Genomic DNA, 72,089 nt, shown 5'->3' with positions numbered 1-72,089 from the left:
AGGAGTTACAAATGATGTTCTGCTAAAAGATTATTTATAATTACTTGTATAACTCTAATGTTTATGAAGTAAATTTAGTGTTTTTGAAAGTGTGCAAAGGCCAATGAAATTACAGGAATGTCCTGTAAGGATTATGGTGGATTTCATTTATTTGAAAGGGAGAAAAACCAGCACACTCTGAATATAAGATCCTTTGGTGATCTTTAATGTAGGACAGGCAGGTAGACGTTTCGACCGTAGTCTTTTTCAATGTGAAAAAAAAATGTGATTTCATTTATTTCCCATTTTGTAAATGAAACATTACTATCTTTCTCTGTTTTATTCAAGCACATGAAAGTATATCTGTATAAATGTGGAGCTTTTACCAAGGTAATCTCTGTTTACAGTTCATGGTTTTTGTGCACTTTAATATTTAAATTTTTCTAATTCTGGATGTAAATATAGGAAACTTTTTTTTGCATTGCTGCCAATTCACCGACAGAGTTGCCTTGGGTGCTAGCCCCAGAGCAGCTTGTATATCAGTAAAACGAATATACTGTATGGACAAGGGTCCTCAATTCAATAAAAGTGCATGGCAGATCCCTGGTAGAACATGGAAGCAAGAATCAGGTTTGAAGCTTGACCCAGCTGTGGCTGATGTTGTCTTCATTTCTACATGTGTGAACCAGTGTGAGCCCAGAACTTCATAATACATCATTCAAAATATTCAATCAAAAAACATGCATGGAGTGCCGCATCTTTGTCTCTTGTCTCTACCTCTGGTGCTCTTCATTGTCAGAAACACTTAATTCAAAATGTATTCAATAAATTAATGAAAAATACAATATTTCACTTATTTAATTTAATTCATGTATTTAAAAAGGACAATGTACATAACATCATCTCTTTTCTCTTTTGATCATGAAGGAATCAATGAATGATATTAACTAAATGCACACATTTATTGGTTTTAAGCACATATAAAAAACGTTTAAGTATTTTTCCCCCCTATTACTATGTAACCATAGTAAACAACACCCATTGGCTGGCTCAACCTGAGCATTTGACCGTGATTGGTTAGTTTGACTGTCATCACAGCGCGGCCAATGGGCGCGCCTTTCCGTCAAATTTGAAAATACGCGCTACTGCAGCTGGGAAATGGTAACCGCGACAATGCGCATCACCGTCATGTGGATTTTTTTATGCCATGGATAAACGGATAAAGGCATGGACAAACCGTCGGGCGGAACCTGGTCAAGACCAAGTGAATTTAAATTCTTCAAAAAAAGAACAGGTAAGATAATATTCCTCTGTTATTATTGTGACGTTTATTTGTGTGCCATCGGTTTCAGTAGCTCAGTGTGTGAGTGTGTGCGTGCGTGTGTGTCTGTGTTTGTGTGTGTAGGTGTGTGTGTGTCTGCGGGCGGGGTAACGGACGTGGAGTCGGTTAAACGCCGATTGTAATTGCGACCGTGGCAGTATTTTTTTCCTGCATCTTACTAAGGTGAGGACGATATTGCAACCAGTGCAGCTTCATTAACGTGTGTGTTGAGATGAAAAATTACCTGCCATTAGCACATGAGCTATACTAACAGTTTTACAATGTATTAAGTAGCGAATTTCAGTGTATGTTGCTACCAGGTCTGAAGTCTGCAGGTAAATGAATAGAGTCGGTGAATAACAGAAAGTGACTGTCATATACTTGTACAGTTACAGAGGATGAGGAGAGGAGCAGCAGAGAACAGCAGATGTTTCCTGCACAACCTTCACTTCATCTGGACTGAGTTGTTTCCAGTCTGCTGCTCATGGTCCCCTCGGACTGGTAAGTAATTGTCTAACTAATACTAATAATAGGCAATTACTAAAGGGACAGTTCACCCAAAATTCAAATTTCACTCCATCTACTCACCCTCATGTCAAGAGCTGTGAGAATTTTCAGAGTCCTTCGTTCCTTCTCTGAGTTACAGGGGGGTCCGCAAAAAATGAAATAAGTCTATATTTTAAAGCAGAAGTAAGTGGTCCGGTCGTTTTCGCTAATGCTGCGTTCCAGGCAGGCTTTTGAAATTACAGCTTCAAGTCACAACTTACGACTTTGTAGCGGTTCAGGCAACCCACTCGTGTTTTTCCGACCTGTTTTACCGGTGAAAGTCACTATAACGGCCACTCGTAACTTCCGACCGGTGAACTCGTACCAGATCGAACTGGTACGACTTCACGGTCGGAAAAATACGAGTTTCCTTGAACGCACCATAACAGTCCTCGTCCCTACGTCGCCACATTCACGGCGTCCCTTGGCTGCACACACAGCCCTGCATGCCGTTCTCTCTCCTCATTGGATAAAAACTGTAGGATACGATAAATGTTTTCTCCTGGGCTCAGAGCAGAGCAGAGGGACTGAGAGACCCGTGTTTCAGTCCAAACACTCTATGTAAGTGATTGCTGTCGGAAGATATAACTATTTAAGACTTATATTAACACAAATATATCACTTACTTCTGCTTTAAGCTTGTTTGTAGCGGAAGCTCCCAGTGTCTCAGTTCACTGCTCTTCCACTGACCGGTGGAAAAATTTCTCATGTGGGGGCTTCAATACAAGAGGGACATTACAGACGAGCTCTTAGTCAACATGAGGGTGAGTAGATAATGAGGGAAATTTGAATTTTGGGTGAACTATCCCTATAATTCTAAACTGGAAACAACCTCTTTTTTCCTGGCCATTGAAGAAAACAACATTAACTGATATGAGATGGAGTAGCATTAAATTCTACTAGGCACAACCTTCATTTCTGACCCTCTCTGTCTCTTTCCAGTCTGCTGAGATCAAGAACTGCGCGGCAAGATGGTGTGATGCTGTTTTGGGGACTACAAAATATCAACAACTTCACTTTATGTCTTACTTCAGCCTGGTAGGTAGTGCTCTTCATTCACATATAATTCCACCTGATACGAAGAGATGTCCTCATTGGTTTTGTGTTTAGGTTCACATGAGGTTTCTAAATTTCCCTGTAGGGACCAATAAAATATCTATATCTGTTTATGTAAACACTGATGTGTGCAGGGTAGATCACCGTTCAAGAACCTCCCCACATGACAAATATCCCAAAGTACTAGATGTGAAATATGACTGAATATTCTTTATGTCCAACTGTATTTTACACAGCCAAGGACCCACAGCAGTGCTTCACCTGTGAGATCATCATGCTGGAGAACCACAAGAGAGCAAAAGATGATGGGGAGTTCAGCACACAAACAGGTAGGAAAACAGACCAAGATCTACACCAAATGCAGTTTTGTTTCTAAATTTTTTCATACAGTAAAACCTATTTCAGATTAATTCAGTTTTATTTGTATAGCACCTCCCCCTACATAAGTAATGAACAAACTAGGAATTAAACACAAACACAGATACACACACATTGAGATGAAACAGCTAACGCTTTCAATACAGTTACAGATTACCATATTACTGTTTACATTTTAATCATCACATCTCTGATGAATGTGTGTTATGTTCAAGTCAAAACTAGATGGAAGGCGACAGCCCTGCTCTATAGAATTTTCCTTCCAACACTTTTTTACACCCAAGATAGTGACTATGGCCCCCCCTCATTTATCAAACTTGTGTAGGATCTGATGAAGAACAGTCAGCATTAGGGCCCGACCGATATGGATTTTTTGGGGCCGATGCCGATTATTAGGGGGAAAAAAATCCGATAACCGATTAATCGGCCGATTATTATTTTTTTTTTTTATAAAGTTTTACAATTTTATTAATTTAAGTAATATATCTACATATATTATATAATATATAAATTAGGGCTGCCAAATTTTCATTGGTCAATTGGTTGCAGGAAAAAACAACAACATTTGGAGTACTGTCTTGTCAAAATTAAGTCAAAATCAATGACTGAACTGTGAAAGGCTATAGGGCTTTTATTTTGAAGGGCCAGATACAGGAAGTCATGACACGTGACACTTTTTTGTTGTTGTTGTTGTTTTTACACGGCACGGCGGTCTCTCTCTCTCTCTCGCTCTCTTTTTTTTTTTTTTGAAAAGCGACTTTTTCCAGTGTTGTTCCAGACGTTTCTGGTTTGTTGATCTCGAAGTGGAAGCACGTATCACCGCTGTTTTCAATGTTTAGCGGGTGCTGCCGCGAGCCCCGGTCCCACAGCGCTCAGTGTGTCACGGAGCAGAGACATGATTGTCCCGCTGCAGTCAGAGACCCGCCCCCCCGCCCCCCACACAGCCTGAGCTCAGTCACTCACCCTCCTCATCCACTGTGTTTATTGATAAACGGGCGTAGCTACTGCCGGTAATAACTGTAAAACCCGACCGGCTTGTTGAATCTCGGACCCAACACGGCCGGAGTCACGAGCATTAATTAATTAATTCACAACCCGACCGCGGTGTAAAAAAAAAGAAAAAAAGTTAAAAAGCCAGCAGCAACAACACTGGTTTTGAGACAGTTAACAGTTAATCAAGTTGTTAATAAGCTGTGTGATGTGTGTGAGTGACAAGGCTGTGGCGGAGCGTGTCCTGCTGCAGATCAGTCACTCTGCTGTGCTGTGAGGTGGTTAGTGGATGCAGTTGGATGCGCCCTCTACAGGATAAATAACCTAATGTCGGGGGATCTTTTCAAATGGGGGAACATTTTCAAAGTAAAACCAAGTCTTATTCCCTGCATTTTATTTCTGAAAATATTGGCGACAATCGGCGAGTTTTGGCCGATTACCGATTATACTCAAACGGGCTATAATCGGCCGATTTAATCGGCTCGCCGATAAATTGGTCGGGCCCTAGTCAGCATATACCAGGTGTCAGGGGTTCAACTCCTCTCACTGGAGGACATTTCTCTGGCGTCTCTGTTCTATTCTGATTTGTACTGTTCTGACAATAATAGTCATTGATGAGCATCTATCTGCCAGACCACGCATTGTTTGTAATTCACCTCAGTTGCTCAAAATAAGTGGAATTCAATTTCCAACAAGTGCAGTGTAGCTGTTGTGCCCCGTCCACTAACATTTAAGAAAATAGAGAGGTCCTGAGTTTGGTTTTAAAAGAACACAGTAATGGAGAAAGTCATAAAATTAGTAGGTAAACTGTTTTAGGTGGATAAATATTAAAAGCCATCTATACTTGCAGAGTTGGAGATTTCCAACTGGCAGTCTGCTGGGGTTTTAAACTGTCTTTGATGTACTGCGTAGCCAGACCAGGAGCTGCTTTGTTGACCAAGAGTAGGTTTTTTGAATTGAAAACGACATGTAACATGTTGATGTTACTGGTATTGAGTTTGGACTCCAGGTATTCACAGATCTGGGGTCTGTTTCACAAAGCAGGTTTAGTGAAAACTCTTGAGTCTGTTCACCCTGAAATGAGGCAAACTCTGGGTTTTCCGTTTCAGAAAGGGAGGTAACTCAAACCAGGTAAAGAGGAGTAACTCCAGCCCGTTTCACAAAGAGAGGTAACTGAAACTCAGAGTCAGTTACTATGGCAACCTCCAACGCACACGTGAACCTAACCTGGTTGGGAGCAGGTTTTCTCCAACTAACCCTGAGTTTCTCCTTTTTATCTGAAGCTGCAGACTGAAAGCAGCGGCTGACAGGACGTGATGTTTTATTCTCCATGAGGATTTGTTTGATCGTTCCCGTTGTTCTGCACCCTCAGTTTATCTGAACAACCCTCACATGACACCACACAGACACTTCTCTCTCTCTTAATTTTTTTTTTGTAGTGTGTGTGTTCACTCCACTGTGAGAAGTGGGAGGGGTGAGGCTTTTTTTTGCTGGTTACCATGGTGAGTCCTGTTATCTTTGTTCCATTGATGAGGGCTTTTCATCTCCCTGTAACTCAGGGTCAAGTTACTCAGAGTTGAATGAACTAACTGTTATCAACACAAAACTCTGAATTCTGAGTTTAGGATTAGACTCAGAGTTTGTTGAACCTGCTTTGTGAAATGCACCCCTGCTGTCTTTGTTTCTCCTTGTTCATATGAATTAAGTTTTCTGCCATCTAGTGGTTACTTTTTTCCACACGAGTGTATGCGTTCTATCTTTCATCAGGTGTAAAGCACAACTTAAATAGCCTATCTTTGCTAGTTTGAGACTGGTGCAGTGTGGCACAACTTAGGTTGGACATTAGAATGCAGCAAAGGATGCCAGAGCATTATTTGTACGCATTATTTAAATAATATAAAAAACTATTTTTTTTTTCTCCCCTCTTCTCTTCCCTACATGCACCAAGGAGCCAGCTGAATACTAGCAATTGGAAGGTGGACGTCTCTTCATCTGCTTCATCTGCTGCATGACTTCTGGTATAGAATCATTGACCTCTGTGATGTTTTAATTTTACTCGTTATTACATTGCATTGTGTAATGGTTTTGAACAACTGTTTGTGAACAGTAGTTTGTTGTAAATTTAAAGCTGAATACATTACACAGGCAATGATGTTGTGTATTTTACTTTTAATTAAGTTGAGCTGAAAGTCTTATTGACCTATCAAATGCATTTATATTCCTCCATTATATTATATTTATGAGAAATGTAACAGTTTGATCTGAATCATTAAATAGTGCAGTAAGTATGTTTTATTGTAGTCATGTATTTGCATTTGAAATCTTTAAAGTAGCAGTTTTTCCTCCTGAAATAATGTCTTGTGGATGTTTAATAATTATGTCTTGAAAACGTTTTCTTTTTGTCGATGTTTGTGTGTCGATGTGTTTGATTTGTTTATAATTTCCTCCTGTGTTGTACACAAAAGGAGATGCCTTTGTTGCGTTTTTTGCTTTATATTTTATTATTATTTTATAATAATAAAAATAATTAAAAAAAAATAAAGCGTATTTTAATGACGTCCATATAACATCCAAGATAACACATCTACACAACGTCTAGAAAAGACATAATAAAAACGTTCATTCTGGCTCCTTAAATGACGTCTTCTGGAAGTTTGATAATTACATCCTGACAACGTATTTTAATGACGTCTACATAACATCAACAATAAAACGTATATCCAACGTTCAGAAAAGACGTAATAAAAACCTTCATTCTGACTCCTCTGAAGACGTCTTCTGGATGTTCAATAATTACGTCTTTAAAACGTATTTTAATGACGTCTATATGACATCTAAAATACACATCTATTAAACGTCTAGAAAAGACGTAATAAAAACTTTCATTCTGGCTCCTCTGAAGAAGTCTTCTGGACGTTCAATAATTACGTCCCGAAAACGTATTTTAATGACGTCTAAATGACATCCACAATAAAACGTATATTCAACGTCCAGAAAAGACGTAATAAAAACTTTCATTCTGGCTCCTCTGAAGAAGTCTTCTGGACGTTCAATAATTACGTCCCGAAAACGTATTTTAATGACGTCTATATGACATCTAAAATACACATCTATTCAACGTCTAGAAAAGACGTAATAAAAACTTTCATTCTGGCTCCTCTGAAGAAGTCTTCTGGACGTTCGGAAAACACGTCTTTTAGACGTATTTTGGACCACTTTTTGCTCACTGGGTGGTTTCACCCTGATACTTTTCTCCGGATGTTTACCACTTTACTAGCCTTATTTGGACTGTTACCATAGACTTCCATACACTAGGCGCACCTTCTCGATCCTAGCCTGGTGGCCATTCCATGTAAGTGCGCCGGAAGCCAAAACTGCTAGCTCAGCAGAAAGTATTATAAGGGTCATACATAGTTCACATCCATCCCTGTTCACCACTATCGCCTTGGCCTCCTTCAGATTCTGTTGAAGTACACACTCTCCTCCATTAGGTGGTGCTAAGGAGCATGTTGTAATTTTGGAGATCAAAATGGCTGCCAGTAGTGATAATGCAATGTTGAAATGAAGCAATATAAGAACACAAAATAACTATACTTTAACTGTTCAAACCCACACAAAATGACATTTTAATGTAATGTAGTCATCATTGAAATAATAACACAGTTCATACGTGATCTTTAAAGGTGGCATAACACTCCGTTCACTGGTCTTGTTGTTATCAAACTTTTATGTCATTTCTCATGAAAAAATACCACCACACTGACTGTATGATTGCTGTGACAAGCTCTGCATTAAACTTGTCTACATCCTCCATACACCCTCCAGAAATATCCCCACACCTAACCTTGCTCACCGCCTGAAATTTATCCCAGTTAGCGCTACCAAATTTCCATCGACGGGCTCCACCTGCTTCTTCCTGCCCCAGCTCCACTCCTACCTTGGTCAGTATCGGGTAATGGTCACTGCCCACTGTTACCGCGTTGAGCACCTCCCATTCTACAATACCTGCTAACTCTGATGACACTAGGGTTAAGTCAATGGCACTTTCTGTATTCCTTACATTGTCATACCTTGTACCCCTCCCATCATTAACACACACAAGCCCTTCTTTGTCTACAAACTCCTCTATACAGGTACCATTAACATCAGTATTCTCACTTCCCCATAAAGTACTATGAGCGTTAAAATCCCCACACCATATCCGTTTGCCCTGCACCTCCCCACCAATCTGACTCAATATATCCAGACTTAGCCTCTGGCAAGGATTATAATAATTAATAACTGTTATTTCACCCTCCTCTGTCCATACCTTAACTCTGATTGACTCTTGCTCCTTCCCTACATTCACAACACAGTACTTCACACCCATAAGTACAAATATCCCAACACCCCCACCTCTGCCCTCTGCTCGATCCCTTCTAACAGCCACATACCCGTGTAGCACAAAATCCCATTCAGATCTCAACCATGTTTCCTGGATACATATCAAATGAGGCTTATCACGTTGTGTTGAAATGAAATGTTTAAACTCTTGACCGTTCGAGATGAGGCTTCTGGCATTCCATTGAAGGATTTTTAAGACCATGGGGACCCTTCACCCCATGTCTGAGAGTGACTACTCCCGGTCCCCAGCCTGTCCTCTATATTCTCCAGCCCCAATCCTCTTACTCCCAGGAACCTCTCTGCAGCTTTAACTATGATCTTAATCTTTTCCGTCTTCCTCTCAGTTTGTGCTGAACAGTTAATTACGTCCACCATGAATAGCACAAAATCAGTTTTATTGACAATCAAGGTGTCCGTCTTCAGTCTACTGCACCCCTCACATGGCCTCGTACTGTTCTCAATTTGTCTCGGTTTCACTGCCTGGACCTGCACGTATATCCAGTAAATCCGTGTATTTCTCCTCATAAGTCCGGCGTTTACATGAAAACAAGTTTATTTCACTTCTCAAAATGGCAGCACACTCTGACCTTTCGATTGACAGCTCACTCGACCAATCACAAGCTCCCTGTCCCCGGCTGCCGCCTGCAATAGCGAATGAGTGGCTGTGTCTGATGAGGAACATCCCCTCCGACAGCGCTGAATGGCTTCAGCCAATAGGAACCGATCCCGATGGCACTGATGCATTGAATAGCCAATGAAATTCCGAAAAAAACGATGTGCTGCATTCACGGTCCCTGGGAAAAGGCAGCACTGCCTTTTTAATGCGTAACTGTGCAAAAGCTGCACTTTGGCGCATGTATTGTTTCTCAATGGCAATTTTAGGAAAACGCCTAGATATACACTTAGAAAAACATGTGTAAAATACTAATTTTTAGCAGGATTGTTATCAAATTTGAACTGGGGCCAGGTAAGGCTTCATGCTGTGGTCCCATTGTGTTTTCCAGCTAAAATTCTCAGCTACACTCATCTTCAGGCATCTGATTGCAACAAAAAAATTCAGGCGAGAATAAAAACATTCTAATTCAGTGTGCTCCCACTTAGATTACTCAATGATAATAGCACTTATAGTGATTATTTCAGTTTGGGGAAAAACTTCAGAGTGTTACCTTTCAAAAGAGACCAAGCCCATCCATATTCTCCAAACAGTTCAAGAACAGCATTCAATTTACTTTGGGTACGCCTTGGATAGGCGAATATTACAGAATTTATAGGTGTGTTAAGAGGTTAAATAAAAAAAAATAAAGAAAATAATACATGAATCTTTTTTTATTCTTACTTTTCTTTTCTTTTCTCAGAGCCCAACTGTCACCACATCCGTTCACCACAAACAACTGTTATAGAAACAGGGAGGGCTGCAGCCTCTGTGAGGTTTCTGCTGCTTCTGTTTGCACAGCAGAAACACACACAGACACACACAGACACTGTACAAGTCTGTACACTTGTTCAAAGGTTTTCTTGGGGACTTTCCAACTATATACTTACGCCCACACACACTTTCGGTGGGAGTGTCTGTGTGTGGCATATATACCCCTGAACAGTACAAGTCAGTGCAGCAGTGACATTGACTGTTTGAAGAAGAACACTTCTGCAAACCACACCATATCATTCTGGTAAGTGATCATAGCTTTCATGCAAACTGTAATATTTAAATGTTTTATGGTGTGATGGTAATGTAGGCAAGGCAAGGCAAGGCAATTTTATTTGTATAGCCCGTTTTTACAAACAGTTTGTCTCAAAGGGCTTTACATGGCATCGTAACAACATCCTCTGTCCTTAGACCCTCACATCGACTGAGGAAAAACTCCATGGAAACCCTTTTAATGTACAATGTAACATTAAGAAAAAAAAACATAACCTAAATATTACTTTTTGAAGAGAAAATTAATGTTTAGGGGAAAAAAACAATACAGTTAACAGGTCTTGATGAAATAGACTGACTGCCTAACAACAATATTGTAGGTACGAAGAAAAAGAGGTGCACGCTCCTCTTATGTGACACTTAGTTACTTCCCATAGGTCATGAGGATTTACATCTGAATCAGAGTTAAGAGACAAGAAATCACCCACACTCTGAGTAATATACTGTATGCTAAAAAATTCTTATTGAGCAATAGAGTTGTATTACAGTTTTTTTTCAATTGCTAACAAGCAGTGGTCGAAACTGAAGTCACATTTTCAAAACTCCTAACACAGTCTGCAAAACACAAGTCCATGTGGACCAAACTGATAAGCATTTTAATTGCTTTCACACTAAATGCTGGTTACTTCTGGTTGTTTTTTCTTTGGAAATATGGATCACTTACTGTAAAGTGCAAAGATATTGCAGTATTTATTTTTATAATAAAACTGATTTACAGATTTTGAAAAAAAAAAAAACATTCAAACTTCAAAGATCACATTTATTTTAAGTAATGTTCTTTGTTGTTAGTGTTTTGTAGTTCAGTGTGCTCAGAGTGACAGTGTTTGTTTCCAAAGTGATACTATGTGATAGTGTTGTGGTTGAATGAGCTTATTTTGAGACATGTATGAAGTGTTTTGTTGGTGAGGCTCCGTTTTGGGGATGAGATGAACTGTTTAGCTGAGATGCCTGATGGAAATGCTGCTGTGTTAAGAGTTTTGAACATGTGACTTCAGTTTCGACCACTGCTTGTTAGCAATCGGAAAAAAACTGTAAATCGACATCTCTTAACTTTGGCCGGTCGTAAGACGTTATCCAGGGAGAGTATAATTGGAGAATGATCAGAGAGTAACATGGGAAGTATGGATACACAGGACGTGCACTTTAATAAAATGGGAGAAATAAAGAAGTAATCGATACGAGAAAATGAGTGATGTCGTGAAGAAAAAAAAGTGTAATCCTTGGTAGTTGGATAAATATTAAATATAAATATAAATATTTTGGCCAAATATGAACTACTTTTAAATCTCTTAATAAAGATGTTATATAAACAGATGAGGCTCTTTTTGAAGCCGATACAGAACTCGAGGAATCCATATCGGGATCAACTAGCAAGTTTAAGTTGCCCACCAGGATCAGAGTAGCATCAGGGAATGACAACAAAGTGGATTTGATGGAGTCAAAAAAATCAGAATCCAAGACATTAGGAGCATAAATTGAAGCCAGACAGATTTTAGAATTATTAAGGGTCACTGTTGCATAACAAAATCTTCCTTCGCTGAGAGGAAAGGATTTTAAAGATAGATTTAATTTTCTTGGAGTCAATATTAGCACTCCCTTCGTCTTATTTGCGGCAGAGGAGGAAACTAACACTTTGTACTGTTTATTCTGGAGTCGGCTGACATCAACAGACTTCAAGTGAGTTTCTTGCATTAAGGCGATATCCACATTTTTCTGCTTCAAATATTGCAGACACTTCAGTCTTTTTACCGGAGAGTTTAACCCTTGCACATTTAAAGTTAGAAGTTTAAGACCAGACATAATTCTCTTTAAGTGATGAAGTTTGCCAGCGCAACATCATTTCTGAAGGGCATGTACACAAATAAAACAAGACAATACATTAAACACTGAATGAAGCTCCTAAAATAAAATAAAATAAAATAACATTTAGGGTAATCCACTGAAGGAGGATACGACAAACAAAACAAAAGGTGAATGAGGCAAAATTAAGTGACAGTAAAAAGTAATCTAAAGTAGTAAATTAGAGAGATAAACAAAAATGGGCAAAATAGAGTAAGTGCACATAAATAGCTAATTCGGGCCACGGGCAATCGCACCGGGCACTGGTCCCAACAGCTATGAAAAACAGCTATGAAAAAAAGCTGTGAAAAAAGCTATGAAAAAAATCCACACAATAACAATAGTGGATTTTTTCTTATTATTATTTTCCTTCCTCTTCCGGACGATTTTCGATTCTTATATATCAAAATGTGCGGTTTGATCGGGATCAGTATGCTATTACTTTTCTCAACAGTGTACGAATTTTTCGCGACGTAACTGCGCAAAATTTTGCATTGAAGTCAATGGGACGGGCGGGAAAAAAAGAGCGAAAAAGACCAATCATTGGAGTTTAACAAACATCTACTGCTCAGGCATAGTTTCACCTGGAGACTCCATTTAAACTTTAAACAGTAGACACAAGTCTTGTGTATTGTCGTATTACTCCACGTTTTGATAGTTCATATAGTTTTTGATTAATCCCTGATCAATGACCATGATCATTTTTGGAGAAATTCTGAGATTATAATGGGTGTGTATTGGACGGAATGTTCGTGACAGAGTGCGTGACATCATCGGTTAGAGTGGGAGAGATGCCAGAAAAACGCCAGATTTTTCTCTTTCCACACTCGGCCCGGCCACAATTTACACTCCACACATATAATTTTTTCAGAATTTGTAGACAAACTTGCTCTGTCTCTCATCATCTGCTCAAAATATCAGAGAGACTTACAGAATTTAAACTCGGAGCCTCTAAGTGCGGCCACGTCTGTCTCTGCTCCTCATTGAGTCCAATACAAATATTTTCTGAGAGGAGCAGAACGGCCTGATGTTTTAAAACTGCCAGCGTCGCCAAAATATTTACTGTAGAAACACCAAATCGTACCAAATTTTTCAGTAAGTCCTTAGAGCAACGTTGATCTGTGTTTTGTTCTGATAGGAGTTACCGTTTTGTCATGCTAAGCCTAAATGTGAGACCGGTGCAGAGGCAGAAAATGGCTCTTTTTCTCCACGTTTCTGTCTGTCTCAGCCTGCGGGGGCCCCTATCGCCGTGGTAACCTCTTTGATCCTCAGGCCAGAGCTCGTTAACTTCATAAACAATCCACCTGGCGCTCGTTTAAATGTTTATAAACACAGACACAGCTAAATCAGACTGACACAGGATGCAGCTACTAACTAACTATGTGTCAAGTCAGTCACACACACACACACACACACACAGACTCTAGAGCCAGCTTCATGTGATTACAGTTACACACACATCAAAACACACAGGTAGCATACAAATGCGCGCGGAAGCGCGCACTCCTCTCCCACAGTCTAACACACACAGGTAACTTCATGTAAAACATGAATCTTTTTTTATTCTTACTTTCTCTTTTCACTTTCTCTTTTCTCAGAGCCCAACTGTCACCACATCCGTTCACCACAAACAACTGTTATAGAAACAGGGAGGGCTGCAGCCTCTGTGAGGTTTCTGCTGCTTCTGTTTGCACAGCAGAAACACACACAGACACACACAGACACACACAGACACACACAGACACACACACACACACACACACACACACACACACACACACACACACACACACACACACACACACACACACACACAGTTAACCTAATGTGGTTACAGCTCCTCCATATCAGTGCTTATAGAAAGATGATCATGTGTCTGTCTGATCAGCTCTGTCTTGACCTTAAGATCGTGGGTTTGATTCCCATGTTGACAGAGATGGCACAACCGGCAGTAGCTCCCGTGGCCCTCTCAAAATCTCCCGAGAGGAAATTTTCTAGTTATTAGCTGCTGCTGACACAGCAATGAGGAGCCATCTACAAAGTAATAGAAGACGAACAGTGTTTAATCTTGAATTTTATTTTATTTTATTTCATTTCATGTAATGCAATGTAATGAATGTAAATGAACACAGCAATTGAATGGGCTTTCCCCAAGGAGCAACATTAGGCTATAGAGTGCCGAAGCAGAAGCAGGAAGTAACGGCGCCTTGTAAGTCATTCACTAGGAGAGACTTGGATGGGAGAGAACGAATATTGGGCAAACCACATTTAGGCCCTGTCCCAATTCTCCCCCTTAAATCTTCCACTTGGTTTTGAGTGCCCTCAACCGTAAATTCCCCTCGTTGAGGGAAAGTGGCAGAAAATCTTTCCCTATGGAAATGGGACACCAGTAGTGTAGTGAACGTAGCGAACGTGATAACATACGTCACATGTTTACAATTATACCGGTGGAGCGTGCTACTATTTTCATTCAGTAATAATGCCGGCGGTTCCGCTGTTGTGTTGCCTGTTGCGTTAGCTGTGTTTGTTTATCTCAGTCTAAACAATTTTTGTAATTAGTCATGGTTATCAGAGATTAGCGGGGCTAATGGTTAGCTACCTGTTTAACTTTAATAACTCAGTGACTCAATAAACGGTCCGTGAAAAAATATTTTCTCCAGCAGATATCTGAGTTACAACATGACTGAGCTAACTGGAGTAGTTTCATGTCGTGTCCCACAACGGGAGGGTTTTAACAGCTGACGTCCTGCTGCTACCACCGTTAGCTTAGCTACCACCGTTAGCTTAGCTACCGCCGTCAGCTGTCCCTGTCAGCTGCAGCCACTGACGCGACACCGTGATTCCCCCAATAAATACCACACATAGCGACACAAAACACACACAAATAGTAATGTTTCTTCAAGCATTTCAGATTTGTCTAAACGGCGATCGAGCGTGACAACGGGTAATTTCATCTTCCACTTCGTTTTAAGCATCGGACCTCACTACATTTTGAGGGCTGATTTTAAGGGCAAAATCGCACTCCCCCTTGCTTACTAGAGTAATGGGACACCCTACTCCTACACGTGAACGCGCAAAATGTAGGGTTAGGGCAAATATCTAGGGTTAGGGGGAGAATTGGGACAGGGCCTTAATAGTTCCATTAGGTTGGCTTGCTGGAGCCATGGTTTTGATTTTAACCCTCTAGGCGCCAAAGTCGCATTATTGCGACAGGCAGCATGCTTGGATAAAACAGCCCATATCTTTAAATCTACTGCCCTATATTGTTACTGCTTGGTACCACTAGATGGCGAACACGTTCAGCTTCAATCCTGACGTCATTTGTGGGTGTGTTTTTCTACAAAATATCTGAGGAAAAAAAGTTTGATTGGCGCCCAGGCGCTCTGCTTTTTCTCGCGGAGCTCACGCAGCTCACGCAGCTCGGAGCGACCAGGAAGTGATCTTCAGGTCTTGAGAAACACCGTGCGCCCCCCCACACACCACACACCACACACACACACACACACACACACACACACACACACACACTCGTCAACCCCCCTCCGCCTCCCTCCCTCCCTCCCAGCCCCGCCGAGCCGTGTCGCGGTAGTACCGCGGACTAGTGGCGGTGCCGGCGGGGCTCCTCGCTCGTTTCAGCCGCTGTATGACAGACTCCCGGCCGGGGGGGAAGAGGGTGGGGAGCCCCGGCGCCGCCGACGACCGGGAGACCCCCCTCCCTCCCCCAGCCGGGGGGAAGTCTGTCATACGGCGGCCGAAGCGGCCGAGGAGTCCCGCCGGTGCCGCTGCTCGTCCGCGGTACTACCGCGACACGGCTCGGCGGGGCTGGGAGGGAGGGAGGGAGGCGGAGGGGGGGGGACTGTAAATGTGCTCCAATCACACCCCTGTTCCTTTACTTTGAGGATTAGATGTCAATATAATTTTTTTTCCTGTGTAAATATGTTCCAAATTCAGTTTTACTGGAAGTCACTAATCCAATGGGGCTGCCACCCGGTGATGTCACAATATGCAAATTAGATGAGTACATTTACTCCTATCACAAACTTTAGGTCATTATGAATATTTTTCTCATTTACACCATAGATTTATCCCTGACCATTTAAAAGCTACAGCCTTGTGAAATCCTGAAATCCAAACTTAATATTTTCCTAAATAAACTCTGGCGCCTAGAGGGTTAACTAAGACTATGTTTACACGTGCCCGGCTATTTTCATAAACGGACATTTCCCCCTCTCCGTTTATAAAAAACGCTGCGTGCACATCAGTCCGTCCCAGAAAACGTCTCGTTTACACTAATCCGTGTATACGTATATGCCGTCAAGAGCATGCCAAACCTGTAGGTGGCAGTGTAGCGAGAAGCTCAAGCCCACGTTAGCCAATCAGAATCCCGCACATGATCCCGCATAGCAACCTCATAGCAACAGCAACAACAACAACGTCACTTGCCCTCCTTTAATATTTTTTCATGCGAGAAAGTAACTGTTTAGATGTCAAATATACGGCCAGTTTATCCAGATGACGGCTGTTTAGAAGTTTGCTCCACTTGTGGCTTTAATTCAAATTGTTTTGGGAAATACTGTGCAAGACTATAGATGGTCCAGGAACGGTCAACTGGAAGAGCCTCACCCAAGAACGAATGCCTTAGCTATAGAGCATTAACTCTGTGGAATAATCTGCCTCACTGTTAAACAGGAATTTAAAAAGAAACTTAAATCTAATTTTAGAGTATTAATATTGACTTGGCTGTATATGAGTTTTGTTCTTGGAGAAAATACATTTTTAGATTTATGGGAATTTTTAAATTTTTGTTTTAACTTTTTAACATCAGGTATATAATAATTAATTGTATTTGATAATGTATGACATATTGAAGATGATGTGATTCCTTGTATATTTTTTATTGTTCCTTGTGGATCCCAGGAAGACTAGTGGGTTACTATGGTAGCAGTCAATGGGTTTGATGAACCCTGATTGTGATTATTGTTAAAGACTTCATTATTATTCATTCTCAAACTAAGAAATTATTCTAAAAAAAATTGAAGTGTTCTATGTGAGCTACAAAATGAATATTAACCCATAAGGACCCACGGTGACACGGGTGTCACACCGCCTTCAAGTGTCCTGGAAAGCCCCTTACACATATTTATGTTGAACTTTTAACTCATGAAGTCCCTAAGTGACATCTACTCAACATCCTGGTGCAGTCACATGACTCTCTGTGAATCTCTCTATCCATGACAACATTTCCAAGATGGTGGCCAGCAGAGTTGGCACATTTCACAGAGGCAGCTACTTTTAAAAAGCTTGCTTTGTGTCAATAAAATAAGCCACCACCCATTTAACAATGCAAATCCTTTTATAACATGTCCCTTGTTGTATTTGACCTGTTCTGACCTCATTTTTTGAAGAAACTCATATAAAACAACTTAAGAAAATATTGCTGTGACATATACGTCACATCGGGCCTTAGCCTTAAAAAAGTCAGGAAAAATACCATGTGACGCCTATGTCACAATGAGAAAAATGGCAAAGAACTGCTCAATTAAATTAGGTGATTCAGGTATTTTGAATTAATATACTCTATGTTGTTCAATTTAAAACATAATTTAAAATTGTTAACATAAAAATAATGTCAAATTCAATCAATATTTAATAAAATGGTATATCAGTCCGGAAATTGAATCACAGATTTAGCAGAGACACTCTTCTCAGTAAATGAACAAGATTTTAGTATCCCAAGCAGGTCCCATATTAATGTAATTATGCTTTTTTGCTGTATTTTTTGTAACAAAATAGGATACAGTGTTCAGGATGTACTGACGACCATCAGACGTGCAATAGATGTTGTATACAGAACAACAAATACAGCAAAGAAGAATGAGAATTTACATAAGAAAATATTAGGAAACAAATAAGAAAAGTTAACTCAGTCAAACAGTCATGAACCAGGTTTGAGACAAGGGTTCTGGACTGCTGTACTGATGGGAGAGAGGGTCCCATGTGGTGCATTGTGAGAGATGGACGTTTTACCCAGCTCAGTTCTGACGAATGGAATATGACCCAACTATCAGTTCTGTGAGTGGGTACCAATGTTTTGTGATTTCATAGTTAACAGAGATGATAAATAAGGAGACAATAACTGTGACAGGGCTTTAAAAATGGATAAAAACCAATGCTGTGTGCCCCGTACTGTCAGAAATGACCACCCGACATTTTGATAAAGAGTGCCGTGATGAGTATTATATGAATCATTGGAAATGAAATGTAAGGCTGAGTGGTAAACAGCATCCAGGGGAATCAAAATGGAACTTGCAGCTCTTACATAGATGGCATCTTCATAGTCTAAAACAGAGAAAAAATAGTGTCTCCAATTTTTTTCCTGTGGTGAGTAGGGAAACGGTGCTTATTTCTGTATAGAAAGCCAAGTATTGTTCTTAGTTTAGCAATGAGGGTGGTGATATGGTGCTTAAAATTAAGACACCTGTCCATCCAGATGCCAAGGTATTTGTAGTTGGAAAGAAAATTGTGGTTGCACAGCTTTTAAGGCTTCAGTAACTGGTTAAAGCCTTCAATATGAGGCAATATTCGCATTTCTATAGTGTTTGCCCTTTTTTGTGGTGAAACTTGTCTTAAAAAGGTGTTAATAGTAACCAGCAAATTTGTAATTTTGATATATGTTATGGAAATGCAAATAAAAGGTCAAATTTGTGTTACAGAGCAAAAGAAAATGTCAAGCCCATTTACTTTCAAGTGACAATTTAAGTTACCAAAAACGCCCGATGTGACATATATGCAACATTCCAGATCTCTGACAATAGGTGGCGCTATTTCAAAAAAAACTTCAAAAATGTGTTCCATGCATTCAACTTGGTCTGTGTTTCACCCCACTTAATTTTCCTTCAAGGATAAATGGGTCTGGGTTCTTATGGGTTAACATAATACGTTTGTAGATACAGTCTTCATGTGATGATTGTAATATCTAAAATGCACGAGAAACAGTGTGAAACCAGTGGTTTGAGCTCTTCTCTGCATGACACCCTGCTTCTCTTTGTTTCCAACAGTTTGTAACATGGCCTCACAAGTTGCTCTGACCACTCAAAGCCTCACCACTGTAGATGAGGTGCGGGAAGACACTGAGATGGTGATGAAGTCCCATGGAAACTGGGGGAAATATCTAACTCCTGCTCCTCTCTCCATCGCCCTCATGGGAGAGCTGATCTTCATCTCGCTATCTCAGCATGACTTCCCCATCAGGAACAGCCCCCCAAGAGAAGGCTTCAAGCACATAAAGTACCCAGACTCCTTCAGTGCCAGTCTTATGCAGGTCTGCAACACTGGCTGGGATGCATTCAATGAGGCTCACAAGAACATGGATCAGATCCGTCTTCACACATCCACAGTTCCTGATTACATAAAGGCAGCTGTAAAATATCTCTTCAGTGACAGTGAAAAAATTGTTGAAACACTCCTGCCACTTCAACTGGAAAGCATTGGCAACATCACGGGTAGCTGTGAGAACCTAGCTAAGAGTACTGAGAAGAAGTTTATGGAGGTCATCAACTTAATAGCGGAGCTGTTGGAGGCTGCTACCGGAGCTAAAGGCTTGTATGGAGCTGAGAAAGAGAGGGTTGAGAAAGAACTGGAGGCATCTGAATTAAAGAAGAAACAAGCTGAACAGATGAAAGAACGGTTCAACGAAATGATGAAGGAAAAGTCAGAGGAAGTGGGAAAAGCACAAGCAGAATACACAAAAGCCATGGATTCACTTCCCTCTAGGAAGGAGATGCTCGCCATGGATGCTGAGGAAGGAATCGTATCATTTTTTACTTTTAGGTGGTTCAGGTCAGGAAAGTCTGCCAGCGAGAGAGCATGTGACAACGCCCGTTTGCGCATTGAACAACGCGAAGAACAGCTCAATTATGCACGACAGGCTCATGAGAAGAACATGGAAGACATGAAGAACAGTGAGAAGGAGCTGACTGATATTCTGATTGAAATGAGCAAGTGCAACCTCCAAAAGATCAACTTTGAAACGACCATCAAAATGCTGGGAAAAGGTCTTAAGGCCATAACCAAAGTCAAAACACAGTGGACGAACATGGTGAAGTTCTTCCAGATGATCTCCAACATTGTCAACGTTAGTCTCAGTGGAAAACTAAATACGTTTGTTGAGACAACTAAACTTACAGACAAGAAACTTTCCCCTACTGATAAGCTCTCCTTAATAGGCGACCTGTACGAACTTGCATTCAAAGCCTCCAGCCTTGCCCATTTGGTCAACATGCTCTCAGGGACCTACATTGAAGTGTCCAACAACTACCTGATGGACAGTGTGAACAGCCTGGGTGAGCTCATGGCCATAGATAAAGATGACGAAGAGTTGGAAGACAAACGTAAGGAGATGCACGAGTCATGTAAGGAAGCTCAGAAGGGAATTCTGGAGCTGGTCAAGAAGAACAAGAAAGAATTTGGTGAGAAGACCGAGGCCAGGCTGCTGAAGATAGAGAGAGGACTGAAGGCCGTTCTGCCAGCTCAACCACAGGAGACTGACAGGATCAGAGAAATCACTGAGTAAGAGTTTGATGGATAAGAACATAGATTACTGCCGGTCTAATGCAAGCCATCAGATCTTCAGATCAGATGAAAACATGTCAGAACATGTGTATTAAGACAATCATGATACAGAGAGAAGCCTCTCATGCTTTTAGCTAGTGATCATAGAGCCTTGTTAGTTTCCAATAGTCAGATGTAACTGGTGTTTGATCAAGTTTCTACGTGCCAGGGATGACTAAGCTTGCTTGTAAAAGAGATTTTTTTTATCTCAAGCAATTTGCCTGGTAAAATAAAGGTTAAATAAAGTTTAAATAATATGATAACATGATACTTTGTTTTTTCTTCTTTCTTCTTCCCATGTACTAATACAAAGTACCATAGTTAGAGTACACACATAGATACATATTAATGGGTGGGCACATGAGCAAAGCTTTTAAACAGCATTTTATCTCTTATGTGTGTTATTGATGTGAGAAAATTAAGAAAACATAATCAATGTGTTATATGATGTCGTTGTCAATGATTGTTCAGTGTCTGGTGATTTTAGATCAGAGATTTAACATGATCAGGTTTTTATCAAGCTGAAAATAAAGTGAACTAATAAGATAATTGTCTGGCTTTCCTTCCATTTCCTGCATCACCTTCCACTCAATTTCACGATGAAGTAATGATCCATTATGAGCCAAAGATTTTATAAACAGCTGATGGTATCATATTGATTATCATTTTATCATGCCATTATTTACAATGAACCAAATGTCTACTGTATTTAATAAATGTTTCCTCCCCATCATCTCTATTCTGAGCAGACATCCTGCTGTTGTGAAACTGAAAAGAGTTTGATGGTTTTAAATAAGCTACACACACACACACACACACACACACACACACACACACACACACACACACACACACACACACACACACGGAAAGTCTTTAAGAAAGAAACCTTCTTGTAGTAGATAATCAAACCCATCAGAGGTTTATTAGAATCTGCATTTGTTTGCAAAATTGTATCACCTGCTGGGGGCAGGCTGGTGAATCTACTTTGAGACCTCTGGAGTCTTTATACAAACAAACTTTAAAAACACTGGACAAAAAGCCAATTCGTTATCATCATTGTAGGATACTTGAGAAACATGAGTTATTGAGCTTTGAGAATTTTAGGTTATTCGCCAATTTGTGTATGGTCTATAAAATTTTAAATGGTTTGGCCCCACAGCCATTATGTGTTTTTGTCCACGCTCGCTCGTCAAATTCCATCAGATCCACTAGAATATCCTCCATACGAGATTGTACCATACCATTTCGCCGCACTGTAGCGGGGCAATCTGCTTTTTCTGTAAGAGCCACAAACCAGTGGAATACCTTACCTGAAGCCGTAAGGAGCAGTAGCTCTCTCAGAGTCTTCAAATCTAACCTAAAAAATCTGTTAAAAGCTGCTCAGCTCTGCAACCACTAATTTGGTCCATAGACTTCTTTTTGTGTGTGTGTGTGTGTGTGTGTGTGTGTGTGTGTGTGTGTGTGTGTGTGTGTGTGTGTGTGTGTGTGTGTGTGTGTGTGTGTGTGGGCGTAGGTGGGATGAGGGAGGTGGGGTGGGGGGGGGGGGGGGGGGGGGGGTAGCACGCAGACGTGTGTAGCCATGTTGTTGTGGTGTTTTATCCCTGTATACTGTTTAATCTGTCTTGTTACTGTGTTGTATTTTTGTGACCTGCCAAGGGACTACAGATGCAAATTAGCTTAAAGCTATAATCTGGTATAGTGCATCAAATGGCAACATTTATGTTTTAACTGTACATTGTCCCTTTTAAATAAATTAAAATTGAAATTAAAACAACCAAAGTGGAGTTCACAGAGTACTGACACACACACACACACACACACACACACACACACACACACACACACACACACACACACACAATGGTCTTGGTGATCAACGTCGGTGTAATAACTGTACGCAGCTTATTGTGACAACCCTACCAGACACACTCCCACACCCACACCCACACCCACACACACACACACACACACCCCAGTGTGTGTCAGGGCTGCATGCGGACGGCCCCGTCCAGTCAATTCATTTCTACAGTCAGACCATCCATAACAATAGAAGATGTAATAAAGACAACCAAGATAAATACAGCGACTGTCATCCACAAAGGGTTAAATGTCACCTCAATTTGAATTCATACTGTACTTAAACTGTACTATCTTCAAAAATAAATGTACTCCATCTTGACTTGAATAATCATTTGTATTTCTAATTATTAAAGATGATGTTATGTTTTCCAATACTCATTTACTATTTGATTTAAAGCCCACTATGTAGTTTAAAACAATGTTTCTAAACTAATAGAAGAATAGTTAATAGGATGAATGGTGTCTGGAACTGCACTATGTAACTTCCCTGTGCGGGTAGGAACACTGTGCTGAGCTCCAGCCCAGTCTCTGCTTCTCTCACCCACACACCATGGCTAAAAGAAAAGGCTAAAATGGACTCAATAAAAGCATTACAAAACAGGATCATCATGGTTTTGTCTACATAAAAACTACAACCCCCCCCCCCCCCCCCGCAGCTGTCCAAGGTGCTGAACCGCGTGACGTTTACATTCTGCATTGTGGCTTGTCTGTGAAACGTGCGCTGCTCAGGGACTGGGCAGATCTGTCCCACTTGCTTTCTCCCCGACTCCGTTGTTGGAGATCTCCACACAGTAATAGAAATACACTTTTTTTCTCCCCCCCTGCTCCACTCGAGCGCGGCTGAACCCGGCTTGAGCTCACAGGGGCGCGAGGCTGCAGCCGCCGCTCGTGCTGACAGCTGACTGAGGGAGATGCTTTGGTTGGGCTTAGGCAATGAAGAAAGGAGTTGGTTAAGTTTAGTAAAAAGACCAGGTAGAGGTTTGACAGGCTAGAAGCATAATGAACGTTATATGTCATTAATATGAAGTATTTGCTTGTTTTGCAGTTAATTATGCACATGATCCGTTTGACCCCAAAAAGGAAAAAAGGATCAATGCGCACTGCACACTGGGGTTTTCCCCAATAGCCTTATCGGAATAGCGGGGTCTTTAGAAAAAATAGAAAACCCCGCTATTACGATGAGTGACTTTATGTATCTCAACACATTTTTACATCCTTCCTGTTAAAATGGATTGACAGGACCTTTTTCACAGGTAATCTGCTGACTATGTAGGTTTGCAAGTGCAGACTATATTAAATGGTATCGATTAACTGTTTAACTACACGATCGTGGATCCACAATGTAAAAAAAACAAACCCCATAATGTTGCACTGCTACTGGCTTTGCCTCTGGTACATGAGACATTTATTTTAATCACTTTTAAACGTAATATATTGGTTTTATACACAGTTCTCTGTAGTTTTCTACCTGTTGGAGGGCCGCGTAGCCACGCCACCAGGAAATAAAATAGACTCGGCGCGAAAAAGAAGAGAAACGCCGCGCGACGGCCGCTGGAGTGCGCGTCGCTCACATGGCCGGTGGAGGAGCTTCCATTGACTGAATGGGCGCGAGCTGCTGCGGGCGTCGCGCGACGTACGTTTCACGCCACGGCCGTTCCCAGTGTATTTCAGCCGTGTCCTGTTCATTAAGAAATCCAGAATCCAACCTACAAGATTAGAATTAAATTAAATTGTTCTAAAAGGTGCTTGTCCAGAATGTGGGGTTGGATGGTATTCACATGTTTAGTAAGTTAACTTCAAACGTCTCCTTTGATATTAATCAGGTTTATTACTGATATCTCCCTGCACACATGTTGTATGAACTTTAATGTAGTCACAATGATAAAAAAATAAAAAAATAAGAAAGATCAACAGGTCTGGACCATTGTAGGCCCTGCAGTATCCACTAGAGGTGGGAAAAATGATCGATTCTAAGATGCATCGCGATTTGGCCGTGCACGATTCTGCATCGATTCAGCAACGTGACATAATCGCTTTTTTTTCCTTTTATTATATTATATTTCTGGCCGCTGTTGGACAGTAAAGTTGTGAGGTTTCAACTACTTCAGTGGCAGAGTTGCAATGGCATGCACACTGTTTTGATTCCAGTCAGTTTCCACCGCCTGCCGTTGTCCTGTGTCAGGCTCCAGCTGTCCGAAGCCGCCACAACACGTACGCAGAGATTATATTACCGGAGCACGGCATATCAATTCAGCACAGAGCAGCTCGTGCGGACAGGAAGTCGTGCATAGACACAAAATAAAACATCCGGTTTATTTTCAAAATAAAATACTCTGTTGCCTGGAACAAACTGACGAGGTTATAAGAAACTCTTTCCACTTTGTGGACTGTCTGCATGTGAAGACTGACTGGAGTGAAGCTGACCTCATCCTCTGCTTCAGAGAGGGACAAGTTGCACTGTCGGACCTGGGTCTCTGCTCCGTCAGAAAATGAAAGTGAAGCGCTACAGCGAAACGGTGACAGAGACCCAGGTCCAACAGCGCAGCGAGGAGAACAGTAGCCTAAGTGAGGAAGATGAAGATGAACTAATGAATGATGAGCTTGGTCGCTAATGTGTAAAAATAAACTGAGGGATTTAGAAATAAAGGCTGTCGGCCGTAGCATCACACTGAGCTGTCAGATGCAGCCTTCATACACCAGATGCCAGGCTGCTGTATGGAGCCAGGCAGGCTCAGGCTGCATATCACATCAAAAGCAGAGATCTATGCATTATATGAGAAAAATGTAAGTCAGACAAATATTGTTTAAATTCAGAGTCTCTTTTTTTTTTTTTTAAGCGTAATGCTGTGGGTACAGGGAGGCTGATGGAGTGCGGGAGGGGGTCGGACCCCTAGTTCCAACGTCTATAGCTGCTCTACATGAAAACCTTATTTTTTATATTATTTAAGTATTAGGCTATAAAATTGTAATGCACTAGGCTACAGTGGATAGACTTGTGTTTTGGTTTTCAGGGATGAACATTTAGACATATATGTCTAAGAGTGATTTATGTGATTATATCACAGAAGTTTTGAAATGAATAGGAGTCCAAAACAATATGTATCCGACTGCTTGTAGTAAGTGATGAAAAATTAGCCATGTTGTGCACAATAAGCAGTAATGAAAAAAAGTGAGAAGAATCGTGATGCATTGCAGAATAAATCGAATCGTTAAGCAGATAATTGGAATCGGATCGAATCGTGAGGCTGGTAGAGATGCACAGCTCTAGTATCCACTGGCCGTGAACCGTTTATAGGGTTAGAGGGTTATTAGGGTCATTTCCTTTGGACAGTGAGGGTACTTGACATTGACATTGACCTGACGAAGAGCGCACTGCTCGAAACGTTGTCCTTTTTATAGTCCTCTAATAAATGTTTGTATATTTGGGAGCTCCTACAGTGTTGCGAGTCCTTTCTTGTTTTTGACAGTGAGGGTACTTCCCATTAACTGTAAAAGAGGGAAAATTATTTTACTGTAAAAATGGGAGTGAAAATAAAGAGTTCAGGGAGGTCACAGGCTGTAGGGGAGACTGGGGTTGGTTGTCACACTTTTTAGTTTTGTGTGCATATCTCCTCATCAAAACATCCAGGAGTAGTCATTCCAACATTACAAGGTAGCTTAAAGTCTTGGGTTTCAATGGGTATCCTGCTCATTTCTCCAGCTTATTTCAACATTTATTTATTAAACATCAAAGACAATCTGACACATTGTGACAACCAACCCCATCGCGGGGGTTCTGTTCTGGATCGGGAACCTGCTGACTTTAAGCCAATCAGAATCGCCATAGCTAGCACACAGCCAATCAGAGTACCCGACGAGTCTACTCTCCCGACAGCTGACGGTGTATTTTGGACATCCTGGCTGCAAATCAATTTCCCAACTGGGACAATAAAGATAACTTTGAACTTTGAACTTTGACGATTCCCGACTAAGCATGTTGAATCAGCCCCGACGAGAACTGACGCTCCCCAATGGAGATGAACACACCAAACAGACGAGGACCTGACGCCATCGGACGAGGCGCGACGCCCGACCAAGCCAAGGGCCAGTCCTCTTCATTCTTTACATGCTCCCATTAGGTGACATCATCCGGAAGCACTCAGGGGAGCATACATCAGTCCGACTGCCCATAAGTCCGGCGGCTCATTTCTCCGACTACCCATTCTGCAGTGTTAAGGTTAGGTTTAGGGTAAGGTTAAGGGTTAGGGCTACTTAAGCCGGAGAAGTGGGAGGTCGGACTGATGGACGCAAAAATAAAGAAATGTATGGTCGGAGAAATGGGTAGTCGGACAGACGTCATGCGCCCAAGCACTCAATCAACTTCCACTGTTATGCGGATGATACGCAACTCTACTTGTCCATGGAGCCAGATGACAGAAGCCGCCTGATCAATCTGCAAGACTGTCTGAAAGACATTAGATCCTGGATGTCCTCTAACTTCTTGCTACTGAATTCAGATAAAACTGAGGTCATCGTGTTTGGACCTAAACATCTCAGGGACACGTTCTCTAATCAGATCGCTACTCTAGATGGCATCACCCTGACCCCGAGTACAACTGCGAGGAACCTTGGAGTCATTTTTGACCAGGACCTTTCCTTCAGCTCCCACATAAAACACATGACTAGGACCGCCTTCTTCCATCTGCGCAGTATCACTAAGATTAGGAATATCCTCTCCCAGAGTGATGCTGAGAAACTAGTGCATGCATTTATCACTTCTAGGCTAGACTACTGCAACTCTCTCCTGTCAGGATGTCCGAAAAACTCTAAAGAGTCTCCAGCTGGTCCAGAATGCCGCAGCAAGGGTTTTGACAGGAGTTAGGAAGAGAGAGCACATCTCTCCCACTTTTTTTGATTGATTGATTGATTGAAATGTTTATTTCGAATATGAAAATAAAGTAATAAAAAAGGAGAATAAGACAAAACATTTAAACATGAAAAAATAGAATACATATTCGAAAAGGAGTGAGAAGAAGTAAAACGTATAAACTCCCACCCCCTCTCCTTATATATGTCTAGCTAAGATCCTTGTCTAAACATATCTTATGTTACAAAATCATGAATATAATTTATTTATAATTTACTTTACGTTTTAATTTAATTTACGTTTACTAATAATATACTTATACACACTAATTATGCATACATACTAATTATACAAACATACATACATACATACATACATACACGTGTCCACATACAGATACATACACGCGCACATACATGCAAAAGGAAAAAAAGAAAAAACAACAACAAAAAAACAACAACAACAAACAACACCACAAGATAATGACCAGTATAAAAAGATAGAAATAAATATGCACAGCAACTTCATTACACTTGGTGCTACCCAACATTTACCTCGTCCCTGTACTTCTGGAGAATAGACTCTTTGTACCTCATTTTAAACCGTTTCATGCTTGGACGCTGCTTCAACTCCATAGTGAAATTGTTCCATAGTCTCACCCCGCTGACTGAAACACAAAAACCTTTCCTGTTTGTCCGAATTAACGTTAACTTAAAGTTACTTTTACCCCTTAAATTATAACTCCCCTCATGAATACTAAATAATTTTTGTATATTTGCTGGTAATAGATTATTTTTTGCTTTGAACATGATTTGCGCTGTTTGATAGCCCACGATGTCTGTAAGTTTTAGTACTTTGGACTGTAAGAATAGAGAGTTTGTGTGTTCCTGATAGCCAGCGTTGTGAAATTATCCTTATTGCCCTTTTTTGTATGATGATTAATGGTCGTAGAGATGTTTTGTAGTTGTTGCCCCAGACTTCTGCACAGTACTGAAGATATGGATAAGATATAGCTTCTCTCCACTGGCTTCCCGTAGGATCTAGAATAGACTTCAAAATCCTTCTGCTGACTTATAAGGCTCTTAATGATAAAGCTCCATCCTATCTGAAAGAACTAATCATTCCTTACTGTCCTACCAGAGCACTCCGCTCCCAGAATGCAGGTCTGTTAGTGACTCCCAGTATCTCTAAAAACAGACTGGGAGGTAGAGCCTTCAGTTACCGGGCTCCTTTACTGTGGAACCAGCTCTCTCCATGGGTCAAAGAGGCAGACACTCTAACTACATTTAAGTCCAGACTTAAGACCTTCCTTGAATCAATCTTTTTTTATTCTTACTTTCTCTTTTCACTTTCTCTTTTCTCAGAGCCCAACTGTCACCACATCCGTTCACCACAAACAACTGTTATAGAAACAGGGACGGCTGCAGCCTCTGTGAGGTTTCTGCTGCTTCTGTTTGCACAGCAGAAAAATTTGGAGTTATCAGAAACCAGGCTCTCCGCCTCTCTGAAGAGCCTGGTGACGCGAGGCTACTGCAGAGCTTGAACTTTTTTGCTCCTGCTTTTAACTGTGTTTTTTTGTTTTTATGCTGTTTTATGCTGTTCTTTAAAAAAAAAAAGTTTTGTCTTTATGTAAAGCACATTGAGTTGCCTTGGTATGAAATGCGATATATAAATAAAGATGCCTTGCCTTGCCTTGCCTTACTGTGATTTAACTAGCCTAGTTAAATAAAAAGATGTAATTCACACTGGTTCAAGCATTATTTAATATAATATATAGAGGTGACTGAAGGCCAATTTACGCTTAATGTGTCAAATATTGTGTTGGTCATAAAACAGAACAGGTTATTGCTTGTTTGTCTGTTGATTAATAAAGTTGAAATATTTCCATGTTTGTATTTGCAGAGTCTGTGCATTTAATGAGGCATGCTGCATGTAACCTATACAGCTTTTATTTGGAGTAAATATATTACAAGCTATTATAGAATGGGGTGTAAATCACGGTACGCCAGGGTCTCATGAACGTGATGACGAGGTTGGGGGGGGGGGGGCACTCCGCGCCGCCACTCCTTAAAAAAATCCTAGAGAAAACACTGGGTGGAGCTTTGCTGCTCCGAGAACGACGGAGCAAACAGGCGTCATGTGGATTAACTGGTCATTGGTCATCTAAACGGTCAATTACTCGCAAGACATATTAAAACCTAATATAGTGAAGACGAACAGCGCTACAGCGGGTACATAGCTTTGCCTGGTTTGCCTGCACACATCACCAAAGGTAATGGGTCAGCCGCCACCAGTAGTAAACAAAACGGTGTTGATTGTGTTAATCTTTTTAAAGCGTTAAATGTTTAAAAATAAATGTCAAAATTAACGCCTTAACTTTGACAGCACTACTTTTTTTGAAAATCACCAAATATACTGACATGGGCAAAATGACATTGGTTATCGTCGTAGATTTCGGTATCTGTAAATTTTCGGTTTATCGCCCAGGCCTCGTTAGGGTTAGAGTGTGTGTGTGTGTGTGTGTGTGTGTGTGTGTGTGTGTGTGTGTGTGTGTGTGTGTGTGTGTGTGTGTGACAGGGCTCCAAACTGCGACTAAATAGTCGCATTTTGCGACTAAAATTTGAGACAATGCAAGTAAATTTTTCATCTACTCGCGCATGTGCGACCAGTAAATTTGCCGTTTTTTTTAATGACCACTGTGATTGGCTTATGCGTGAAAATAAGAGCTGTGGGTAGCCTAAACATTAACTTTATATTTTCAATATTTAAACTGTTGCACTCTAAAATGTGAATTTAAAACATTATATTTAATGCATTTATCATTTATCAAATTATTTATCAGTGACACAGTTAAAATTAGAGGAAATGTGAAAGTTTACTTGCAAGTTGATTTCGATGTGCGCCCCTAAATTTTCTGCTTCCGCTCCTAAAACTTTAAGTTAGGGGCCACTGTGCTACTAGTCAAAAAAGTTAGTCTGGAGCCCTGTGTGATAACATTTTATCCAACACCTACCTGCCGATGGGACAAGAAATAGACATTAGCCACGACATATTTACATTCTGAATGTTTATTAATATGTACTGTCTCTTAAATAAAAAAAATAAAGAAAATAAAACAGGGGTGCTCATTACGTCGATCGTGATCGACCGGTAGATCGCGAAGACATTTGGGTCGATCGCGTGATGAAGAACAAAAAAAAAAAAAAAAAAAAAATTTAAAAACACAGTTGTCTGGACAGCAGCATTTTTCTCACAACCGACCCATAGACTGTAAAAGAACCGACCTCAAAAGCGAGGGCAGGTCCGCCGAAGCATCATTCCGGGTGAATCAAGCTCTCCGCCCGTTGTCTTTGTTGTTAATTTGTTGCCGCTCCACAGAGCACATGGCTACTTAATTATGCACGTGCTGACCATATGGTTGTGCTGAGGCATTCTGGGGGTGGAATATGAGGTGTGTTCATGTCTGCACCATTCTTGGGTCCGGTGTGATTTATCAATGGAATATTGCGCAGAGTTGTGCGTACGCACAGCTTGATCAGTGTTTCCCACTAACAGAAAAAAAAACTTTTTTTTTTTTTTCTCCTCACCTGTGTTTACGTGCGGTGCGCCCGCAAGCGAGAGAGGCGGCAGGTTGAGAGGCTGACAGATGAGAGATGGTGAAACGCTAGCATGATTATTAAAAAAAACACCATCTCTCATCTCTGCCCGCACATAGACAGACACAGGTTCACATACAGACAGGGGCGCACGGTAAATGCAGCCCCCCCCCCGCCGCCGCATAGTCCGACCAACTGGACGACCAAAAATTGGTAGATCATTTTGACTTGGTCACTTTAAAAGTAGCTCTCAGGCTGAAAACAGTGTGAGCACCCCTGAAATAAAACATGAATCTTTTTTTATTCTTACTTTCTCTTTTCACTTTCTCTTTTCTCAGAGCCCAACTGTCACCACATCCGTTCACCACAAACAACTGTTATAGAAACAGGGACGGCTGCAGCCTCTGTGAGGTTTCTGCTGCTGTTTGCACAGCAGAAAAATTTGGAGTTATCAGAAACCAGGCTCTCCGCCTCTCTGAAGAGCCTGGTGACGCGAGGCTACTGCAGAGCTTGAACTTCTTTGCTCCTGCTTTTAAAGGACAATTCCAGGCGAATTCAACTCGGGGGTGTATTTTCATATCATTTTAGGTCTAAAGGAATGAATCTGAAGATTTTCAGTTTAATCGCTCCTGTTTTGCGGTAGTTGCGTATCCGCGCATCGCCACGGCAGCAATGAATGGGAGTGGATGTAAGTTCCGCTGTTTAGGCTGTTTCCAGCCCTCAAAGCCGCATTTTTTTTCCACAGACAGCATCAGATGGCGACTCAAACATTCACCGAGAAGTTTATTTACTTCAAGCAAGCCGACATGTTTGTAAAAGTCGATCTAATTCAAAGTCTCCCGGAGTCTCGCGCGAGACCCAGTTGCCGTGCTCGGTGTGTTCAGGAGCAGTGGGAAAAGCTACCGTTTGTGTCATAAACACAGGAATATCAACTCTTTACTTGCTTCAAGTAAAAAAAACTTATCGGCGCATCTTTGAGTAGCCACCTGACGCTGTCTGTGGAAAAAAATGTACACTTCAAGCAAGTAAAGAGTTGATATTCCTGTGTTTATGACACAAGCGGTAGCTCCGACTGCGCCTGAATACACCAGCACTGCAACTTCGGGCTCGCGCGAGACTCCGGGAGACTTTGAATTAGATCGACTTTTACAAACATGTCGGCTTGCTTGAAGTAAATAAACTTCTCGGTGCATGTTTGAGTAGCCATCTGATGCTGTCTGTGGAAAAAAAATGCGGCTTTGAGGGATGTAAACAGCCTAAACAGCAGAACTTACATCCACTCCCATTCATTGCTGCCGTAGCGATGCGGGGACAGACGCAACTACCGCAAAACAGGAGACATTAAACTGAAAATCTTCAGATTCATTCTTTTAGACCTAAAATGATATGAAAATACACCCATGAGTTGAATTCGCCTGGAATTGTCCTTTAACTGTGTTTTTTTGTTTTTATGCTGTTTTATGCTGTTCTTTAAAAAAAAAAAGTTTTGTCTTTATGTAAAGCACATTGAGTTGCCTTGGTATGAAATGCGATATATAAATAAAGATGCCTTGCCTTGCCTTGCCTTACTGTGATTTAACTAGCCTAGTTAAATAAAAAGATGTAATTCACACTGGTTCAAGCATTATTTAATATAATATATAGAGGTGACTGAAGGCCAATTTACGCTTAATGTGTCAAATATTGTGTTGGTCATAAAACAGAACAGGTTATTGCTTGTGTCTGTTGATTAATAAAGTTGAAATATTTCCATGTTTGTATTTGCAGAGTCTGTGCATTTAATGAGGCATGCTGCATGTAACCTATACAGCTTTTATTTGGAGTAAATATATTACAAGCTATTATAGAATGAATGGTTACACCCCGCCTTTCCGAAGCCCCGCCGTTCCGACAATAGACTTCCATTCATCGTAATAGCGGGGTTTTCTATTTTTTCTAAAGACCCCGCTACTCCGAAAAGGCCAGTGGGGGAAACCCCCCCACTCCGAACGGACAGACGGACCTAATCAGAAAGGAACCAGAGGCTGTGCAGTGCGCAGTGATCCTTTTTTCCTTTTTGGGGTCAAACGGATCATGTGCATAATTAACTGCAAAACAAGCAAATACTTCATACTGTATTAATGACATAATGTTCATTATGCTTCTAGCCTGTCTAGCCTCTACCTGGTCTTTTTACTAAACTTAACCAACTCCTTTCTTCATTGCCTAAATCCAACCAAAGCATCTCCCTCAGTCAGCTGTCAGTGCGTGCGGTGGCTGCTGCAGCCTCGCGCCCCTGTGAGCTCAAGCCGCGCTCGAGCGGAGCAGGGAGGGAGAAAAAGAAAAAAAGTGTATTTCTATTACTGTGTGGGAGATCTCCAACAACGGAGTCTGGGAGAAAGCAAGTGGGACAGATCTGCCCAGTCCCTGAGCAGCACACGTTTCACAGACAAGCCACAAAGCAGAATGTAAACAACGTCACGCGGTTCAGCACCTTGGACAGCTGCGGGGGGGAGGAGGGGGTGTCGGAGTAGCGGTGTTTCGAAGTGGGGGTATTTCGGAACAGCGGGGTGTCGAAGTGGAGGGGTGTCGGAATGGAGAGCTGTCCCCAGAATGAATTACCATTATCAATAAAAAAGTCGAGAATACAGAAGCTTTTTACTTTCTCTTTTCACTTTTTCTTTGACTCAGAGCTGAATTGTCCTGAATCCAACTTGTTGTCAGCTAACTGTGTGTTTTTATTACACGTCATGTAATGTGTGACAGCTGTTGCCATGCTACACATGTTCAGTAAGTTATAGCTTCAAACATCTCCTCTTATATTAATCAGGTTTATTACAGACGTCTCCCTGCACACAGGTGGTATCTGCTTCTTCTTACGGCCATGTTAATGTCTGTTGAATGTTAATTAATGGATGTTAAAATAAGCGCCAGTTAATTGTCACCACTTGGCTTTTATATTATTTGAATTATCTTCTTATTTTGACAGAGGCAGTGGTTCAGTGCTGTTTGCTGCTGTAACTTCTGTAACACATGTGCACCTCCTTAACTCAGGTGACAGAATAATAACAGTCTCAGTAGGCTGCAGATCAGTGTGATTTTACACTTGGCGGGTTTGATCTTTGTCGGACGTCACACTAGTGTGTAAAAGCAAAAAAAGCAAAATCCTCAATCCGCTCTGTTTATCAATTCACATATAGCCTAGTGTTATTATAGAGCGGGATTGGATTGCCAGCGTCAACAGTCCACCACCACTAGCTACTTACTTCAAAAACTCCTAGTGGAAACACTGTGCTCTTCTATGTAATCCACTCCTCTCTCCATCTCACTGCAGTTCTCTGACTCAGCAGCTGCAAATTCCTCCTGTTCTTCATAAAAGGTGTGGTAACACTTTACCTAAATACGTGTTCATAAGATTGACATAACACTGTCTGTAGTGGCAAACGTAGATTTTAATTCCAAAGCCACTCGATTTATTAGCAGTAGGCTGGTACAGCCGGCTCGACTCGTATGTTACTGTCTTGTGTTCCTTAACTACTCACAAACCACCGGAGAGTCAGGTCGTAGTTTCGTTGTTTTATTTCTCGTTGCAGAATCCAGGTATTTCCATTAATACACACCATTCCAAGCTTCTCTTGGTTTTCACAACGGTCCACAACATCTTAACGTAACGGTAACATCTGAAAGTGACGGTCAAAAAACCTTTTTTCCCTGTACCTATTACCACTCTGCTAATCCACGTCTTGTACTTTTCACAAGTTCTTCAAAACAAAACAATGTGCATGTGCAGCGCCTAAGGCAGTATGCATGAGCAGCGCCTACTTCAGGTGCTGTGGTAAATTTGACATCTATGCAATATAAGGCAATAATGTATAACACAACCAAAACTAATATAAAACACGCTGTAATCTACAGTAAAACTCTAAACTTTCTTTAACATAATATTGGCTCCTACACTGTCATTACCATGACATAACAGCTGTCATAAACATCAATGAATACTTCTGACAGCTGTGGTTAAGTGTCATTCGGTAAGTTAGGCTATGTCACTTTTGATGCAAAGTTGACATTGTTTGAGATGTTCTTGTTAGGAGAACTTGACATAAAGACATTTTAAACTGTCATAGCAGACCTAATTGCCAAAATTTTAAAATTATGTCAAGTTCTCCTAACAAAAACATCTCAAACAATGTCAACTTTGCATCAAAAGTGACATAACTTACCGAATGACACTTAACCACAGCTGTCAGAAGTATTCATTGATGTTTATGACAGCTGTTATGTCAATCTGATGAATACATATTCAAGTCAAGTGTTACCAAAGGTGTAAATCACGGTACGCCAGGGTCTCATGAACGTGATGACGAGGTTGGGGGGGGGCACTCCGCGCCGCCACTCCTTAAAAAAATCCTAGAGAAAACACTGGGTGGAGCTTTGCTGCTCCAAGAACGACGGAGCAAACAGGCGTCATGTGGATTAACATTAATCGCAGTAGCATAAACTGATTTGTTGAACGGACCAGGTGATGGGCTGACTGGTCCTGTCTAACTTCTGTGTACTGGGTGCCATTGTGCAGGGTGTTAAGGCAGCCTTCCTCCACTGCAGTCCCTATGGTCCTGGACCCTCTGGCTGGTGGGGTGGGCTGCTTTCAGCTGGGGGGGACTCTATCAGCTGCTCCCACGAGAGGCATTTGACGCATTTGACACCAACAAGGTTTAACTTTAAAACCAGATTAAATCATGGTTTAAGTTTAAATTCTGTTGCACGTTAACTGTGTTTTAATCACATGAAGGTGTGTGTGTGTTTGTGTGTGTGTAACTGTAATCACATGAAGCTGGCTCTAGAGTCTGTGTGTGTGTGTGTGACTGACTTGACACATTGGGCCCTAGTTTCTTAGACCGGGTGAAGTCTAACCTCAGCGCAGCTTCGCCACGCCAACGGGGTGTGGCCCAGGTCCATTTCGCAAGTTTGCTGGACAGCGCAGTCAGACTTAGACCAGCGCAGCCCCTCCCCTCGTCCCTCCCACCGGCGCAAACGGTGAAGAGGGAGGAGAGAGGGCGGGAGGGAGACAGGAGGAGGAGAAGTGGGATTAACACAGCCGAGTCAGATCTTCACCAATCAAAGGAGTTCCTCTCCTCACCTTTAACTGCGCGGCGGGTGATGCGCGCTGCAAGTTTGTCATTTTATACTTGGACATGGACGGAGGAAACAGCGACGCCAGAGGCCGAACCTCTCCCAGGAGGAAACAGCTGTTTTGGTCCGGGGGTCCGAGCTCAGAGTGACCAATAATGAGTTTACTAATATACTTAACCAGGATTGATCTGATACACTGAGAACGGCTGCCCAATGTAAGAAACAACAACTAATAAACTAATAAAGAAACTCACATTTAGTATTTAAACCCTGAGAGGTGTACACTAATCACAACATAAACAAACACCATGGTAACAGGGATGGAATCAGCATAAAGGACGCTCGCCCCCTCTCTCTCTCTCTCTCTGTCCGTCTCTTTTTTTCTCTTTTTTCTCTGTGATAGAGATGCTGAGTATACTGTAGTAGGCTATATACTGACTATCTGATACCGAGGCTGTTGTGGTGGACTAAGAGAGATGAAGATTTGTGTTTTGTTTTTCATTACGGCTGCGTGATGCGGTCGCTCGCGCTAATGAATTAATAAGTAAATAAATAAATAAAGCGATCATCACAAGGGCAGAGTGGTATCTCAACACGGCAGCGACATGCAGTCATCCACCCTCAGTCCTGCTTTTGGGACATCCACAGCTGCTTTTCAGTGCCAGTTCGTCCCTGCTGTGTTAATTCAGGTGGAGTTTCCATTACGCACCGACAGCCTTTGATCTCTGCTTTGATCTGAAGTCAGATGTGACGGGACAATCTATATAGATATAAATTCACGTGTTGATTCCGTTAGTTGCATTAAATAGTGGTTATTGTGGATATTTATTGCATTGAAATGTGTCTGGAACTGTGGAGATCTGCCTGTGAGGTCTTGGTGACGTGTGTGCACTGCAGGTCAGTCAGCCAAACTTCCACTGCACCTGCTGCGCTTCACGCTGCGCTGAGAGTAGACCTGGTTGGAGGTGGCGAGCTTTCAGCGCACCCTCGGCGGGACATTTTCGCACAAAACTTCCACTGCACCAAGCTGAATCTGTCTATCTCAGCGCAGCGCGATCTACCATTCTGGCAATCTGACCTTGCGCTAGTGTAGCCGATGTCATATCTGGCCCTCTGCGTTGTGTTTCTCACGGCCCTAGGTGGGGTTCCAACCCAAGACCTCCCGCACCGGAGGCGACGATGCTAACCTCTTCGCCAAGAGGTTGACAACCGCTTGGCAAGTTGGTTAGCACGTCTTTTATGGGTGGAGTGAGTGCACATCCGTTACACTAGGCTGCGCTGGTCGAAACTTGCATTACACCGGCTGCACTACCATCCCATGTTGGATAAAGTGACATTGTTTGTTTTTACTTTAGGTTCTATATTAATACTGTGAAAGTCTAAAGGTAGATGTTTGTATTGCTCCATACAGTATGAGGGTAGTTTTTTCATTCACAAATGTAAAAAAAAAAAAAAAAAACTACCTTTATACTGTTTTAGTTTAAAACAGTTTTACATATCAGAGGACTACCATATTCACACACAGGGTACCTCAGAGTGTCTATTATCGTAATCTGTAAAAAAAAAAAAAAAACGGTTTTGACGAGTTAACTCGTCAATGGTCGTGAACGTTCGGCAGGCTGTGACGAGTTTACTCATCAATGGTCGCGAAAGAGTTAAGGTAAGGTGGGCAGGTCACAAAAATGCATTTAAAGATGAACTGTAACCAGTGAGAGTGCATTCTCGCATTAGGGGGAAGCCAATCAAGTGTTTCGTGTAAGGTACAGTGGTGGGTGCTGTGGTGTATTCCAATAACGAGGCAGCTGCACACGTTCAGTAACTTTTACTAGCAGTTCGGGGTAAACAGTACATAGCACGTGTGTATTTACAGAACCCTTACTGGGCATGCGCAGACCACCACCCAAAGTACGGCAAGCCTACCAGGTCAACCAGTAACAACGAACACGGCATTGCTGTAATATATCACAGGTGCGATATGGACATTGCAGGGTGAATCTGCATAAGCTGTTAAAAGTGACATACAGAGTCAATGTGTGCACTAAAGGAGAGTTCATTGTCCAGCCAGACACCCAGATATTTAAAGGTGTCCACATTCATTAATTGCGATCCATCAAGACAGTTAATAGTGAGCTCATTGCATGCATTGAGTTCATGCCTGGTCCCAAATAACATACAGCAGGATTTGGTTTTATTCAAAAGCATTTTGTTATTGTGAAACCAGTTTTGGACTGAAATGAAACCAGATTGCAGTGAGCTTTGTATGTGTGATATGTCAGAGTGGGATGCATAGATTACTGTGTCATCAGCATATAAATGGGTGTGGCAACTGGAGAGAGTTTTTGGCAGGTCATTTATGAATATTGAGAAGAGCAATGGACCAAGTGAGGAGCCTTGTGGAACAACTTTTTCCATGACCAGATAGTCTGATTGCGTACCATTTAGTGCAACACAGTGATGCCTATTATGTGAGTAAGCATTGAACCATAATAATACAGGTCTCGATAAACCAATGGAGTAGAGTTTGTCAAGCAGTAGGTAGCGATCCACCATGTCAAAGGCCTTAGTCAAATCTATAAAAATGGAGCCGGTTAATTGACCTTTGTCAAGGGAAGAAAATATATAATTTGTAAATTTGAGAAGTGCAGTAGTGGTGGAGAAGCTTGGTTGGAAACCAGATTGAAATTGACACAGAATTTTGGATTCGTTAACGTACTGTGACAATTGGTTAAATATGAGTTTCTCCAGAATTTTAGCCACTGAGCTAATGATGGAAATTGGCCTGTAGTTGTTGACATCTAGAGGATCACCACCTTTGTGTAGTGGAGTTATTTTGGCACATTTCCAGATGAGGGGGAGAGAGCATGTAGATAAAGACATATTAAACAGATTAGCATGAGGGTACATTAATATGCAAGAACCAAGCTTGATAAATTTAGTCTCTATTCCATCAGGAGCAGCACCACTTTCCTTCATTTCACAGATTACACGGTGAACTTCCAATGGTGATATTTTGCGAAAGGAAAAAGAGCTTACAGTTGTGGTATTTGTGGGACTGTGAGAAGAGGCATAGGAAAAATCAACAAATGAAGAGCTTCCAGTAGTTGAAAAGTGCTTGTTAAGCAAGTTAGAGATGGTAGAGGTGTCATTTATAGTTTCATTATTGATTTTAATTGAATGTATGGAACCCTTGTGAGACCTGTTGAGAATATTGTTAATATGTTTCCAGAATTGTTTAGGATTTTGAAAATCTTGAGAGAGACAGTCCTTGTAATAGTTAGATTTAGCTGACTTGGTTTTGGATTTTGATGAATTCCTTAGAGATCTATAGGTTTCCCAAAAGGGTCTCTTGTGACTCTATATTTTGCCCAGGCTCTGTTAATTAGCTCAGGGTTGATCCAGGGTCGGTGATGACCTTTGACCCTGATTGTCTTCCATGGAGCATGTAAATCAACAATATTCATAAACTCAGTATACAAGAAGTTCCATGAATCCTCAACAGAAGGAATAAGTTCAAATTGCTCCCAATTAATATTTAGTGCATCCTGAATAAAATTATCAACATTCAGGTTCCTATGTTGTCTCATTTTAATGTATTTTGCGGGAGGCCTAGGTATTCTGATCTTCCAAACACAGACGATTACACAATGATCGCTAAAACAGTCAGATAGGACACCTGATTTAGTGATCCTGTCAGGGTTGGAAACCAGAATCCAGTCAAGTAGAGATGCCGACCTCTGATCTATTCTAGTTGGCTCATTGATGAGTTGCGTGAGATTTGCACTACCAAGTAGAGTTCTGTCCTTGGAGGATGAACGATCCAGCCAATTGTTATTAAAATCACCTAAGATGATCAGCTCATTCTTGCAGTTAAGTGAGTTGATGGTGGTTAATATATTGTTAGTAGATTCAGACGGGGCAGAGGGGGGCCTATAGATGTTTCCTATAATTAGTTGTTTATGTTTATGTAGAGTGATCTTAATAAAAAGACATTCAAAGTGAATGGGATCAACTTCAGGTGTTAGACGCTCAGAGACTAGGTGAGAGGCAACATAGGTAACTACACCACCTGCTCTACTAGGTCTATCAGCTCTATATAATAAATAGTTGTCAATGTGGATTTCCTCATTATGAATGCTGCTGTGTAACCATGTTTCCGAGAGCGTGATTATAGAGGGTCTATGATCAGCCACCCAGGCTTTGAGTAAATCAATTTTTGGAGCAAGGCTCCTTATATTTGCATGAATAATTTTTAAACCTTTAACATTATCCATAGTAAGCAGATAGGGTGGATCTGGAGAATGAGAGTTAAGGTAAGGTAAAGGTACTTTATTTGTCACATATACAGCTAGTACAGTGAAATTCTTTCTCTGCATTTAACCCATCCCTGAGGAGCAGTTATGATTTACTGGGTCCTTTAAAATTAGACAGGCTGAAACTTGCTGCTGGAGAGGTCATGTAAGTTGTGTTGGAAACAGTACGTAAGCGAGCACACTGACATAACACAAAGACAGACAGACAGACAACGGACAACATACAGACAGTGTAATGGAAATTTTTATGTTTATGACCCTTGATTGAACTTTGAAGATGTATGCTCATGAACTTTAGGTGAACTTTGAAGAAAGCGCAAGTTGCACTTGTCTGCTGTGCATAGAGCAGTATGCAGGTGTCTGACTTGGTTCCTGTTTATGATGATTACGCTTAAGCAAGCAGTTGTCTCCATATCCAAAACCACAGTGAGATGTCAACGAAATGTCAACATGCTGAAGTGTGAAAAAACCACAACAAACCTTAAGTTACAGACAACCACTAGCTTCCTGCCTTCACATATGAGCTGATCTTCTAATAGCCCAATGATATGTCATGAGCGCTAAGTGCAAACCTGTACTATGCAAACTTATTCTGCAAGAATGCAATAATGTAATTGGACAATGTATGATGCCGCCTCCAAGGAGGAGCACATGGCTCCTTCTCGCTCTTGTGCCTATGTAACCTGACGTTACCAAATCTCAGTGTGTACTACTCTCATACAGACTTTTGTGTGTATGACAGTTCACCTCTTGCAAGATCAAATAAAGTACTTAAGTGAAACCTCAATTTGCTGGACTTATGATTTTCTCTCTCACAAGTTAAAGGAAATTTCCACAACAACAGACAGACAACAGACGACATAGAAGGCACAGAGCAACATCCTCCTTAAATACAGGCAGGAGCAAAAGGACAAGATAGACAAAAAAAACAAACAATAGTCCCATGCCAATAAATGAATATGTCCACCAGGGTGGGGTAGATGACCCATAGAGTGATCTGCACTGAGATCCTAAGGTTGACAGGAGTCAGGTCAGGGCATGAGTCACGTGACTACTGTTTTGCTATGGGGAAGGACGCAGGGCGCACTGATGACGTCAGCAGCGTTCAACCTTGTTTACATGCAAGCGCAACACAGGAGCATAGCCATAGCATGGTAACTCCATCAAAGTTGGGCAGTAAGTTACAAAACAGAGTCGAAAGTGGAGATATACATAGGGTTGCCAATGGAGTTCAGTACAGGCAAGTAGGCTCATCACGCCATAGGATTAGATGTCGGAATGCTTGGTGACGACTCGGGCGAGGCACCTGCTGGAGCCAGGTGAGCTGTGGACGGAGCATCTTGCAGCGGCGGCTGCACCTCAGTCTGTCCTGGCCTCCGGTTCTCTAAGCATGGTAGAAGTGAGAGAGAGAGAGAGAGAGGTGGAAGATAGTACATATCTTGGATGAATAAATATGACGACTATGTCATCCACTATACCTATTTTTGATTACCAAACTGCACAAAACTGCAAAAAAGTCTTTTATTTCCAAGAACTGCAGTCATATTTATGTATTATTACATTATCGGCACCAGTTATTAAGTTATTACGTTATTAGCTCAAAAGTTTTATTACATTATTGGCACATTATTACATTATTGGCTTTATTACATTTAAAATGGCCAAAATTATTATGTTATCGGCTGTTATTACGTTTTTGGTTGTTACAGCCCCCAAATGCAAAATTGTTCCGAAAAAAATTAAATAAGTCTATACGAACCAGGAAGGGGGGCTTCAACTTCTGACACGAGAATTTTTTTTTAAAAACACACCAATATTACTATCTCATCTAGAAACCCGAATCATCAGATGATTCACTATAAGTTTGTCCATCGATTTTATTTTACACCCCAAAAACTTTATCAAATGAAACTTAAAAGTAACCCATTTTGTGATTTTTGTTCAGGCAATACCGTTGGTACATTTTTTCATTTAGTTTGGCAATGCCCGGAAGTTAACAGATTGTGGGAAAATATTTCAAGTATATTGTCTGTTGTAGTGGAGAGAACTATTCCTTGCTCTCCTTCTCTACTATTACTTACCCGGTAATGATATTTCTTCTCTGAAACTAACAACAAAGAATAGCCGTCTTCTGTTTGCTGGGCTTACAGCAGCTAAGAGGATGATAGCCTGCCGCTGGAAACCCCCACATGTAATGTCAATCAAGGAATGGCTTTCTTCATACAAGGACATTGCACAGCTAGAGCTTACCACTGCACGATTACATTCAGCTAAAACACAAAATATCAGCTGTTGGTCAAACTTGGTAAAAAAGATTGAAAGTTTAATGTAAGAATTGTATTTTTTATTTTTTTCTGGCTGTGCAGTGAACTGCTTATTTCTTGTGTACTTTGGTTTCTGTCTATTTGACTAAAACATATTAATGGGGTAAAACGAAGATAACAAGGCAGTATTTCATTATGCTACCCCACCGATTGTGTTTCCTTTCATGCCCTATCAGTTGTCTGTTAAAAAACCAATAAATAATTGATCAAAAAAAAAAAAAAACACACCGACAACAGCGACCACTGATCTGTACTGAGACTGTTGTTGTTCTTTCATGTGAGTTAAATGTCTGAAAAACCTCACTGTGGTCCGTGACCGAGGTGCGGCCAAGTGAGTTTGGAGCTGACGAGATAAGAAAAAAAGAGAGCGAGACAACATAAAGGTAAAGGTAAAGGTACTTTATTAGTCACATATACAGCTAGTACAGTGAAATTCTTTCTCTGCATTTAACCCATCCCTGAGGAGCAGTGGGCAGCCGCGGTGCAGCGCCCGGGGACCAACTCCAGATTATGAGCCAGTGCCTTTGGTCAGGGGTGCTGACTGGAGGATTAACCTAGCCGACATGTTTTTAGTGGTGGGGGAAACCGGAGCTCCCGGAGGAAACCCACGCAGACACGGGGAGAACATGCAAACTCCACACAGAAAGGCCGTGGGCGGCCCGGGATTCGAACCCAGGACCTTCTTGCTGTGAGGCAACAGTGCTAACCACTGTGCCACCGTGCCGCCACATGGCCGTAGCCGCCGGGGTACGACGACCCCGCCCCCACTGAGGAGGTACTATGGAACTCGTCTGTAATTGTAAATGTATATCTATCATAAAATCCGATCATTTCCTCCCCCAGATAACTTTGGTGTCATTCCAAGTGGTTGTGATGAAATGAGCTCCAGCCGAGAGGCGCGTATATCCGTATAATGGAGTCTACAGGGCAGCAGAATGCAGCCTCTAAATAACACATTATCTGCAGAGAAACTCCTTCATTTCACCAATATTTAGTTCTGATAGGCTAGTGCTATTCCCCTCTGAGTCCGGGGTTAGCTGTTATCAACATCCGGGGTCTGTAGGTTGACTACTGACCTCTGACCTGGATGATGTCATCTCTGAGCTTGTTGCTACCGCTAATGCTACGGTTCATTTCTGCGTGTTTCCGACAAAGCTGTTGTTCTGAAAAGCTGTGTCTATCCGTAGATGTCCTGGTAAGCAAGTGGAGTTTTAGAACATGTTTTGTAAAAAACAAAAAAACAAAATCACATTTTAAAGGATATCGTCAGATTATCATTATCGGATAATTGAAAATAATTATCAAGATTTTTTTTTTGCCCATATCACCCATCCCTACCACCCATAGACATATAAAGAGTAGACGCCGCATCGAACGCTGCGCCGCGAGAAATGCGGCCGCCATCTTGAAGCGGTCATTCTACTCAGTGGAGCAGCAGAAGTAACAGGATGCAGAGCACTGTGCAGCATATTATTTCTGTTCAATCAGCAGAAAACCATGGAAAACAGCTGCTCTGGGGATTACTTTACACAAATAAGATTGAACATTACTGTTGGTTGTATTTTGTGAATGGAATATTTATTTATTTATTCTCTCTCCTCCCTCTCTCTCTCTGACCTGATATGAATTGATTCTCTGGTTTATATATATTTTTATTTTCTCTAACATATAGCTTTTATCTCTATATATTTATTTATTACAGGAATGCTGCTCTCTGATCAATTGCTGCTCTCTACGGGCTGTTATTTCCATAGACATGTTTACATGCTTATTTCTGTATAATGAATGGTTGTCAAGTGTAACACACCGTTGCTAGGGATGCCGCTCTGATCAGCGCAGCACGGAAAAGAGAAACTATGCAGGATATTTACCTTATGTTTCATTTTGACCTTCAGTAAAAAGCTTGGGACTAATAGTTATGTTAGATAAATGACTTGTAACCTGTTACAGAGAGAGTAGAGGCTCCTTCCACATCCTGGCTGAAAACCAAACCTGCTGATCAGATCAGAGCCTGTAGTCCGCCACACAAACACGCCCCATATAAACCTATAATATCTTGTTTATGACAGATAAGACTACACACATTGTAACATATATGTGATAATCCATCGATCCAGTTATTGATTATAAAAGGCTTTGTTGAAAACAAATGGGAGGAGGCTCAGCAACACAGCGGAGAAGAGACCAGACATGCAGATGTGCTAAATTATAACATTTATAAATCGATAAAAGTAGTATTTTGATCAAAATTATGTTTCAAATGAATTATTTCACTCGTACGCCGTGTAATAGGCGGGATAATGTTCAGTAAGTTATTGATTAAATGCACTGACACTAGTGAAACTATCAATTGCACCGACCAAACAGATACACTGAGTGGAGCGGTAGACCGGTCCAAGATGGCCGCCCCACCGCTCGTCAGCGCCAATAGACCCAGCGTTCGATGCGGCGTCTACTCTTTATATGTCTATGCTACCACCCGCCATGGTCGCAGGCAGTGCATCTCAGCAGCTGTGTGGCCCAGCTGATCTTCAGAGTGAACAGAGGTGCGATAGAAGCTGGCCCTAATTGTGTGGTGTTGGTCTTTTACAATGTTGTTAATGGTAGTTGTTGTTCTGTATTGTGCAGAAAAGTGGAGAACATGCCTTAGAATGGGCCCTATATAATATAGGCTGATAGTCAAGTTTTATTTTGAAGTTTGGTATAACCCCCCCTGGAAAAAACTGCACCTGCCGCCACTGGTGTGGACGTGTCTGTGGCCACACACAGACACGTCCACACACACACAGACACACACAGACACGTCCACACACACACAGACACACACAGACACGTCCACACACACACAGACACACACAGACACGTCCACACACACACAGACACGTCCACACACACACAGACACGTCCACACACACACACACACAGACACACACACACACACACAGACACGTCCACACACAGACACAGACACGTCCACACACACACACACAGACACGTCCACACACACACACAGACACGTCCACACACACACACAGACACGTCCACACACAGACACGTCCACACACACACACAGACACGTCCACACACAGACACGTCCACACACAGACACACACAGACACGTCCACACACACACACAGACACGTCCACACACACACACAGACACGTCCACACACAGACACACACAGACACGTCCACACACACACACAGACACGTCCACACACACACACAGACACGTCCACACACACACACAGACACGTCCACACACAGACACACACACACACAGACACGTCCACACACAGACACACACACACACAGACACGTCCACACACACACACACACAGACACGTCCACACACACACACAGACATGTCCACACACACACGCACACAAGTCTGTACACTTGTTCAAGGGTTTTCTTGGGGACTTTCAAACTATAAACCACTACACACCTGAAACTCACTCTTACACCCACACACACTTTCGGTGGGAGTGTCTGTGTGTGGCATATATACCCCTGAACAGTACAAGTCAGTGCAGCAGTGACATTGACTGTTTGAAGAAGAACACGTCTGCAAACCACACCATATCATTCTGGTAAGTGATCATAGCTTTCATGCAAACTGTAATATTTAAATGTTTTATGGTGTGATGGTAATGTACAATCTCAAAGAAATTTCAATGGAAAGCAACTGGACTTGGTTATTTGTCTAGATAGACGTTTTACCTCTCATCCAAGAGGCTTCATCAGTTCATGTTCGCATGGATGGATGGATGGATGGATGGATGGATGGATGGATGGATGAGTGTGGCGCCCTTTTTTGGACTATATTGGACCTTTCCTCTATTCTACTAAAAGGACTGTTGTGCACTTGAACAACATTTGGGTACTGTAAGACTGATCCACTACCTCTTGTATTATGCTTTATGTTCATCTCTCATGTAAGAGCTGTTGTGTACATTTTGTGTTTGTTTTGTTGTGTGTCTAGTTCTTGTATACACTGTTTTGTTGAATGGAAACAAAAAATGATGCGAAGCCTGCAAAGCTAGTTCACCCAGGTGAAAAATAAATATACTGAATTATATTTACCAAAAGTATGTTTACTGTAATATACTTAGTCATACTTTTTACCCTTACTATTTAAGTTGTGTTATTTTGGAACCACTTAAAGCAGAAGTAAGGTGAATGTTTGTGTTAATCTAAGTCTTAAATAGTTGTATCTTCCGACAGCAATCACTTCTATAGAGTGTTTGGTCTGAAACACGGGTCTGTCAGTCACTCTGCTCTGCTCTGAGCCCAGGAGAAAACTTTCCTTGTATCCTACAACCTTTATCCAATGAGGAGAGAGAACGGCATAAAGGGGCAGTCCTCTCTGTGTGTGCAGCCAAGGGATGCGCCTGAATGTGGTGACGTAGGGACGAGGACCAATAGATCCATGACGAGGGCGGGGGCTGCTAACTCCATCTGCTGACAGGAAGTTAGACAAAACCACCGGATCACTTACTTCTACTTTAAGTTGTACTTAGTATACTAAAAGTTGCACTAAAGATATACTAGAACATATCTTTAATATATTTTGATATACTTTCCCCCCCAATAAAAATATAATTTAGATACAAATATAATTATAGTATAATAAATACTCTTTTGCTGAATTTATTAAAAGTATACTATTAATACATTCATCTGGCATTACCAATACATCAATTACTATTTTGCTATAAATGTATTAAAACTATACTTTGAATTAGGGCTGGGACTCGATTAAAAAAATTAATCGAATTAATTAGAGGCTTTGTAATTAATTAATCGCAATTAATCGCAGAACAGTGAGAAGCATTTTTTTTTTCACATGGATTTTAGTATACCATTGAATGACTGAATACATAAGCCTACTGCTAGTAGGAGCTGGTGAGAAACGATATTTCGTTTCAGCCAATGTATCCTGTACATTTGTGTGAAATGACAATAAAGTGTCTGAAGTTAAGCATTCAAGGTGGTACTTAACCAAGACCAACATGCAAATTATCGATTAATTCATTAATGGATATTTGATACATACAGATTAAATGGTCTTTCCTTCCAATACACTATGATGATTACTGTAGTATTTAACTAGGCTACTTAAATCACAGTAGCATAAACTGATTTGTTGAACTCAGCCTGATGTAAACATTAATAAAACTCAGTAACCAATCACACAGCAGCTCCATGTTGTCCCTGTGTGATGTTCAGGGACAGGTCAGGACAGTCTGAAGACAGAGCTCTGAGGGTGAAGTCCTGTCATAATGAGATGAGCTGCACCTGTGACAGTGACAGGTCATAGCTACAGCGCTGCAGCTGAGCAGTTAGCGCTATATAGGACATTTAGCGTGCGCCGTGTCTGTGTATCTATGTGCAGGCAGAGATCAGAGATGGTGTTTTAAATAACCATGCTAGCGTTTCACCAGCTCTCATCTCTGCCAGTCAGCCTCTCAAACTGCCGCCTCTCTCGCGTGCGGGCGCACCGCACGTAGACACACGTGAGGAAAAAAAAAAAAAATTGAAGAAAAAAATAATTAATTAAGTGCGATTAAAATGCGTTAATTTTTTTAACGCGTTAATTTTTGTGTAATTAATTAATCGTAATTAACACGTTAAAGTCCCGGCCCTACTTTGAATATAAAATAAATTAATTTAAGTATACTGTTAATTCATTTGTTTTGTTTTAAATACATTATTATTAGACTGCTAGTATACTCCAAAACTACAAAAGTATGTTATCAATGAATTAATAATGTATTATAAGCTACAACACAAAGTGCCTAAAAGTACACAATTAGTTAATTTAAATATACTAAATTATATTTACCAAAAGTATGTCTAATTAACTTAGTCATACTTGTTCCCCTTACTATTTAAGTTTTGTTACTTTGAACACAGTAAACGCACGAATGATGGGAGGTCTCTAACCACACACATAACCTCACTGTGTCAAGGTGATCGCCTAACAGTAATTATAAACTAAATAGATCAATGAATTAGAACTTAATCGATAAGCCAGTAACACTAAAAGTTGCAAAACTGCAGAAGATAACATTTATGGTGGTTTAAAACAGAATTAACATTACTGTAACTTAAACTCACAGACACACTGTCACAAAGCATGCTGGGCCTACATCTACCCTCCCCAACATGCTACACTGCCCCCACCTAGGTGGTTAGCTGTCCCCAGCAACCCATGACAAAGTCCCTGAGGTGTTATTTAATTATGACTAAATCTAAATCATCATTTAAAATTTAAAAACTATTAAAGTGCTCTACTATAATACTTGTAATATACTTACTTTAGATCAGTGCTTCTCAAAGTGTGGGGCGTGCTTATATAAATTATTTTCTTCTCATTCCAGAGTTGTCTGATTGAACTGCGATAAAAACAATGAAGAAAAGAAAAGAAAAGAAAAGACAATTCATGTTTAGAAAGAAAACACTACAGTTAACAGGTCTTGATGAAATAGACTACAACAATATTGTAGCAAGAGAAGTTCATCTTTCAAATGAAGGATGGCAGCAGCAGCAGGTCACAACAACAGACATGTGAAAAAGGATGAAATAAGAAAATCACTGATCAGAGAAATGGTTATATTGTGAAAGTTTGTTGTACGTTGTATGTGCAAATTTACTTAGTTTCAGTTTTTCTTTTTTCTTTTTCAAGACAAGAAGTTTTCTCATACCTTGTTAACAGTTGAAGCAGGAGGTGTGACCGACCTGTCAAACTTGACAGGAAGGTCACACTGATAAGGCACGTCACCGTCTAACATCACGGTGACAGTTCTGAAGAAGGCAGAAGAACACGCCAAAACTGTTAAGAAGGTATGAGAAACAACTTCTTGTCTTGAAAAACAAAAACAGAGAAATGGTTGTTCTTCATATGCAGCAACATTTTTTTCTTTAATAACTAATTTTTTAATCATTATTATTGGCAGTGTTTTTCTCTCATGAGTTTTTGTCTAGGTTAGGTGAAACTTTATCTGTAGGATTTAATCATCACAGAGAATATTCAGATTTTACGTGGAACTTCATGCAAATTTCTGAAAGGTGAAATAATTTACTGATAATGGCCATGTAAGCATAAAAGAGATATTGTCACATCCCTAATACTATTTAAGTAAAGTCCATCACACAGTGCAGGATTAGTATCACCCCGAGTCAATAGCTGAACTGCTTTTGTCAGGTCTCAGAGTTGAATCAAGTGTTACTGCTCACAGACTCGTTGTTTGTTGTGTTATCATGTTGGGTAACACTTTATTTTAAGGGGTCCTTGTTCCTGTGTATCTACCTAATTAATTACAGTGTAATTACCTATGTAACCGTATGTAATAACATGTACTTACATTGTAATTACATAGTGTATTTTGGTGTACTTACAGGTCCTTGTTACACTTGTAATAAGAAATGCTTGTTACAATACCTGGTCAAAGTGGCCTCTCTCTTTGGGGAAGGGGTACATCTGCAAGAAAAATGGGTGAAACCACAACCCAAGTTGCCTGGGCAACCTTTTCCATCAATCTTCCTCCTGCCTCTTGAGTCTTGGAACATTTATGCTGTTTCACAACTTAGTCTATGTAACAGTTGTGTTAGTACACCGTTGTTACTCTTTGATACAGTGTAATAAGCACATTAAAATAAAGTGTACCTGGGTCGGGATACCTCAACTCTTATAAATGAACTGCAATAACCAGTGTCTTTGTACTGTCTTTGAGGGTTAAAAAAGTTAAAAAGTTAAAGTTAAAGTTCATGAGTTGATAATTAAGCAGGTTTAAAAAGTATAGGGCTTTGGTTCAAAGAAACCATGTCCGAGTGAGTGGTCTTCTCTTTGGTTCAGAGAAACCGCGTCGAAGTGAGCGCTCGGCTCGTCAAGTCCAGCTATGTTGTGTTTTTTCTGTTGCATGCTCACTTCTCATGCTCGGGTGTAAAAGTGAGCACAGACGGCTAAACAGACTGCTAGATAATATTGTTGGACGCTTTTGCCTTGGGGAATGTTTATCTGTGAGTAGAATATGTCAGTGTTACATGATTGTGTATTTTTGTAATTAAGACATAATTAGTTATGTTTTCGGTAAATATACCATGCTAGCTTTCAGTCTATGCTAACTCTTTTCATTTTGTTAATCTGGATGCTAATTGAAGTGTACCTATTCATGCAATGCTACTGTAAGTAAATTGTGTTTCTGTGATCATTTCAGTTTTACGGAGGAGAAATAGAGGACTTCATTAAAGGACAGGAAAAGATCAAGCCTTGTGGTTTTTTGGGGAGTTTCTATACGTTTCGTTGACTAATGTTGTGGAAATTTCCTTTAACTTGTGAGAGAGAAAATCATAAGTCCAGCAAATTGGGGTTTCACTTAAGTACTTTATTTGATCTTGCAAGAGGTGAACTGTCATACACACAAAAGTCTGTATGAGAGTAGTACACATGGCACGGTGGCACAGTGGTTAGCACTGTTGCCTCACAGCAAGAAGGTTCGAATCCCGGGCCGCCCAGGGCCTTTCTGTGTGGAGTTGTTGTTCTCCCCGTGTCTGCGTGGGTTTCCTCCGGGTGCTCCGGTTTCCCCCACCACTAAAAACATGTCGGCTAGGTTAATCCTCCAGTCAGTGCCCCTGACCAAAGGCACTGGCTCATAATCTGGAGTTGGTCCCCGGGCGCTGCACCGCGGCTGCCCACTGCTCCTCAGGGATGGGTTAAATGCAGAGAAAGAATTTCACTGTACCAGCTGTATATGTGACTAATAAAGTACCTTTACCTTTACACTGAGATTTGGTTACATCAGGTTACATAGGCACAAGAGTATGGAGGTTATTTTCTATCATAAATCAAGAGCATATTATGTTGATTTGAGAGCATTACTTTTTGATTTGATGTTCAGAAAACTCTGCTCTCATATTCAAATTTACTCTGCTCGCGCTCAAACTATGTGCTCGATGTTTAAACCTGTGCTCTCGGATTCAAAGTTGCCCTGCTCGTGCTCAAACTTTGCTTTCGCATTCAAGTTTGCCCTGCTCGTGCTCAAACTGTGTGCTCGCACTTGGTCACAGCTGCCTGCGCAGAGTGTTTCCTCTTGCGCGGAGGAAAGTCCTGCTCTCGGATCTCTGCTCTGCTCACGGAGTTTCTGTCAACTGTCAACCAATAGAAGACCGGCTACTGTTGACCAATCAGATCATCCCTACTTCTATGCTTCTTTGTGGGTGCGTTCACTGTAATTCAAGGAGCGTCACATACGGGCGGGCACTCTTTCTACCGGGTTTATCTATTTCCGCCCCACAGGCTGTTAAATGTGGCGGCTCCCTTTATGTTTTGACAACTTTTGGAATAAAATATCAGTTAATTAATACACGAGCGCCCGTGCTTTTCATTACAATAGGTAGCTATATAAACATAAACTAGCAGTAGTAGCGGATGGGTGCCTTATGTATGTTTTTTTTTTTATCCACGTTCATCGGTATATATGTTTTATAGTCTAAATGCCAAGAGTTACTTATAAGTGCTGTGATGGTACAGTGGTTAAGGCAGATGACAGTAGTTCTTTTTGTTGATCATGGGTCCGCTGGTTCGAATCCCGGCCCTGCCGGCACCCTCATGTTATGCTATTTGATTTTTATGATTTTTTTTTTTCATTGAAACGCTTAACAAGAGATGATGGGTTACCATGCGTGATTAAAAACATGATGAAATGAAAATTAAAAAAATATGCCATGATGATAATAATTTTGGTGCGTGACACCCGGGGGTCAAAGCCAGGGGGCGCACTACTTTGGATCAGTGCTTTCCCAAGAAGAAAGAGACTGAGTGAGCGGGGAGACAGTCACCATGGCCGACCGAAGTACTCAAGTAAGTTTATTGTTTCATGTTGCCAGATACCTACTATATTGTACCTCTTTCATCTTTTTACAGTCTATGCTTCCATATCGTTTCAATATAGGCTACAATTTGTAGTGTCAGGGAAGCTAATGCTAAGCCTAATGTGGCCATGCATAAATCAGTCTCGCTTTCAAAACACACACTTGCGTTGCGATCAGTGAAATGTATAATATCTACAACACAATTAAAAATGACAGTTGATGTTGCTCTTTTATGAATAAAGCTTCATGTTTAAAAGTAGCGCAAGAGCTGTCAGAAATTAAAAGCTGCATCCTCTTGTCATATTTGCAGCAACACTGTTGCTTCAGGCTAATTTTTATCCAATGATTGAGTGACTGTGGGACCCACGTGCTGTTGTTTACAACGTTGATCCGCTTGTGAAAAAATGCAAACAGCACCAAGTAAAAAAAAAAAAAAGTCTGCACCAAAGCAAGTGAACTATTGGACTTTCAGATATTCAATAATATTTTATTGATCAGCTGGCCTCTGATGACCAGAAAAACGCCCAATACAGGTCTCTGATTTATGGTCAAAATGACCTGAGCTCCGGTGGGTCAGACACATTTTACACCGGCTTTTAGACACCCATCACATCATATTGAAGGGGTCAGTGAGATATTTAGACCATTACTACGATGTGAAGGTAACGATGAGAAAGGAGAGTAGCCAGGTAGCAACAGGTCAGCTGTGGCTGGCTGCATTGCTGGCGGCGGCGGCGGCTGCTACTGTTCACACGTTACGGTCTAAACACGGACAGTCCTCCTAAAGTAAGGGGCTGCGTTATGTCTAAAGTTGTTGTATTCTGCTGATATTAGAACAGCCGAGGACGGCACATGTCCTCCCAGCCTTCCTAGACTTATCTAGAGAAGAGAAAAAGTCCACTTTTTGGCGCTTCCATTCAAACGGCCGCTTCGCACACAGAGCCCAGAGCTGACTGACTGGGAGCTGACACCGCAGTAATGACGGATGTTCGACTAACGATTATGTCGCCCAATTGGTCTATATTGAAACGATATGGAAGCATAGACTGTAAAAAGATGAAAGAGGTACAATATAGTAGGTATCTGGCAACATGAAACAATAAACTTACTTGAGTACTTCGGTCGGCCATGGTGACTGTCTCCCCGCTCACTCAGTCTCTTTCTTCTTGGGAAAGCACTGATCCAAAGTAGTGCGCCCCCTGGCTTTGACCCCCGGGTGTCACGCACCAAAATTATTATCATCATGGCATATTTTTTTAATTTTCATTTCATCATGTTTTTAATCACGCATGGTAACCCACCATCTCTTGTTAAGTGTTTCAATGAAAAAAAAAAATCATAAAAATCAAATAGCATAACATGAGGGTGCCGGCAGGGCCGGGATTCGAACCAGCGGTCCCATGATCAACAAAAAGAGCTACTGTCATCTGCCTTAACCACTGTACCATCACAGCACTTATAAGTAACTCTTGGCATTTAGACTATAAAACATATATACCGATGAACGTGGATAAAAAAAAAAACATACATAAGGCACCCATCCGCTACTACTGCTAGTTTATGTTTATATAGCTACCTATTGTAATGAAAAGCACGGGCGCTCGTGTATTAATTAACTGATATTTTATTCCAAAAGTTGTCAAAACATAAAGGGAGCCGCCACATTTAACAGCCTGTGGGGCGGAAATAGATAAACCCGGTAGAAAGAGTGCCCGCCCGTATGTGACGCTCCTTGAATTACAGTGAACGCACCCACAAAGAAGCATAGAAGTAGGGATGATCTGATTGGTCAACAGTAGCCGGTCTTCTATTGGTTGACAGTTGACAGAAACTCCGTGAGCAGAGCAGAGATCCGAGAGCAGGACTTTCCTCCGCGCAAGAGGAAACACTCTGCGCAGGCAGCTGTGACCAAGTGCGAGCACACAGTTTGAGCACGAGCAGGGCAAACTTGAATGCGAAAGCAAAGTTTGAGCACGAGCAGGGCAACTTTGAATCCGAGAGCACAGGTTTAAACATCGAGCACATAGTTTGAGCGCGAGCAGAGTAAATTTGAATATGAGAGCAGAGTTTTCTGAACGTCAAATCAAAAAGTAATGCTCTCAAATCAACATAATATGCTCTTGATTTATGATAGAAAATAACCTCCATAGTAACAACGGTGTATTAACACAACTGTTACATATACTAAGTTGTGTAACAGCATACATGTTCCAAGACTCAAGAGGCAGGAGGAAGATTGATGGAAAAGGTTGCCCAGGCAACATGGGTTGTGGTTTCACCCATTTTTCTTGCAGGTGTACCCCCTCCCCAAAGAGAGAGGCCACTTTGACCAGGTATTGTAACAAGCATTTCCTATTACAAGTGTAACAAGGACCTGTAAGTACACCAAAATACACTATGTAATTACAATGTAAGTACATGTTATTACATACGGTTACCAGGGGTCGCGTTAACCGGATATTTTCCGTCATTGACCGTTTTTTTAAAACGGTGACGGAAAGATTTTGAGGCCGTCCGTCATTTTGACAGATTGCAATTCACAGCCATGGCCGTCTGGCCATGTGCATTTGTTTACAATGACGCCGGCGGATAATCAATAAATGGAGCGGTGGATAACGATATATAACATATACAATGTCACAAAGTCACTACGGTGAGAATTAGATTAAAAAAAAAAAAAAAAACCTCACAGCTGGCTGGTGCGCTCAGTAGAACGCTGTAGTACCTCCTCTAGGCCTGTGTGGAGCGTGTGTGGCGCTGTAGCCACACTAACAACAGAGAAGAAGACAGAAAGCTTCCCGCAGTATTCAAACTCCAAACATTAGCCTACAAGTGGATTAAATGTTGATGGGAGTCGTGTCAGTGCAAATATGACGGTCGATAATGATTTAACGGGCGAGATTCAGCTGCAGTGTCCGAGGGACCGACAGTAGTCAGCTGTTAAGTTACATAGCTGTAGCTACACAGCGGTGTGTCTCGGTACAGGTAGAGCGGTGGGGGCAGGACATCACCGTTTCACACACTCGCCGCGCACAACTCTTCTAAAGGTAACGTTAAGCCTTATTTTAATGTATTCTGCCCGCCGTGGCATTGTTTATAACACGTAAAGCTGAGTGGGTTTTGTCTTGTCTGAATTTGTGCTGCATCTGGCTGTGTGGTCTATAGCTTCAGTTGTTTCAGTGATGCGCAGTGGCTGCGTGCGTGCGTAAAGAGAGATGAGAGGCACAGAGAGAGAGAGCTAACGCCGGTGCACTATGCGGTGCCTATGTGAAAACGTGCTCATTTGGATGTTTTGGTAAAACACATGGGTTAGCATGTTGATTGTTGACAGAAAACTGATGTCATCATCAGGTATTTACGTTGTATTTAGATGTTGAGTGGCAGAAAGTGACCCCCGCATTCACTGACTGACCCACAGTTAGATGTGCTCTGACGCCGACTCTGCTGCGGAGCATTCTCTGTTCAATTTGTTTGGACATGATATGAATTAAACATGAATTAAAATTGAATGCTATTGAATATGGCATTATTATCATTTAAAAAAAATTAAAGTGACCGGTAAAAATAGATTATGACGGAATTTTTATGACCTCGTCAGTCAAAATGACCGGCGACGAAAAAGTCTAGCGCAACCTCTGACGGTTACATAGGTAATTACACTGTAATTAATTAGGTAGATACACAGGAACAAGGACCCCTTAAAATAAAGTGTTACCTGATGTTGTTATGATGCCATGTAAAGCCCTTTGAGACAAACTGTTTGTAGAAACGGGCTATACAAATAAAATTGCCTTGCCTTTAAATGTTAAAAATGTGACACAGAGAGGATTGTGGAGATGTGTGGAGATCATGACTTTATTATCACTTTCATGTTGTGTATATAACATAAAATCCAAGACATAAATGTCTATTTCCTTTATCACAAGTCATTACAGTCAGGATTCTTCTGCAGGAAGCTGCAGATTTCCCAAAAGAAGTCTGTACGGTTGGTGTTGGCCTGCATACCATGCATGATTCCCTCTCATGGATGATTATAGAAAACAGGTTAGCATTAGCACTTCTGTAATGTTTCAGTCAGTACTGATTAGTAAAGCGTCTGACTTTTTATTTATTAGGGCCCGAGCAACGACAAGTGTCGGCGAAGGCCCTATTGTAATTGCTCCGTTTATTATTAAGGCCCGAGCGGGACAATGTCCCGTGAGGACCTATTGAAATTGTAATGTTTATTTTTCTTATTATTACGCACACCAGTCACCAAATTTTGAACACACGTGCAGCCTGGCAAAAAATTAGATATCTTGGTGCCAGCACATGTGGGCGGGGCAAAATGGCTCAATAGCGACCCATACAAAGTTGATCACGGCGAGCCCCACTTCCCAGTTTCACCTACATGCATGAAATTTGGTGTGGTTATAGAACATGGGGAGACAAACAAAAGATCCTCTTGGAGCCATGACCTAAAACCAACCGGAAGTCCGCCATTTTGATTTGTAGTTTTTCCTATTTGAACGAACTCCTCCTAGAGATTTCACCCGATTGACTTCAAATTGGCTACAGGCCATCTAGATACCATTCTGATCAAAATGTTGTTATTAAAATAATTTCTCTAGGTCAAAGAGCGTGGCTTCTAGGGGGCGACAGAGTTTCGCTACTCGCCAACAACATTCGCAATGCTCTCACGCCCACATACTTGATCCAATCAACTACAAACTCGGTGGGCATGACGATGGCCCCGCCCCGAACGTTCTGATATATTGACTTCCTGTCTTCCTCATAGCGCCCCCCGGTGGTAACAGGAAGTAGACTAAAATTTATTAAAAATACATACTTGACCCCATCAACTTCATTTCACTTCTAAAACATGCAGAACAAGTTGGTGAAGCTACATCATGAACGCTGTGAAGCTACGAGTACGAGTCTATCGTCCCTCGCCATGAAATTACGTTTGCCCTTTTGATGGCTTTAATGAACTCGTATCATGATGAAATTTGATACACAGGTCAAGGCGGGGCCAAATGCCTCTATAGTGCCCCCTTGAAATTTTCAGAAACCCCTCCCCATAGGGTTTTTTTTGGAGTTGGAACATGAAAATGGGTACACATGTGTAATTTGTCAAGGCTCACAAAAAAGTCTCTTGCACCATCGGTCTATTCCAAACAGGAAGTCGGCCATTTTGATTTGAAATCGCCATTTTGGCGTGATTTCCACACATTGTGTTTTAATGACCTCGTCCTAGGGATTTTGTCCAATCGACTTCAAATTGATTACAGATCATCAAGAGACTATGCTGATCAAAAGTTATTTAAAGCTTTTCTCTACGTCAAGGGGCGTGGCCGCTATGGCGCCGCCATTTTGTGCCCCCCGGTGGTAACAGGAAGTGAAAAAACTCCATGGAAACCCTTTTAACAGGGAAAAATCGGAGAAACCTCAGGGTGAGCAACAGAGGAGGGATCCCTCACCCAGGACGGACAGACGTGCAATAGATGTTGTTACAGACAAGAAAACAGTTTACAGTTTGTCACAGAATGTGCGAAATATGGAAATGTTAGCAGGAGTTGATGAAGGCAGTCTCTGCTGAGGGGGGGGGGCTGGCCAGCTCGATGGGAGGACTGGGTGGTAGACTGGTCCATGGGAAGGAAGGGGAGGCCGGTCTAACAGCAGGGGAAGGGGGTGGGACGGGGGGCGATGCAGGCGGCGGCTGGTGCAGAGAGATGGAGCTCCGGTGGATCTGCGGAAACACAGAGAGAGTGCGAGACAGTGGAGAGGAGAGGAGAGGAGAGAAGAGGAGAGGAGGAGAGAGGAGAGGAGGGGAGAGGGGAGGAGAGGAGAGGAAAGGAGAGGAGAGGAGAGGAGAGGAGAGGAGAGGAAAGGAGAGGAGAGGAGAGGAGAGGAGGAGAAAGGAGAGGGCTCTGTGTAACCAGATGTGTCCCCAGCAGTCTAAGCCTATAGCAGCGTAGCTATAAAATGGTTCAGAGCTACCTGAACCAGCCCTAACTAAAAGCCCTGTCATAAAGGAAGGTCTTAAGTCTAGACTTAAATGTAGTTAGAGTGTCTGCCTCTTTGACCCATGGAGAGAGCTGGTTCCACAGTAAAGGAGCCCGGTAACTAAAGGCTCTACCTCCCAGTCTGTTTTTAGAGATACTGGGAGTCACTAACAGACCTGCGTTCTGGGAGCGGAGTGCTCTGGTAGGACAGTAAGGAATGATTAGTTCTTTCAGATAGGTTGGAGCTTTATCATTAAGAGCCTTATAAGTCAGCAGAAGGATTTTGAAGTCTATTCTAAATCCTACAGGAAGCCAGTGGAGAGAAGCTAAGGTGGGAGAGATGTGCTCTCTCTTCCTAACTCCTGTCAAAACCCTTGCTGCGGCATTCTGGACCAGCTGGAGACTCTTTAGAGAGTTTTTCGGACATCCTGACAGGAGAGAGTTGCCGTAGTCCAGCCTAGAAGTGATAAATGCATGTACTAGTTTCTCAGCATCACTCTGGGAGAGGATATTCCTAATCTTAGTGATACTGCGCAGATGGAAGAAGGCGGTCCTAGTCACGTGTTTTATGTGGGAGCTGAAGGAAAGGTCCTGGTCAAAAATGACTCCAAGGTTCCTCGTGGTTGTACTCGGGGTCAGGGTGATGCCATCTAGAGTAGCGATCTGATTAGAGAACGTGTCCCTGAGATGTTTAGGTCCAAACACAATGACCTCAGTTTTATCTGAATTCAGTAGCAAGAAGTTGGAGGACATCCAGGATCTAATGTCTTTCAGACAGTCTTGCAGATTGATGAGGCGGTTTCTGTCATCTGGCTCCATGGACAAGTAGAGTTGTGTATCATCCGCATAACAGTGAAAATTGATTGAATGCTTCCGGATGATGCCACCTAATGGGAGCATGTAAAGAATGAAGAGGATTGGCCCTAAGACTGAGCCCTGCGGTACACCATACGTAACTCTGCTATACTCTGAGTGGTCGTTATTAACATTAACAAATTGAAACCTGTCAGATAAGTATGACTTAAACCATTTTAGGGCAGGTCCTTTAATCCCAATTTCATGATCTAGTCTCTGCAGCAGGATGCTGTGGTCGATGGTGTCGAATGCAGCACTGAGGTCTAAAAGTACAAGTACAGAGACGAGACCTCTGTCTGAAGCTATAAGAAGATCATTAGAGACTTTGACAAGTGCTGTTTCAGTGCTATGGTGTTCTCTGAATCCAGATTGGAAAGCTTCAAAGAGCTTGTTGCTGTGCAGATGTTCATGTAGCTGCTCCAGGACAATCTTCTCAAGGATCTTAGAGATGTAAGGAAGGTTGGATATTGACCCCTTGCAGCTACGTCACAATTAGAACGTGACGCGAGAGGCGACGCCATGACGGATGGCAGAAAGTGCTCAGTGATAATGTACTGCTCCAAAGACTGTATGGATGCCGTCCAACAATGTGGCTCGATCACTTCACACTACAACCTCCCAGCATTATCACTTATTTTAAATAGAATATCTACTCATCCGTTGCAATATTCTGTTTGTTTTTTTGTTATTCGCCGCAGAATATCTCAGTTTTCTGTGCTTTTTCCACTGCTAAGGAGCTATAACGTCAATCAGTGCCACACTCCCCATACAGCAGCTGCTGCTGTCTTTGCTGCTGCTAACTAACGGACCTGGAAGTCCGACCCGTGGGTGTTGAAGACCTGTCTAATTATTGATCTCTGATTAAAGCCGGCTGAAAAAAACAACAACAAAAAAAAAAAAACAGGAAGCCATCTTCGTTGTAATCGCCGCGATCCGACGGCGGCAACGACGTAGTGACGGTGCTATGTTTAATACTAGCGTTAGCTGTTGTTAGCCACAGCATGTAGCTCAGCTAGTTAGCATAAACTGTGTTTACATCGACTATACACTGTATAAACTAACTTATAATGGCATCGATAACGTGTCTGTATATCTTCACACTGGTCCTGTTGCTCATGTAACCCCGCTGCCAATGGCCAGCCCCCGGTTCTTAGCTCTAGCCCAGCAAGGAGTTTGTGCTTGGGACCAGTTTTAACCGGTTCTTAGCTCTAGACCAGCAAGGAGTTGGTGCTTCAGACCAGTTTTAAGGACCAATAACCGGTTCTTAAGCGGTGGAAAAGCAAAGAACCGGTGCTAGTCAGGCTCTGGCTCCGAACCAGCACTGGAACCAGCTCAGTGGAAAAGGAGGGGAAACCCTACAACCACGGTATGTCATAAAACTATAGATTAGATAGATAGATAGATTATACTTTATTTCATCCCCGAAGGGAAATTCGTGCATGACAGCAGCATTTGACAAAGGAAATAGAAACAAGACAAATAATAAAATACACAATTCATAAAAGAATACTTTAAGAAAAAGAAGACAAAGGGAGAAAGTGCTAAGGTGCTCTCTACTTGCTGGGCAAAGTAGCAGATTAAAACAAATGCTTGCTGGTAGACAACTATGGATAAAAAAACAATTTAAAGTGCACGGGAGATTTCAAAAAAGAAGTGCGACAGACATTACAAATTAAATAGAACTGTTAAAAAGTCTAACTGACATGGGGATAAAAGACCTGCGGAAACGTTCTGTTTTGCACTGAGGGTGTCTCAGCCTGTTGCTACGGGAGGCTGCTCACCGTCCCGTGTAGAGGGTGAGAGGGGTTGCCCATGATGGCAGTCAGTTTGTGCAGCATTCTCCCCTCACCCGCCTGCTCAACAGTCTCCAGGGGGCTGGACAGGACAGAGCTGGCTCTTTTAATCAGCTTGTTTATTTTTTTCCTGTCCCTTTCCGAGCCCCCCCCCCCCCCCAACACACAACAGAATAAAAAACAACAGATGCCACCATGGTGTCATAGAAGGTCCTTAAAAGTGGTTTAGTTTAGTTTAGTTTATTTAAAGTGTAAAATCACCATGGTGCAACATAGTCTCGGTACACTTTACAAAATTAATTACAATAATAGAAATAGCAAGTCACTTTACACAACAGTTTACAATAAATGATCAGGAGAAAAAATACAGGCCAAATAGGCAACATAGCCTACTGTGGAGGACAAGCAAAGAACGTACAGGGAGATAAATAGGACACTCAAATTTTTCCAAAACATTGAGTAAGAAGGTGCTTCTTAAGAAGTGTTTTAAAAGTTACGGTGGAAGTGGATTGTTTGACATGTAGTGGGAGACTATTCCATAAGCAGGGTGCACGGTAGGAGAAGGCCCTATAACCAAATGATTTTTTATTGACTGGGGGAACAACCAGAAGATGAGAATTTACAGAGCGGAGAGGGCGGGGTGGAATATAGGGTATGGGTAATTCAGACAGGTATGATGGAGCCAGGCCATTCAATGCCTTATATGTAAGGAGAAGGACCTTGAAATCAGCTCTGGCCTGGACCGGTAACCAGTGGAGAGATTTCAGGACTGGAGTTATATGACTGTGTCTATGGGTTTTGGTCAGTATTCTAGTGGCTGAGTTCTGTACAAGTTGAAGGCTATGAGTTGTAGAGGCGGGAAGACCGGAGAGGAGAACGTTACAGTAATCTAATCTGGAGGATACTAGAGCATGAAGGACAATTTCAGCGTTGTGATGGGACAAAACGGGCCGGATTTTGGCGATGTTACGAAGGTGAAAGAAAGCTGATTTAGTGATTTCCCTGATATGAAGCTGAAATGATAGGGAGGGGTCCAACGTGACTCCTAGATTTTTTACATGTGGACTTTCCGTAATCGTGCAACCATCAACAGTGCAACAGAAGGATGGAGACATCTGCTTATTATTACATGGTTTGAAAACAACTAAATCGGTCTTGGCAGTGTTTAACATGAGGAGGTTTTGACTCATCCATGATTTAATTTTGCTGATACAAGCCTCAAAGTTACGGGACTGGGAGGTGTCATTGGGCCGTAAAGGCATGTACAGCTGGATATCATCCGCGTAACATTGATATTGAATGCCGCATTCAGAAATGATCCTACCTAAAGGAAGCAGGTAAATACAGAACAAAAGAGGGCCAAGGACAGAACCCTGGGGTACACCAGACCTTACACTAGAGCATTTGGAGTGAGAATTATTATAGTTGACACACTGGGTTCTGTCAGACAGGTAGGAGCGGAACCATGAAAGCGCCGTCCCCTGGACACCAGCGCAGTGTTCCAATCTATGAAGAAGGATGGTGTGGTCTATGGTGTCAAATGCTGCGCTTAAATCAAGCATGAGAAGTATAGATGCTGACCCAGTGTCTGCTGTGATTAGCAGATCGTTAATGACTCTGGTCAATGCTGTTTCAGTGGAGTGACAGGAGCGGAAACCAGATTGAAATTTATCAAAAAGATTGTTAGTGCGAAGGTGATCAGTCAGCTGGCCGGCAACAACTCTCTCAAGTAGTTTAGATGCAAAGGGAAGAGTGGAGATGGGTCGATAACTGGCAAGAACCAGTGGGTCAGAGTTGGGTTTTTTGAGTAGCGGCTTAATGACTGCAGATTTATATGCTAAAGGGACAAATCCCTCGGAGAGAGACTGGTTCAGGATGGTGCGTATGGGACTATTTAAAATATGAAAGAGTTCCTTAAAGAGGGGAGATGGGAGAGGGTCAGATGTACTAGTAGTGGGCTTGGAGGCTGCCACAAGAGAAGCTAAAGCTTCGGAGGAGATTGGTCGGAACTGTGGAAGAGAGCAGGAGAGCTGGGTCTCAGGGCCAGGTCTGACAGTGTTGCTGAGGGCCTGCTGAGCAATGATTACATTTCGGATTGATGATATTTTATCGGTGAAAAACTTTAGAAAATCGTCTGCTGTAAGAGATGAGGTGAAAACAGGGGGGGACTGAGTCAGCTTAGCCACAGTGTTAAACAAGACCCGTGGATTGTTCTTATTCATTTTAATTAAATTGGAGAAATAAGCAGCCCTGGCAGTGGAGAGTGCTTGTTTGTACACTTTAAAACTGTGGGACCAGGCAAGCCGCGAAGACTCAGATTTGGTGACACGCCACCTGTGTTCAAGCCTGCGGCACGTCCGCTTAAGGGAGCGAGTGTGGTTTGTGAACCAGGGGACAGATTTAGATCGTGTGCCTTTACTAGTTTTAAGAGGGGCTAGAGACTCGAGTGATTCTAGCAATGCACTGTTTATGTTATCAGTAAGGCAGTTGAGAGACACGCTCATAGAGGAGGCAGATTCAAGTTTGTCAGGCAGGCAGTCAGTCAGAAGGGACTTAACGTGATCATCAATGTGGCGAAAGGAGCGGGGGTTTGGTTCACAGCGGACACCCAGCCCACTGGAAACAACATTAAAAAAGATACAATAATGGTCAGAGACAGGGACCTGTAAAATGGATGAGATGCCTGCAGTGATGCCTTTTGTGAAAACCAAATCCAAAGTGTTCCCAAGATTGTGGGTGGCGCTTTTAACATGTTGGATGAAATCAAAACTGGATATAAGATCTAAAAATTCATTTGCTTTTGAATCAGAGCTATCGTTAACATGGAAGTTCAGGTCACCAAGAAGAACAATATTGTCATATCTAGTCAAGGCAGTTGACAGAAGGTCAGAAAATTCAGAGAGGAAAATGGGATTATGCCTAGGCGGCCTGTAAATATTCAGTGCCAAGACATGTTGGTGGGTTCCAATAACCATAGCTAAGTATTCAAAAGATGTAACAGCACCAAGAGGACATACAGTACATGGAAATGAATTGGAGTAGATGACTGCAAGACCACCACCTGATCTGTCTTGCCTAGCAGAAAATGAGAAACTGTAGTCAGAGGGGGATGCTTCAGTAAGGACAGCATTTGCAGTGGAGGATAACCAGCACTCGGTGAGAAAGAGGAAATGCAGGCGATATTTAGTTATAATGTCATTAATATAACAGGTCTTATTTGAGAGCGACCTTATATTTAGCAATGCACAACTAAGGTTGGCAGGAAGATGGACCGGGGGGACAGGATTACTTCTACAGTTGACAGTAACGAGATGGGGAGAGGGACGGGACGGTTTAGCAGACTGTGAACATTGATTGCGTACAGACCTGGTTTGAATTATGACTGGGATAGGGGAGGGGCAGACTTCAGCGATAGGCGTTGCAGGTGAGGAAACATGTTTGCGTGAGAAATAGGGAGAAAAGGTGGGACAGTGATGCTTTTGCACTACACTAGTGAGACTAGAGGAGTAGCGTCAATCAGCGAGGCTAGACAGATGAGCGGCAAAATTGGCGGACAGAACTGAGATTCCCTGGTTATTGAGGTGGAGGTAGTCATTTTTGTATAGTTCAGAATGGTTCCAGAAAGAGTCAAAGTGGTTTATGTATCCATAGCCACATGCTGTGGAAAAGCTGCTAAGCCACTGGTCAGCACTGTAAAGTCTGCTAAACATCTCTGACCCCCGTCTGAGCGAGGGGATCAAGCCAGAAAGAATACATCTTTTGCCCAGGCTCTCAATTGTCACTGCCAAGAGTTCGTAGTCCGCCCTAAGTTTCAAAGATTGTCTATGTTTGAGATCGTTCACTCCGCAGTGAAGTATGATGGTGTGGGCGGTCGGGTGGCGCTCGATAATAGCGGGGGCGTATTCCAGGAGATCGAGGAGTTTAGCACCTGAGAATGAGTATGTGATTCCCTTTGGGATAGCAACAGATCTGACCATAGAGTCGCCCAGCAATATGCGTTCAGGAGGCGGAAACACTAGAGCGCCAGCTCGAGGAGGAGCGCCGTTCCTCGTGTTAGCCGCAGTAACAGCAACACTGTGCGGCGGGTTGTGAGCGGCTAAAGTTACAGACCCAGATGTGGCGGAGGGTGGGAATGTGCGGGCGCGCTTACCGGTTGGAGAGGAGGCCCCGGATCCAGGTGAACTATTACCGGGCGATGATCGTTTAGCCGGGGGAGTCCGGCGTTTCTTTTTGATGGGACGGGGCGGGACTGAATGCTCCTCCGGTGAGTGAAAGCATGGTCTACATACTCCAAAGGATTTCAGCCTTCTCAGGAGATGTAGCCGACTTTGTCCCTTTCTGAATGTGGCATCAGTGTTGTCGGCCCAGTCCAGTCTGTTGTTGAGGTGAACACCCAGGTATTTGTATGATGTTACAGTCTCAATGTCCATGCCTAGGATGTTCACCTGTGTTGTTGGAGGCGCCTTTCTCCGGAAGTCTATGATCATCTCCTGTGTTTTGCTGGCGTTCAAGTGAAGATGGTTTAGTTGACACCAGTTAACAAAGTCCTTGATGACCTGCCGGTTCTCCTGCTCGTTTCCCTCAGATATGCACCCAACAATGGCCGTATCATCAGAAAATTTCTGTAGATGGCAGTTGTTCGTGTTGTGAGTGAAATCTGATGTGAACAGGGTGAACAGAAGGGGAGAAAGCACTGTCCCAGTGCTGCAGATCAGGGTGTCAGACGCACAGTCTTGCAGCCTTACATACTGCGGTCTATTGGTGAGGTAGTTAATGATCCAGGCCACCAGGTGACAGTCAACTCCCACCTCTTCCAACTTTCCCCTGAGCAGTGCTGGTTGTATTGTGTTAAATGCTGATGAAAAGTCAAAAAACAACACTCTCACAAAATTCCCACTGCTCTCTAGGTGTGAGAGGGACCTGTGCAGGAGGTAGATTACAGCATCTTCAACTCCGATGCGTGGTTGGTATGCAAACTGAAGAGGGTCAAGCTTTGGACTCACCAGGGGTTGCAGATGGTTCAGCAAGATCCTCTCCATGGTCTTTATGAGGTGCGAGGTTAAAGCCACAGGTCTAAAGTGCTTGGGCTCCCTGGGATGGGCTATCTTGGGTACTGGAACCACACAAGATGTCTTCCATAGAGCAGGAACCCTCTCCAGCCTGAGGCTCAGGTTGAAGATGTGTGCCAACACTCCACACAGCTGGTCAGCGCAGTCTTTAAGCAGTCTTGGGCTGATGCTGTCAGGACCTGTGGCCTTCCTTACACAGATCCTTTTCAGTTGACCTCTCACCTGATCAGCTGTAAGAGTCAGGTTGAGGTGGGATGGTGGTGGAGAGGGTGGGGGATGAGAGGAGAGAGGGGAAACGCGCCCATTCAATTACATTGACGTTCACTGTTCTTTTGCCGTCCATCATGGCGTCCGCAGCTACGGCGAGTGGAACGTGACGTCACGTGCAAGGGGTCAATAGGCCGATAGTTGGCTAGGACATCTGGGTCAAGAGAAGGTTTTTTAAGTAAAGGGTTAATGACAGCCACCTTGAAGGCCTGTGGCACGTAGCCTGTGGCTAAGGAAAGATTGATTTGGTTAAAAAAGAAATGTTAACTAGAAAATTTCCTCTGGGGAAATTTTGAATGGGCCACGGGAGCTACTGCGGGTTGTGCCATCTCTGTCAACATGGGAATCAAACCCACGATCTTAAGGTCAAGACAGAGCTGATCAGACAGACACATGATCATCTTTCTATAAGCACTGATATGGAGGAGCTGTAACCACATTAGGTTACCTGTGTGTGTGTGTGTGTGTGTGTGTGTGTGTGTGTGTGTGTGTGTGTGTGTGTGTGACTATGAGCTGCATCCTGTGTCAGTCTGATTTAGCTGTGTCTGTGTTTATAAACATTTAAACGAGCGCCAGGTGGATTGTTTATGAAGTTAACGAGCTCTGGCCTGAGGATCAGAGGTTACCACGGCAACTTGAGGTGGTTACCACGGCGATAGGGCCCCGCAGGCTGAGGCAGACAGAAACGTGGAGAAAAAGAAAAAGTAGCTAATTTAAATGTTCAAAATGTGACACATGAAGAGGATTGTGGAGATTTTAATGACTTTATTATTACTTTCACGCTGTGTATATAACATGAAATCCATTAGCCATAAAAGTCTATTTTCTTTATCATTCCACCTGAGACACTAACTCTTAATTTTGTGGTGTCAGTTCCTCTTAAACCTTTTGTCCTGAAGATGCTGCTACACAATAAATAATTTAAGTCATAAATAAGTCAAATCTGAGCTCTAATTGGAGTGACTGTCCATTTCACTGGTTTAATTTTACTTTGATGAATGTATAATGAATATATACCTCACCCAATAAACACTTCTGAGCTTACTGAATTTGATGAACCCTGATTGTGATAATTGTTAAAAAAAAACTTCATTATTTTTCATTCTCAAACTAAAAAATAATTCTACATTTTTTAAGTGTTCTATGTGAGCTAAGAAATGGATATTGATATAAAGTTTGTCGATACAATCTTCATGATTGGACTATGATGATTGTAATATCTAAAATGCATGTGAAACAGTGTGAAACCAGTGGTTTGAGCTATTCTCTGCATGACATCCTGTTTCTCTTTGTTTCCAACAGGTTGTAACATGGCCTCACAAGTTGCTCTGACAGCTGCGGCTGAGGTGCGGGCAGAGATCCAGACGGTGATGAAGCCCTTTGCAAACTGGGAGGCGTTTCTTACTCCTGCTCCTCTCTCCATCGCCCTTATGGGAGAACTGATCTTCATCTCAGCATCTCAGCATGACTTCTCCATCAACAAGAACCCCCCAACAGGAGGCTTCAAGTACATAAAGTACCCAGAGTCCTTCAGTGCCTGTCTTATGCAGGTCTGTAACACTGGCTGGGATGCATTCAATGAGGCTCACAAGAACATGGATCAGATCCGTCTTCACACAGCCACAGTTCCTAAATACATGAAGGCAGCAGTCAAAACTCTCTTCAATGGCAGTGACAAAGTTGTTGAAAAACTTCTGCCACTTCAACTGAATAACATTGGCTCCATTGCAGATAACTGCGTGACACTAGCTCAGAGTGTTGAGGACAAGTTTATGGAGGTCATCAAGTTAATACATGAGCTGCTGGAGGTCTCTGTCAATGCTGACAAAGTGTATGGAGATGAGCTAAAGAGGGTTCAGATGGAACTGGAGGAATCCAAATTGAGGGAGAAAGAAGCTGAAAAGAAGAAAGAACTGTCGAACAAAAAGATGAAGGACACGTCAGAGGTAGTGGAAAAAGCACAAAAAGATGCTGACGAAGCCATTAAGTCACTTCCCTCTGGGTGGAAGATGGTTGGTATGGATGCTGTTGAAGGAGTCGTATCACTTTTTACATTAAAGATTTTCAGGCCAGGATACAAGACAGCCAGTGAGAGAGATAGTGAGAACGCCCGTTTGCGCATTGAACAACGCCGTGAACAACTCAATTATGCACGACAGGCGTATGAGGAGAGCATGAAAGACATGATGAACAGTGAGAAGGAGCTGACTGATATTCTGGTTAAAATGAGCAAGTGCAACCTCGAACAGATCGACTTTGAAACCACCATCAAAATGCTGAGTGAAGGTCATCGTGCCATGGGCGAAGTCAAAACACAGTGGGAGAAGATGGTGCAGTTCTTCCAGACGATCTCCAACACTGTCAAATTAAGCCTCAATGAGAACCTACAGAGCTTTGTTGAGACAACTTCTGCTACAGTGGATCTCTCCGATGATGATAAGCTCTTCTTAAAAGACGAACTGTTCCAACAGGCCTGTCAGGCCTCCAGCATTGCCGGTCTGGTCCACATGCTCTCAGGGACCTACACTGAAGTGTCCAACAAGTACCTGATGGACAGTATGAGTAACTTGGGTGAGCTCATGGCCATAAATAAAGATGACGAAGAGCTCCAAGCCAAACGTGAGAAGATGCAGGAGTCATGTAAGGAAGCTCAGCAGGGAATTCTGGAGCTGGTCGAGAAGAACAAGAAAGAATATGATGAGAAGACCGAGGCCAGGATGCTGAAGGTGGAGAGAGAACTGAATGCCGTTCTGCCAGCTCAACCAGAGGAGACTGACAGGATCAGAGAAATCACTGAGTAAGAGTTTGATGGATAAGAAGATAGATTACTGCCGGTCTAATGCAAGCCATCAGATCTTCAAATCAGATGAAAACAAGTCAGTGCATGTGTTTCTAGATAATCATGATACAGAGAGAAGCCTCTCATGCTTTTAGCTAATGTAGTAATCACTTGTTAGTTTCCAATAGTCAGATGTAACTGGTGTTTGATCAAGTATAAATAATATGATAACATGATACTTTGTTTTTTCTTCTTTCTTCTTCCCATGTACTAATACAAAGTACCATAGTACACATGTGATACATATTAATGGATGGGCACATTAGCATAGCTTTTAAACAGCATTTTATCTCTTACATGAGTTATTGATGTGAGAAAATTAAGAAAACATAATCAATGTGTTATATGATGTCGTTGTCAATGATTGTTCAGTGTCTATTGATTTAAGATCAGAGATTTAACATGATCAGGTTTTTATCAAACTGAAAATAAAGTGAACTAAGATGACTCATCTATAATTGTCTGGCTTTCCTTCCATTTCCTGCACCACCTTCCACTCAATTTCACGATGAAGTAATGATCCATTATGAGCCAAATATTTTATAAACAGCTGATGGTATCATATTGATTATCATTTTAACATGCCATTATTTACAATGAACCAAATGTCTACTGTATTTAATAAATGTTTCCTCCCTCTATTCTGAGCAGACATCCTGCTGTTGTGAAACTGAAAAGAGTTTGATGGTTTTAAATAAGCTACACACACACACACACACAAGGAAAGTCTTTAAGAAAGAATCCTTCTTGTAGTAGATAATCAAACCCATCAGAGGTTTATTAGAATCTGCATTTGTTTGCAAAACAACCAAATAGGAGTTCACAGAGTACTGACACACTGAAACACACACACACACACACACACACACACACACACACACACACACACACACACACACACACACACACACACACACACACACACACACTCACACACACACACACACACACACACACACACACAATGGTGTTGGTGATCAACGTCGGTGTAATAACTGTACGCAGCTTATTGTGACAAACATACCAGACACTCTCACACACACACACACACACACACACACACACCCCAGTGTGTGTCAGGGCTGCATGCGGACGGCCCCGTCCAGTCTGATGACCTCTCTGTTGATCATGGGGTTCTCAGCCAGTGATGTCACCAGGTGGGCAAACTCCGCGGGGTCTCCCAGGCACGAGGGGAAGGGCACCTGTCGGCCAAGAAAGGAGCGCACCTTCTCTGGACGGCCGGCCAGCAGCGGAGTGGAGAACACACCAGGAGGAGGAAGATGGACAATATTTGTCTAGATGACAAGAATACCTCACAAAGTTAAAGGGATATTCCTCTCTAAGTTTAGCAGATGTGGTTCTTAAACCTTTTTACATCAAGGACCCGAAATTGACACAATTTAGACCACAGACCCCCATTGGATAAAGATTTGAAGCAAACACCAGAAATACACAAACATTTGTTCTGAGACTGAAGAAGTCATACATGCATTGTCAACTTCTTCTTTGAACATGTCCACTCATAGTTTTCCTGGAATAAACAACGTCATATATTTGCTCTTTGATTTATTTACAGATTTTATAAATCATAGTTTCATAGTATTTTTGAATTCCTCACACTCTTCATGTGTTTTTACTTGTTCTTTAGATTCATTGTTTGAAGTCAATTAACAAATTGTTTGTTTTGGATATGTTAAGTTGAAGATGTGACTCTTCTCACCACTGCACAAGGTCATCAACTATATATAGGGCCATGGTCTCTTTCATTTTTCTGGAGCAGACTCACAACAACAGAATCATCTGCATACTTAATAATTGTTCTATTTTGATATTTGCTCCGGCACATGTTTGTGTAAAGGATGAACAGGGAGCCTGTGGAGCTGAAGCTGACCAGACAGGACTTCATTCACCCTTACTCTCTGTGAGACAAACTGTTTGTAAAAACGGGCTATACAAATAAATTTGCCTTGCCTTGGCTAGATGGTGTTGGAAAGTTTCAGAGTGAAAGTGTCTTCATTTACTAAATAAAACCTATTGTCAGATAACTGTGTTTTCATTACACAACTTAATGTAATGTATAATATCTAGACACAGTTAACGGTCTACACATGTTCAGTAAGTTATAGCATATTAAACAGGTTTATTACTGATGTCTCCTGCACACATGTTATTCAGATATAAACTTTATTTAAAAGTTCATTTAGTCACAGCTTGTTCAGTGTCAGGCATCATTTTATTCTGAAAATCCAGGCAGGTGAGACAGGTGAGCTGCATCCTGTTAGTGAACATCAACCTGACACCTGCTCATGTTCACCATCAGGAGCTCAGAGGAGACGTGGCTTCAACACAACAGTCCAGTCACTAACAGAGTTTGATCTGTTCATTACATCATTATCACCAGAACATCTGGACCTGAGCTCAGTCTGCTGCTGCTGAGCTGCTTTACGATGTTTAACCTTCCTCTTTTTCTATCTAACACACACACATGGAAGATGAGGAGCGTCTCTGAGTTGACCTTTGACCTCATCACTCTTCACATTCATCCAACCAGCAG

General features: G+C 42.0%; 2 protein-coding genes across 2 annotated transcripts; both read left to right on the top strand.

The window, feature by feature from the left end:
- The first annotated feature begins 19,254 nt into the window (after nt 1–19,254).
- LOC146985237 (uncharacterized) lies at nt 19,255–20,953 on the top strand. Its single transcript, XM_085783189.1, has one exon. It carries the CDS (start codon nt 19,258–19,260, stop codon nt 20,761–20,763), a length of 1,506 nt encoding a protein of 501 aa, XP_085639315.1. The 5' UTR covers nt 19,255–19,257; the 3' UTR covers nt 20,764–20,953.
- Nucleotides 20,954–46,408: 25,455 nt separating this feature from the next.
- LOC146985236 (uncharacterized) lies at nt 46,409–69,982 on the top strand. Its single transcript, XM_085783188.1, has 2 exons — nt 46,409–46,445; nt 67,999–69,982. The coding sequence occupies exon 2, from the start codon at nt 68,007–68,009 to the stop codon at nt 69,495–69,497; it is 1,491 nt and encodes a 496-aa protein (XP_085639314.1). The 5' UTR covers nt 46,409–46,445; nt 67,999–68,006; the 3' UTR covers nt 69,498–69,982.
- The last annotated feature ends 2,107 nt before the right edge of the window (nt 69,983–72,089 follow it).

Source organism: Trachurus japonicus, chromosome 7 (assembly GCF_045865225.1).
Source record: "Trachurus japonicus isolate A0001 chromosome 7, Traja_1.0".
Classification (NCBI taxonomy): domain Eukaryota; kingdom Metazoa; phylum Chordata; class Actinopteri; order Carangiformes; family Carangidae; genus Trachurus; species Trachurus japonicus.
Note: the sequence above shows the minus strand (reverse complement) of the source record. Positions and strands in the feature narration are given on the sequence as shown.

What these genes read in the sequence shown, in the direction of transcription:
- LOC146985237 (XM_085783189.1), top strand. Translation starts at nt 19,258, where the DNA reads ATGGCCTCACAAGTTGCTCTGACCACTCAAAGCCTCACCACTGTAGAT.
- LOC146985236 (XM_085783188.1), top strand. Translation starts at nt 68,007, where the DNA reads ATGGCCTCACAAGTTGCTCTGACAGCTGCGGCTGAGGTGCGGGCAGAG.